Below are 72,089 nucleotides of genomic sequence, written 5' to 3' on the forward strand. Positions count from 1 at the left end.
TACTGAACCACGAAGGTCCACAAGGGCACGCTCCGCACCAGAGTGGTACGGCAATCCTGTGATGGAAATCATGTTGTTAGACAACGGTGAACCTTCGAACTATGAAGAAGCGATGGCGGGCCCGGATTCCAACAAATGGCTTGAAGCTATGAAATCCGAGATAGGATCCATGTATGAGAACAAAGTATGGACTTTGGTGGACTTGCCCGATGACTGGCGAGCGATAGAAAATAAATGGATCTTCAAGAAGAAGACTGATGCAAACGGTAATGTAACCGTTTATAAAGCTCGACTTGTCGCAAAGGGTTTTCGACAAATTCAAGGAATTGACTACGAAGAGACTTTCTCTCCCGTAGCGAAGCTGAAATCAGTCCGAATCATGTTAGCAATTGCCGCCTTTTATGATTATGAAATTTGGCAAATGGACGTCAAAACAGCGTTCCTTAACGGGAATGTCGTGGGTATAAGCCTGACAGTAGATGTGTAGGGTACGAATGAGATGGGCAGAGTCCTAGCTATGGCGAGGTTGTATGAGTTCAGGCCCCTCTGCGGTGGAGGTAACAGCCCTACGTCTCAGTGCTCTCGGAGCTTGTTACCGAGTGTAATATGGAATACAATGATTTGCTAACCCCTCTACCAGTGGGGGAGGGCGACTTATATAGAGTGCGCTGCCCTCCACAACGGTTCCGGTATGAGGGCGGAGTAATGGGGATTGAGAGCATACGTTACAGGTAACGTATGCCCTTAATGCTAATAAATGCACCCGGAAACGTACGACCGTTTCCCTCCAGAGAGGTTACGATGTACCGAGTGTATCCAGTCGGTTAGCTTGGTATTCTCCGAATGCTAGTATCCGACTGGATGATACAGGACCTGTTGCCGACTGGATAATGGGGACTCCTTAATTCAGTCGGGGCAGACTTAAGACCCTGTCCTTTGTGTGGGGTAGTCCTTGGGTAGGACCTGTATGGCAGGCCTATGACCCTACCCTAGGACTATGACCCCATCATTAGTCCCCGAATGGATTGGGGTTGAAACGACGAAGCGGTGCTTGAAGTTTGGATCCGACCGGATTAGATTCGGCTTGGGCGTTGCTTGCCTCTATCCATTTTACCTTTTCTGACCGACGATCCGAGTGGAAGTGCCTGCGAAACAGACTGTCGGGAGCCGAGTGTTTCTGCGGCATCTTTTGACACGATCGGTCAACTGACAGCGGCGGATTTTTCGGGATCTCAAATTTCAGGTTCCGCGCGCTCAGCGGGGACGACGTCAGCGCACTCGAGTAGCGCCTGACGCCTCGATTCTCGCGCCTTCAACTCCTCCACTGATATCGCCGTGGTCGGTCGGGCGGATAAGGTTTCGGGGCCACCCGCCAGTGACCTAGTCGGAACCCTATTTAAATCTGGGCGGCGAGGCTTCTTCGTTACGCTCGCCGAATCTTTCTTTCTCGCCTGCTCCGTCTTCCTCGCCACCTCCAGCGCTCCTACACTCCTTCCTTCTCCTTCCTCTCGAGGGTTCGCCGTCGCCTCCATGACCAAGGGTCAGACCAGCAAGATGGAGGTGAGGAAGAAGAAGGGCAAGGCAGCGGCGCCTGCTCAGCGGCGGAAGCGGCCGCTGCCGGCGGGGTGGATCCAAGGAGACTTCCTCCCCTCCACGGTGATGGAGGGAGATCTGCTGCAGCTGGTGGAGAATGGAATGCTCGTGCACAGGTCCTGGAGACTGCCGGCGGAGGACGAGGTCGAGCCAGTGCCTCGGGAGAGGGAGCGCGTCTTGCTCCTCAGCCATGTCCACCGAGGTTTTTCTTTGCCCCCGCATCCTTTCTTCAAGGGCATCATGAATCACTTCGGTGCCCAACTTCATCATTTCCCTCCGAATGCCATCGCGCACCTTTCTGCCTTCATAGTCTTATGTGAGTCTTTCATCGGCTGCCCTCCCCATTGGTGTTTGTTCAAACACATCTTCTCCGCCCGATCCCAAACCATCAAACGACTTAGCCAGTCGGATGATAAGACGCACCTCCTCCAGCTCTGTGGGGGTTTAGGATTCCAGAAGAAGAGTCGGAGTAGCTATCCCGCTCTCCAGTTAAGTGAGTCGGTTAGGAACTGGCAGTCGATGTGGTTCTACTGCCAGGATATCGCCTGTCCGAATGCGTCGACTGGTCTGCCTCCTTTTAGTCTAGACCGGCCCGCCCCGCCTAAGCAACTCGCGCTCTCGAAGGCGGAGAAGAACGACGTCCAGCCCTTGGTTGAGGCACTCGTGGACGTCGTCAGGAAGGGGGTCACCGGAATAGACCTGCTGGAAGTCTTCCTTGGTCGGCGGATCGAGCTTCTGCAGGCTCGCGACCATGCCATGTGGCATTATACGGGGCCCGAGGATTCCAATCGGACCAATGTTGTGGGCGTGACTGAGGAGAGGGTGACCTCGTGGGTGCTCCAGATCACGGGCCCGTGCGAGAATCCCAAAGGATCGCGGCGAGTGAAACCCTTCTGCGCGGATAATCCTCCGCCGAATCAGGTGAGAGACTCTTGTCGAGTGCTCCTAATTGTCTTAATATTGTCGTTTGCTTGAATCTCTGTGTGATGTTTGATGTCGCCGACTGGATTTTATGCAGGAGTGGACCAACTGGTTTTCTCCCGTCTCGAACGGGAACTCGACCGAGGAGGAGGAGGGCAGCCAGGAGGGCAGCGCGGAGAGCGCTGAATATGTCTCCGACAGTGGGGAGTCGGAGGAAGAGTCCAGCGAGGAAGAGGAAGAGGACGAGGAGCAGGACTCGCCACCCCCACAACCGGAGCATCGGACTAAGCGACGACACGAGCCCGCTGTCCCCTCAGCTCCTCCCGCGTCTTCGAGTACTCCGCCGACTGCTCCAGTGGTCCCGAGTGTCCGAAGCGCTAAGAGGACCAGGGATGCCGCCGCTGAGCCTGCGGGCCAACCTTCTAAGGTGCCCAAGCCGAGTGGGCCTAAACCTCGAAAGGCTCTGCCGTGAATGAGGGTCGCTGTCCCCGTCACCTCCACGTAAGTGTACTCAGCTTTCAGTTTTTTCTGATATCCGAGTGAGCTTCTTCTTACTGGCCGAATGGATCTCACTCGACAGGGTCGCTACTTCTGCCACCTCTCCGGCGCGTCAGGAAGACGACCCCATGGACACGGACAACGTCATCTCGTCCCAGACAGGTGCGTTGTAGGAACGTCGAGTGTTTATACCATCACGTCCCAGTCAGGTGCTTCTTTCTTTTTCTGAGACCTCATGTCATTCGGCCTGTCAGGGGCGATCCGCCTGGATTAGGGCGACCAGGGGAGAGCTGACCCAGCCGTGGAGCCTGTTCTTGAGGCTGCTACTCCCGCTGCCGCTCTCGCTGCCGACGTGCTGCGGACACAGGCACCGCCACCGACTGAACCAGTGCCGGTGGAGGAGGAGCCGACTGGGGCGGACCTTGGGATGCCTTGGGAACTTCCGACTATTCCAGGTTCGTCAAATGCTGAATTCAGCATCCAGCATCTTCCGGAGGAGCAGGTGGGAGCGGCCAAGGGGGCTATGGTGCAGGCGGAGCTGATGGCTGGAGAAGCCAAGAGGGCCTATGACTCCATTGCGGCCTTGTACCAACGGAGCTTGGAGCTGCGCGATGATATCCGAGTAAGTGGTCTAGTAAGTATTTACTTTTCCCCTGTAACCCACTGGGTGTTCTTGAATAGTAGCTGTTATTTGCAATGGGTTCACTCTGAGTGAACCCAGTGGGTGTAGTCCCCGAGACTTCTGTCGAGTGCTTGCACCGATAGTTGTCTTTATACATGTTGCTTTGAGTTTGGCTGTGTCTGTAGATAGGAGTATCGAGTGCGAGTAGTTGTTGCAGTCGGATTGCACTTACGGTAAGAGTCCCCGAGAGTAAGTTGTACTCAGGTCGGGTAGTATTGGCCTCGGAGGCGTAGTTGATAACATGCATCTCAATAGGGCAGGCCTGCTTGAGGTGCATGCCAGTGGGGTCACTCTTAGTGAAACCACTGGGTGTAGTCCCCGAGACCGCTGTCGACTGCTTGCGTCGGCAGGGGTCTGAAGAACTTAGACTGTTAACTGTTAAACTTTCTGATTGTCCCTTGTTTGTTGTTGGCAGAAAACTTGTGCAATGGGATCAGCCTATGAGACTCTCAAGGCGGAGAGGAATCAGTTCGCTGGCGAACTTGATGCGGCCATGCTTGCAATGGCTGGCATGAAGGATTCCCTGGCGGAACGGGAGAAATCATTGGAGCAGGCACGTGAAGTGAACAAGGTGTTGACTGAGGAAGTGGAAAAGATGGGGAAGCAGAGGACTGCGCTGATGAGTCAGATGGATGTGCTGAACAAACGATGTAGAGCACAAGAGAAATATGTCAGCGACTGGGCTTGGCAGATGATGACGCGTCTGGCTAGTAAGTCCTTATTTTTGCGAGTGGTTGTGCTATGCGCGTAGCACTCGGCGCTTATTGTCTGTTTGTCCTATTGTCGCAGATTTTTGCTTTGACGCCGAAGCTGAAGCGGCTGACGTGGAGCGTTCGATTCTTGAGAACGTTCCACTCGGCGACGACGCCAATCGGGATCTACTCCGTGCGCACATCCGCGTGGGCAAAGTTGGTCCTTTCATCGGTCGACTTAGAGAAGTCGTCGGCCGAATCGACAAGGAGCTTTGGCCAGAAGATGAGTCGCAGCAGGAGATGGAGAACCTGATGACCCGACTGGAAGAGATTCCCAACAGAGTGTAGTCGTGGAAGAAATCTGCAGCTCGTTGTGGTGCAGATGTTGCTCTGTCATTGGTCCGAGTCCATTGCAAGGAGGTGCGTGAGGAAAAGCTGAAGACACTGAAGGTTGCCAACACGAAGAAGCTTCGATTCGAAGACTTCATGGAGACGTTCCTTGAGAGTGCTACCCGCATCGCCGATGGAATTGACTTGGACACCTTTGTTGAGCCCTCCAGTCCTGGCGCTGACCCTGCTGACGCGTAAGAAAACTTTATCCTCGGTATGCCGAGTGTGTTATCTGTAAGGTACTTTGGCCACTTCTGTTGGCTGTCACACTTTTAAATCGGTGCGGGTAAGCTTGATCCGCACCGAGTTAGCTATCTTTGCGAGAATTTTGGAATCAGATTTTTGTTCTTCTGTTGCAATGTTGATTCGAGTTTTTGGTTGGCGTTTCTTGGTGAAGCCAAAGGCAAACATCCGATGCTGGATCGCTGTGAAGCTCCCTCCGAGTGTGACGTGAAGTACACACTCGGAGAAGGTTATTACTTAGGCGATGTTGCATCGCAGCTAAGCCCCCGAGTGTGACGTGTAGTGCACACTCGGAGAAGGTTAATACTTAGGCGATGCTGGATCGCAGCTAAGCCCCCGAGTGTGACGTTAAGTGCACATTCGGAGAGAGTTAATACTTAGGCAATGCTGGATCGCAGCTAAGCCCCCGAGTGTGACGTTAAGTGCACACTCGGAGAAAGTTAATACTTAGGCGATGCTGGATCGCAGCTAAGCCCCCGAGTGTGACGTTAAGTGCACACTCGGAGAAAGTTAATACTTAGGCGATGCTGGATCGCAGCTAAGCCCCCGAGTGTGACGTTAAGTGTACACTCGGAGCGAGTTAATACTTAGGTGATGCTGGATCGCAGCTAAGCCCCGAGTGTGATGTTAAGTGCACACTGGGAGAGAGTTAATACTTAGGCGATGCTGGATCGCAGCTAAGCCTCCGAGTGTGACGTGAAGTGCACACTCGGAGAGAGTTAATACTTAGGCGATGCTGGATCGCAGCTAAGCCCCGAGTGTGATGTTAAGTGCACACTCGGAGAGAGTTAATACTTAGGCGATGCTGGATCGCAGCTAAGCCTCCGAGTGTGACGTGAAGTGCACACTCGGAGAGAGTTAATACTTAGCCGATGCTGGATCGCAGCTAAGCCTCCGAGTGTGACATGAAGTGCACACTCGGAGAGAGTTAATATTATGGCGATGCTGGATCGCAGCTAAGCCCCGAGTGTGACGTTAAGTGCACACTCGGAGAGAGTGAATACTTAGGCGATGCTGGATCGCAGCTAAGCCCCCGAGTGTGACGTTAAGTGCACACTCGGAGAGAGTTAATACTTAGGCGATGCTCGATCGCAGCTAAGCCCCCAAGTGTGACGTTAACTGCACACTCGGAGAGAGTTAATACTTAGGCGATGCTGGATCGCAGCTAAGCCCCCGAGTGTGATGTTAAGTGAACACTCGGAGAGAGTTAATACTTAGGCGATGCGAGATCGCAGCTAAGCCCCCGAGTGTGACATTAAGTACACACTCGGAGAAAGTTAATACTTATGCGATGCTGCATCGCAGCTAAGCCTCCGAGTGTGACGTGAAGTGCACACTCGGAGAGAGTTAATACTTAGGCGATGCTGGATCGCAGCTAAGCCCCGAGTGTGACGTTAAGTGCACACTCGGAGAGAGTTAGTACTTAGGCGATGCTGGATCGCAGCTAAGCCTCCGAGTGTGATGTGAAGTGCACACTCGGAGAGAGTTAATACTTAGGCGATGCTGGATCGCAGCTAAGCCTCCGAGTGTGACGTGAAGTGCACACTCGGAGAGAGTTAATACTTAGGCGATGCTGGATCGCAGCTAAGCCCCGAGTGTGACGTTAAGTGCACACTCAGAGAGAGTGAATACTTAGGCTATGCTGGATCGCAGCTAAGCTCCCGTGTGTGACGTTAAGTGCACACTCGGAGAGAGTTAATACTTAGGCGATGCTGGATCGCAGCTAAGCCCCGAGTGTGACGTTAAGTGCACACTCGGAGAGAGTTAATACTTAGGCGATGCTGGATCGCAGCTAAGCCTCCGAGTGTGACGTGAAGTGCACACTCGGAGAGAGTTAATACTTAGCCGATGCTGGATCGCAGCTAAGCCTCCGAGTGTGACGTGAAGTGCACACTCGGAGAGAGTTAATATTATGGCGATGCTGGATCGCAGCTAAGCCCCGAGTGTGACGTTAAGTGCACACTCGGAGAGAGTGAATACTTAGGCGATGCTGGATCGCAGCTAAGCCCCCGAGTGTGACGTTAAGTGCACACTCGGAGAGAGTTAATACTTAGGCGATGCTGGATCGCAGCTAAGCCCCGAGTGTGACGTTAAGTGCACACTCGGAGAGAGTGAATACTTAGGCGATGCTGGATCGCAGCTAAGCCCCCGAGTGTGACGTTAAGTGCACACTCGGAGAGAGTTAATACTTAGGCGATGCTGGATCGCAGCTAAGCCCCCAAGTGTGACGTTAACTGCACACTCGGAGAGAGTTAATACTTAGGCGATGCTGGATCGCAGCTAAGCCCCCGAGTGTGACGTTAAGTGCACACTCGGAGAGAGTTAATACTTAGGCGATGCGAGATCGCAGCTAAGCCCCCGAGTGTGACATTAAGTACACACTCGGAGAAAGTTAATACTTAGGCGATGCTGCATCGCAGCTAAGCCTCCGAGTGTGACGTGAAGTGCACACTCGGAGAGAGTTAATACTTAGGCGATGCTGGATCGCAGCTAAGCCCCGAGTGTGATGTTAAGTGCACACTCGGAGAGAGTTAGTACTTAGGCGATGCTGGATCGCAGCTAAGCCTCCGAGTGTGACATGAAGTGCACACTCGAAGAGAGTTAATACTTAGGCGATGCTGGATCGCAGCTAAGCCTCCGAGTGTGACGTGAAGTGCACACTCGGAGAGAGTTAATACTTAGGCGATGCTGGATCGCAGCTAAGCCCCGAGTGTGACGTTAAGTGCACACTCAGAGAGAGTGAATACTTAGGCTATGCTGGATCGCAGCTAAGCTCCCGAGTGTGACGTTAAGTGCACACTCGGAGAGAGTTAATACTTAGGCGATGCTGGATCGCAACTAAGCCCCCGAGTGTGACGTTAAGTGCACACTCGGAGAGAGTTAATACTTAGGCGATGCTGGATCGCAGCTAAGCCCCCGAGTGTGACATTAAGTGCACACTCGGAGAGAGTTAATACTTAGGCGATGCAGGATCGCAGCTAAGCCCCCGAGTGTGACGTTAAGTACACACTCGGAGAAAGTTAATACTTAGGCGATGCAGAATCGCAGCTAAGTTTTTTTTTGAGACCGGAGTCTGCGACCGCGGAAGAACTTTGAACCTGCAAAAAACTCAATCTGCTTCATATTATTTCGCCAACACTTGTTCTTTACATCGCTTCAGTCGACGGTCATGTGTAGAAGCGCTTCAGGAGATCTCCGTTCCATGCGCGCGGCTCGTGAGTCTCTCTTTTGATGTTGTAGAGTCTGTATGCTCCGTTGTTCAGCACCTTGGAGATGATGAAGGGTCTTTCCCATGCCGGAGCCAACTTGTGAGGTCTTTGTTGATCCACTCGGAGCACCAGGTCGCCTGCTTGGAACGTCCGACTTCTGACGTGGCGTGCATGAAAACGCCGCAGATTTTGTTGATAAATGGTCGAGCGAGTTAATGCCATCTCGCGTTCTTCCTCTAGAAGATCTACTCCATCTTGCCTTGCTTGTTCTGCCTCAGCTTCGGAGAAGAGTTCGACTCGTGGGGCATTATGAAGTAGGTCACTCGGAAGGACCGCTTCTGCTCCATAAACGAGGAAGAACAGTGATCGCCCCGTTGATCTGTTCGGAGTGGTGCGGAGGCCCCAAAGCACTGAAGGTAACTCGGTGACCCATGCGCCAACAGCTTGTCCCACCTCTCGCAGGAGTCGGGGCTTCAAACCTTGAAGAATAAGCCCATTCGCCCGCTCAACCTGTCCGTTGGATTGAGGATGTGCTACGGAAGCAAAATCCACTCGGATACCCTAACTCGCGCAGAAACCCTTGAATCTGTCCGAGTCGAAGTTTGTCCCGTTGTCCGTAATTATGCTGTGAGGTACACCGAATCTGAAGATGATGTCCCTGACAAACTTGACGGCTGTCGAAGCGTCGAGCTTCTTGATGGGCTTCGCTTTGATCCACTTCGTGAACTTGTCGACTGCCACCAACAGATGTGTGTATCCACCTTGGCCTGTCTTGAATGGGCCGACTGTATCTAATCCCCACACTGCAAACGACCACACAAGAGGGATCGTCTTCAACGCAGACGTTGGCTTGTGGGACTTGTTGGAGTAGAACTGGCAGCCCTCACATCGATCAACCATATCCCTAGCCATCTCATTAGCCTGTAGCCAAAAGAAGCCAGCCCTGAACGCCTTGGCTATGATTGCTCTCGAAGAAGCGTGATGACCGCAGGTTCCCGAGTGAATATCCTCCAGAATCAGCTGCCCCTCCTGTGGGGAGATGCATCGTTGAAGAACACCCGAGATACTTTCCTTGTACAATTGGCCTTCAATGACAGTGAATGACTTCGATCTGCGGACTATCTGCCTGGCTTGGACTTCGTCTTCGTCTTCTGGAAGTTCTTGCCTCAAGATATATGCCATGATCAGCATAGTCCAATCGGGAATGACAGCCAGAATCTCCATGACTAGATCAACCTCCGCAGGTACATCGACTTCAATCGGATCTGTTGCGCTCTTGGGTTGTACCGATTCCTCTGTGAAAGGATCTTCTTTGACTGAGGGGAGGTGGAGGTGCTCGAGGCAGACGTCACTCGGGACTGGTCTCCGAGTGGATCCGAGTTTTGCTAACTCGTCAGCTGCTTGGTTCTTCAGTCTTGGAACATGGTGGAGGTCCAGACCTTCAAACTTCTTCTCCAGCTTCCTCACTGCATTGCAGTATGTGGTCATGGTGGGGTTCCTGACGTCCCACTCTTTCATCACTTGATTGACCACCAAATCCGAATCGCCATAGACCATCAAGCGACGGACGCCGAGTGAGATGGCCATGCGCAATCCGTAGAGGAGAGCCTCATACTCTGCCTCGTTGTTGGAGGAATCAAAGTGTATCTGCAACACGTATTTGAGCTTGTCGCCTTTTGGTGATATGATCACAACCCCAGCGCCGGAGCCATTCAACATCTTAGACCCATCGAAGAACATTGTCCAATGAGCCGAGTAGATGTGGGTCGGTTACTCTTGTTCTACCCATTCTGCTATAAAGTCAGCCAGGGCTTGAGACTTAATAGCTTTCTTGGCCTCTAACTTGATGTCACAGTACATCATCTCCATTGCCCACTTCGCCACTCGGCCTGATGCGTCTCGATTGTGGAGAATTTCCGACAATGGAGCATCAGAAACGACAGATACCGAGTGGTCTTGGAAATAATGAGCCACCTTCTTCGCAGTCATATATATCCCATAGATAAGTTTTTGATAATGGGGATACCTCTGCTTGGAAGGAGTCAGGACTTCGGAGACGTAGTACACTGGCCGCTAAACTTTGTATGCTTTGCCTTCTTCTTCTCGCTCGACTGTAAGAACAGTACTGATGACTTGATTTGTAGCCGCAATATATAGAAGAAGGGGCTCTTTACTGAGCGGAGCAGTAAGAACCGGCTGGGTGGAAAGTAGGACTTTGAGGTCGTCGAATGCGACTTGGGCTTCATCTGTCCACTCGAAGGTATCTGATTTCTTCATGAGTCGGTACAGAGGAAGTGCTTTTTCGCCGAGTCGACTGATGAACGTGCTCAAAGCCGCTAGGCAACCTGTGAGCCGTTGAACATCGTGTATTCTGACCGGCCTTTCCATTCGGACGATGGTCCCGATCTTTTCGGGGTTGACGTCGATCCCTCGTTCGGAAACGAAGAAACCGAGTAACTTTCCGCTGGGAACACCGAATGAACATTTGGCTGGGTTGAGCTTGATATCGTACCTACGAAGGTTGGCGAATGTTTCTGCCAAGTCAGTCAGCAGGTCGGAACCTTTGCGTGACTTGACTACGATATCATCCATATATGCCTCCACATTGCGACCGATCTGGTCGAGGAGACAATTTTGGATCATGCGCATAAAGGTAGCTCCTGCATTCTTCAGACCGAAAGGCATAGTGATCTAGCAGAAGCACCCGAATGGGGTGATGAAGGCTGTCTTTAACTCATCGGGACCATACAGACGGATCTGATGATAGCCCGAGTAGGCATCGAGAAACGACAGACGCTTGCAACCCGTAGTCGAATCGACAATTTGATCTATGTGGGGGAGCGGAAAATGGTCTTTCGAGCAGACCTTATCGAGGTGCTTGAAGTCGATGCACATTCGGAGCGACTTGTCCTTCTTGGGCACCATGACAATATTGGCGAGCCACTCGGAGTGGTGAACCTCGCGAATGAAGTTGGCTGCCAACAGCTTGGCCACCTCTTCCCCGATTGCCTTCCTCTTGTGTGCGGCGGACTGGCGCAGGCGCTCTCGGACAGGCCGAGCTGTGGAATCCACGTGCAGTCGGTGCTCAGCCAACTCCCTGGGTACACCTGGCATGTCAGATGGTTTCCATGCGAAGATGTCCCAGTTCTCACGGAGGAATTGGGTGAGCTCGGCTTCCTATTTAGGATCGAGGGTGGTGGAGATGTTCGTCGGGGCAGCAGTGGCGTCCGTCGGGTGGATGCTGACCTTCTTCGTCTCTCCCGCCGACTGAAATGCAGACTCTAAAGCTGGCTTCTTCAAGCGCATCAGGTCGGCGGGGTCGACTGTTTTCTTGTACTCGTCCAGCTCGAGGACGGCCATCTGCTGGTCGGCGATTCTTGATCCCTGCTACAGACACTCTTCAGCCCGCTGCCGATTGCCTGTGATGGTGATCACGCCTTTCGGGCCCGGCATCTTCAACTTCAAGTACACGTAACATGGACGGGCCATGAAATGCGCATACGCTGGGCGACCCAGAATTGCGTGATAAGCACTCTGGAAGTCAACCACTTCGAACGTCAGCCTTTCCTTGCGGAAGTTCTTGTCGGAGCCGAAAACAACGTCCAACGCGATGTGGACGAGTGATTTGGCATTCCGTCCAGGGACGACTCCGTGGAACTGTATGCTGCTCTCGCTGAGTCTGGACATCGGGATGCCCATCCCCTTGAGGGTGTCGGCGTACATGATGTTCAAGCCGCTGCCGCCATCCATGAGGACTTTGCGCAGTCGGACTCCTTCTACCACCGGGTTGACGACCAGGGCCTGTCTTCCCGGGGTGGGTACATGTGCCGGATGATCCGACTGGTCGAAGGTGATCGCAACCTGGGACCATTTGAGGAACTTGGGGTTGGAAGGGGTGGCCATGTTCACCTCTCGGTTCACCAGCTTCAGTCGGCTCTTGCTCTCGACGTCAGCAAAGATCATCAGGGTGGCATGGACTTGGGGGAACGGATCCTCCTTATCCTCCTCATCCTGTTCATGGTCCTTCTCACTCGGTTGCCTTTCGCTGAATCCCTGGATCAGGAGGCGACACTGTTGAGTGGTATGCTTCGCATATATGGGGTTGCCTTCTTCGTCAATCTTCGTGTGCACCGGACAAGGCTGGTCCAGGATGGGATTGTTGAACGACTTCTTCTTGGGGGTAAACTGCGCCTTCCCTTTGCCCTTGAACTTAGCATTGGTCACGGCTGCAGCCTCTGCTTGCAGTGTGGGCGGATCTTTCTGTTTCTGCTTCCGAGTGTTACCTCCGTCAACATCGCCGACTGTCTTGTGCTTGCAGCTCCGGGTGCGGTCCTCTTCTTCGCCATTTGCATAGCGCACCGCTATCTCCATCATCTTTCTCATGGAGATGTCGCCTGTTCGACCGAACTTTAAGTACAGCTCTCTGTACCGCACGCCTGCCTTGAAGGCGCAGACTGCCTGATGCTCGGTGACGTTCTCCACCGTGTGGTAGAGAGTTGTCCAACGCTGGATGAAGTCGCGCAGGGGCTCATTCGGCTTCTGGACACAGTGCTGGAGCTCCACAAGGCCTGCATGGCGTTTGCACGTCCCTTCGAAGGTCCTGATGAATACTCGGGCCAGATCTGCCCAACTGTAAATGCTCGAGGGGGCCAACTAGTTTAGCCACGCTCGCGCCGAGCCGTCGAGCATCGGAGGGAGGTGCTTCATAGCGACATGGTCGTCCCCTCCTCCGATCTGGACTGCCACTCGGTAGTCATCCAGCCATGTTTCCGGCTTGGACTCTCCTGTAAACTTACTGATTCCCGCTGCCAATCGGAAGTTGGGCGGGATGTCAGCCGAGCGGATGGCTCGACTAAAACACCCGGGACCGGACACGATGGCCCTGCTTCCACTCGGACGGTCCATATCGTAACCATCACGATGGGCTCGATCCCTGTCGACTCTTCGCTGGGCGATACGTCCTCTTGCGTCGGGTCTTGGGTCGTGAGTGTCGCCGACTGAACGCCGATCATCATGATGTCGGGACCCATAGGGCCCACCCCGCGGAGGGGTGCATGAGCGGCGGCGATCTTCATGAATCAAGGAACGACTGCCTCCCCTGTGGCGCTGATGGGATCCAGGGCTGTGAACCGACCGATGCGTGTTGGCGTGGACGGAACTATTGTAGATCCGGTTGTGCGACTGGGAGACTGCCGAATTCTGCTGCTGCGCCGTGTGCAACAGGGCTCGGATCTGCTCGATCCCTCTACGAGCCTCTAAATCAGTCGGCTGGAGGGAATCGGCTATCTTGGCAGCAACAACCAAGTTGAGGAGGGGTGTGCGGAACAACTCTACGTTGCTCCGCCGAGTGTGTCGACTGGCAGAACGACGAGGTGGACGGCACACACCGGATGCTTCGCCGACCTCGCGCTCGCTTCGACCAGCTTGACGGGGATCTTCATGGGTGTTGGCCATGTGAACTTCTGCTGCAGGCCCGCGGCCCACGTACTCGGAAGGAAACTCAGTCGGAACTGAGCCCGAGTGCTGGGAACGCGGGGCAACCACAACAGACTCCAGAACTACCACTTGAGAAGATGCGATCTGACGCGCTCGGGCATGCTGCACCCAACGTTGGAGAAGCGGACGGCGGGACCGCTTGTTGCGGCGCATGATGGAGGTGCAGGTCGACAACGGAGCCGATTGTTGGAGGAGAAGAACGCCGCGGACGCCGGCACGAAAGTGCGTGGCCCCACGACGGGGAAGCGCCTCGACGTCGAGAGGTGCCTCCCGAAGCCACCCGAATCGTCGACGGTGAAGGAGAGAGCGCCGAAGAAGATCTAGTGACCCATGCTCGAATCTCCACCGGACGACATGACGAAAGGAAGTAGTGGCAAACTCGCCGGAAGTCGCTTAGACGCCAGCCCCACGGTGGCCGCCAACTGTCGTGGGTATAAGCCTGACAGTAGATGTGTAGGGTATGAATGAGATGGGCAGAGTCCTAGCTACGGCGAGGTTGTATGAGTTCAGGCCCCTCTGCGGTGGAGGTAACAGTCCTACGTCTCAGTGCTCTCGGAGCTTGTTACCGAGTGTAATATGGAATACAATGATTTGCTAACCCCTCTACCCGTGGGGGAGGGCGGCTTATATAGAGTGCGCTGCCCTCCACAACGGTTCCGGTATGAGGGCGGAGTAATGGGGATTGAGAGCATACGTTACAGGTAACGTATGCCCTTAATGCTAATAAATGCACCCGGAAACGTACGACCGTTTCCCTCCAGAGAGGTTACGATGTACCGAGTGTATCCAGTCGGTTAGCTTGGTATTCTCCGAATGCTAGTATACGACTGGATGATACATGACCTGTTGCCGACTGGATAACGGGGACTCCTTAATTCAGTCGGGGCAGACTTAAGACCCTGTCCTTTGTGTGGGGTAGTCCTTGGGTACGACCTGTATGGCAGTCCTATGACCCTACCCTTGGACTATCACCCCATCAGGGAACCTTAAGGAAGAGTTGTATATGATGCAACCAGAAGGTTTTGTCGACCCTAAGGGTGCTAAAAAAGTGTGCAAGCTCCAACGCTCCATCTATGGGCTGGTGCAAGCATCTCGGAGTTGGAACATTCGCTTTAATGAGGTGATTAAAGCGTTTGGGTTCATACATGTTTATGGAGAAGCCTGTCTGTACAAGAAAGTGAGTGGGAGTTCTGTAGCTTTCCTCATACTGTATGTGGATGACATATTATTGATGGGGAATAACATAGAGATGTTGGAGAGCATAAAGGCCTATTTGAACAAGAGTTTTTCAATGAAGGACCTTGGAGAAGCTGCATACATATTAGGCATCAAGATCTTTAGAGATAGATCGAGACGCCTCATAGGTCTTTCACAAAGTACATACCTTGACAAGATATTAAAGAAGTTCAATATGGAAAACTAAAAGAAAGGGTTCTTCCATTTTTGCAAGGTATGAGATTGAGTAAGACTCAGTCGTCGACCACGGTAGCAGATAGAGAGAAGATGAGTTCTGTCCCCTACGCTTCAGCCGTAGGCTCTCTTATGTATGCCATGCTGTGTACTAGACCTGATATAAACCTTGCCATAAGTTTGGTAGGGAGGTACCAAAGTGATCCCGGTATGGAACACTGGACAACGGTCAAGAATATCCTTAAGTACCTAAAAAGGACTAAGGAAATGTTTCTCGTTTATGGAGGTGACGAAGAGCTCGTCGTAAAGGGTTACATCGATGCTATCTTCGACACAGATCCGGATGACTCTAAGTCACAGACCGGATACGTATATGTTTTGAATGGTGGGGCAGTGAGCTGGTGCAGCAGCAAGCAAGAAGTCGTGGCAGCATCTACATGTGAAGCGGAGTACATAGCTGCTTCAGAAGCGGCTCATGAAGGAATTTGGATGAAGGATCTCATCACCGACCTTGGAGTGGTTCCAAGCGCGTCGGGTCCAATGACACTCTTCTATGATAACACTGGGGCCATTGCCATAGCCAAGGAGCCCAGGTTTCACTGGAATACGAAGCACATTAAACGCGGCTACAACTCCATCCAGGACCATGTCCAGAGTGGAGTAATAGAGATTTGTAAAGTACATACGGATCTAAATGTTGCAGACCCGTTGACTAAACCTCTTCCATGAGCAAAACATGATCAACACCATAATGCTATGGGTGTTCGATACATCACAATGTAACTAGATTATTGACTCTAGTGCAAGTGGGAGACTGTTGGAAATATGCCCTAGAGGCAATAATAAAATGGTTATTATCATATTTCCTTGTTCATGATAATCGTCTATTGTTCATATTATAATTGTATTAACAAGAAACAGTAATACATGTGTGAATAAATAGATCACAATGTGTCCCTAGGAAGCCTCTAGTTGGCTAGCTCGTTAGTCAATAGATGATCATGGTTTCCTGGTCATGGGCATTAGATGTCATTGATAACGGGATCACATCATTGGGAGAATGATGTGATGGACAAGACCCAATCCTAAGCGTAGCACTAGATCGTATTGTTCGTATGCTAAAACTTTTCTAATGTCAAGTGTCTTTTCCTTCGACCGTGAGATTGTGCAACTCCCGGATACCGTAGGAGTTCTTTGGGTGTATCAAACGTCACAACGTAACTGGGTGACTATAAAGATGCACTATGGGTACCTCTGAAAGTGTTTGTTGGGTTGGTATGAATCGAGATCGGGATTTGCCACTCCGTGTGACGGAGAGGTATCTCTGGGCCCACTCGGTAGAACATCATCATGAGCTCAATGTGACTAAGGAGTTAGTCACACGATGACGTACTACGGAACGAGTAAAGAGACTTACCAGTAACGAGATTGAACAAGGTATAGGTATAACGATGATCAAATCTCGGGCAAGTTCTATACCGACAGACAAAGGGAATTGTATACGGGATTGATTGAATCCTTGACATCGTGGTTCATCCGATAAGATCATCATGGAGAAAGTGGGAGCGACCATGGGTATCCAGACCCCGCTGATGGTTATTGGCCGGAGAGGTGTCTCGGTCATGTCTGCCTGTCTCCCGAACCCGTAGGGTCTACACACTTAAGGTTCGATGACGCTAGGGTTATAGGGAATTGTTATACGAGGTTATCGAAAGTTGTTCCGAGTCCTGGATGAGATCCCGGACGTCACGAGGAGCTCCGGAATGGTCTGGAGGTAAAGATTGATATACAGGACGGATGGTTTCGGACATCGGAAGTGTTTCGGGCGTCACCGGTAACATACCGGGACTACCGGGACCACCGGAGGTGGCCCCGGGGGTCCACCGGAAGGGGGCAACGACCCCGGGAGGCTAGATGGGCAAGTGCGGGAGGGAACCAGCCCCTAGATGGGCTGGTGCGCCCCCACACTCAGCCCATGGCGCAAGAAGAGGGGAGAGGGGGGAAACCCTAGCGCAGGTGGGCCTAAGGCCCACCAGAAGGGTGCGCCACCCCTCCTCCCCTCCTGGCCGCCGCAACTCCCCCCATCTAGGGCTGCCGCCCCTCCCAGGAGAGGGAAACCCTCAAGGGGGCGCAGCCCCTCCCCCCCTATATATAGTGGGCACTTTGGGCTGTTGGAGGCACCAATCTCCCTCTCCCTCGACGCAGCCCTACTCTTCTTTCTCCTCCTCTCTGCCGGTGCTTGGCGAAGCCCTGCCGGGAGACCTCATCTCTCCATCGACAACATGCCGTCGTGCTGCTGGAGATCTTCCCCAACCTCTCACTCCTCCTTGGTGGATCAAGGTGCGGGAGACGTCACCGGGCTGCACGTGTGTTGAACGCGGAGGTGCTTGTCACGCCCAAGATGCGACCCTATCCTCAAATTGGCACGAGGGCCTCGTCAGGGATAGAAGCGCATCTCGTCGTGTCGCAAGAATGGATATCGTTACAAGTACATGTACTGAAAAGAAGATATATATATATATATATATATATATATAGAGTTGGCTTCCACTCGCCACAAGCTACATCAGAGTCACATCAGTACATTACATAATCATCAAGAGTAAGAGCAGGGTCCGACTACGGATGAAAACAAACGAGAAAAAAAATTAAGAACGACATCCATCCTTGCTATCCCAGGCTGCCGGCCTGGAACCCATCCTAGATCGATGAAGATGAAGAAGAAGAAGAAGCAACTCCAAATGAACAATCAACGCGCTCGCGTCAAGTAACCTTTACCTGTACCTGCAACTTGTGTTGTAGTAATCTGTGAGCCACAGGGGACTCAGCAATCTCATTTCCAAAGGTATCAAGACTAGCAAAGCTTAATGGGTGAGGCATGGTTAAGTGGTGAGGTTGCAGCAGCGGCTAAGCATATATTTGGTGGCTAACTTACGAGTACAAGAAATAAGAGGGGGAAGATCTACGCATAATGGACGTGAACTACTGATGATCAAATGAATGATCCTGAACACCTACCTACGTCAGACATAACCCCACCGTGTCCTCGATCGGAGAAGGAACTCACGAAAGAGACAGTCACGGTTACGCACACAGTTGGCAAGTTTTAATTAAGTTAACTTCAAGTTATCTAGAACCAGTGTTAAACAAAGTTTAGACGTTGCCACATAACCGCGGGCACGGCTTTCCGAAAAGATTTAACCCTGCAGGGGTGCTCCAACTAGTCCATCACAAATTACCACAAGCCGCATAGAAATCCTCGATCACGACACTCACGATCTCATCGGATTCCATAGTGGAAAACCTCAACTCTGAGATTACCCAAAGCATCACCGGAATCCCGATGCACAAGATATTCCGTCAAAGGTAAAACTAATCCAGCAAGGCCGCCCGACGTGTCGACGTACCCGATAGGAGCCGCGTATCTCGTTCTCAGGACACGACGGATGGCACTAGCTACGGGTGCCAAACCTCGAGTTTCCCCGTGGTGGCCCCGTAGGCAGACCGTTTGGGACCAACACCATCAGCACTGGTCCCCCCTGTTTATGTAAAATTACTCCTCGGGTTCATGACGCCCTATGCATTTCAATATTAACAAAATTATTATGTTGGGGAAATGTAGAACCAATGTTGGGCCTTGCCAGACCAGCTTTAATCTAAAACGAATTATCAAGGGGGTCCCCATAACAACCCCATTGTGTTAGGAGCGCTCGTTTATGGAACATAACACCGGTAGCCGAAACTAAGGGGGCAAAGGTGGAACAAAACACCAGGCTAGAAAGGCCGAGCCTTCCACCTTTTACCAAGTATATATGTGCATTAAATTAAATATCATTAAATATGGTGATATGACAAGGAACCCATGTTATCACATGGAAGCAACTGCTCCTGCAACTAGCAACGCTAACAACAGGGTTAAGCAAGCGGTAACATAGCCAATCAGTGGTTTGCTAGGTCGAACAGGTTGAAGTTTTCATGGCATTGTTGAGAGGCTGGTATTTAACATGTGGTAGGCAAGGAGACATAACGATAGAAGCGGTAAAACTAGCATGGGAATGATAGTAATGGTATCTCGGGAAATGGTCATCTTGCCTGAGATCCCGCTTGGAAGAAGAATGACTCCGTGAAGGAGACGGACCGACGTAGTCGACCGGATCCTCACATCCGACACGCTGCGGAACTCTATCGGGACGAAGCAAACCGGAAACACAAATCAACACACGGAATTCACCACACGATGCACAACACATATGATGCATGAGCAGCTGAATATATGCGAGTCACGGCATGACAATTCACACAATCAAACACTACACATTAAGTGAAGTTCAATATGCAACGAGTTGCATATTGACGAAACTCCACGTTAATTATTTAGTTCTATCCCGATTAGGTACACGGCAATATTAAATGTGGTTAAACATGCAAGAGGTGAAGCGGAAATTAAACTACCTATCTGGACATTTTAAATGAGGTCGGAAATGGCATATAGCATCTCCGAGACGACCTCACAAGTTAATTTACAATTCTGTCCAGATCTGAATTAACACATTTAATTAGTTGTTAAAACAACAAAACAATTAGGTTCACATAATTCTATGCGTCATTTCAAGCAAGCTACACTTAAAGAACATCTCCAACGGAGCTACGGATCAAAAGATACAAGCACCGCAAGATATGATGGCATGAATGCAATATGTGTGCAACGACGGTCACGAGCACTTCAAAAACATACAAACAGCAAGAGAAAAAGAAACTACACGAGATTCTAAGCAACTTTCATGTAGGACACGATCAAATCGGAGCTACGGTTCAACAACTATGACCAAAACAAGAAATCACTACAATCTGTCAAAATCAGCCACATAGCATCTTCTACGTCCCACAACTATGAGCTACAAAACTCAAATATAATCAACCAAGGCATGACACGAAAGAGGGCAAGAAGCACTACAACAAACAACTAACAACAACTAGAATGGCAGCAAGGATCACTAGGGAAAGAAGTCACAAAATGACATCCCACACACTATTTCAGACTTAGTGAAAATTACACCTCATGAACGTGCAGTTTTCGATCTGAAGCCATATTGACAGCAGCAAAACCTATAGCTACACGACTCCAAAAGGCATGAAATTTACAGCATGCTGGAGAAACACAAGGGTTGCAACTAACTCCATTGGACCAACCTCAAAAGAGCTACAGATCACAAAATGCAAGCAAGACAAGACAACAACAAAATATAACAGATTCCAGACTTAGAAATATTTCAGCTCCTCCAAAACAACACTATTTCTAGCAACTTGAGAGCAAGCAAACAACACCTAAACATGCATTTCTATTGCAACCAAAAATACCAGGGGCTAAACAAAACATCCAAGATCAACTCTCTAGTTGACAACTTAATCAAACGGAGCACGGAATAAATCCTACGAATTAAACAAAAGGGCATCACGGCAAAATATCTCGCGAACTAACTTGCTCAAAAGATAAAACTAATTGCTACCCCGGAAACATGTAAAATGTGTGGGGTTGCACAACAAAAATAATGCCACACGTAAATACGAAATATTAACCTATACACGGATAAATAAACAAGCGGCAATCCCTACACGCAAAAATACCAACGTATACTCTAAAAATCATGGCAAAGGGGTTCCTAAAACATGGACATTTTATCTACGGGGTTCGGGCAATCCGGACACGCACGAAAGTAAATGCGGGCGTCTATCCTATTGGAACAACACGTTAAACTAGGCATACGACACGTCAAACAAATATGCAAGTTTTATAATCGAATGCTACGCGCAAAACTACACCAAATACTTATCTAATTCATCGTGATCCGACAAACGGTTTAAAAGTTGCGGGGGTTTTACTAAACGTCCAATTCCTGGAATTTAATTAAATTCCGAGAAAAGAAAAGAAAAAAAACCTAATCTACCTTTCGGGCCGAACAGGGGCGCTTACCATGGCGCCTATGGGCCGGTTGGAGGGGCGCTGGAGGCAGGCAGCTGCTGGGCCGAGGGGCTCTGCGGGAGGAGGCCGGCCCACAGGGGCGAGCTGGCCTTGCGGGGAGGTGCGACGGACGAGGGCGTCGTGCTCCTCGTCTCTCCCGTTCTCGGGCCATGGTGGCTGGCCGGCTGGAGACCGGCGGGGGACGGCGGGAGACCGGCGGGGAACGGTGGATCCGTGACAGGGTCGCCTGATGTGCCCATCCCCGGGTGGCGGCCGGAGCATAAGGCGAGGGACGGCCGGTGGGAGCGCAGATCGGGGCGCGGTGGCAGCTCTACAGCCCACGGCGGCGGGGACAGAGGTTGGCGCGGGATCTTGGGTGGCTTATTCGGCGGCTGTCGGTGTCCAGTGGCCGGCGGGAAGGTGCGGCGGCGCGAGGAGCTCGACAAGGCACGGCTCGGGGCAGCTCGGGGTGAGGTTGTTGCCTCGGGCGAGCGGGCGGCGGGCGGCTCGGGGACGAACCGGGCCCGGCGGCCGGATCTGGGCTCACGGGCCTGGCAACGCGAGGAGGAGGTGGGAGGAGGCTGCGGCTAGGGTTTGGGGTGGCACGAGAACCGAGGTGGCTAGGGTGTGCTCAAATTAGGAAGGGGAGGGTCTATTTATAGAAAAAAGGGGGGCTAGGTTAACCGGAATTTCGTTCCGGATCGAACCGTGCGGTCGGATTCGGACAATTCCAAACGCGGGAACGGTTACGAGGCCGTGTAGAGTGGATATCCGGAGACGAGAGGGAGAACTGGCGGCGCGACAACGAATTTTAAAACACCGACACACGTCCGACGGTAGACCGAATACGGTGCCGCTACGGTCGACCGTTCGGGTACCAGACAGACTCCGATCGCGACGAAATTCGACAGGCGGCCTAGCTATAACTAATCACGACCGCACGCCAAGTTTCAACTCGATCAGAGAAAGTTTTCAACACACTTATAAAACAGGGTTTTGACGATGCCGCGGGCGCATGCATGTGCGGTCGGGCTCAGAACGGACAACGACGCGAACCGGCAACTAATAATGGATGCAACTTTTCAAAACTGGCGGCACGGAGATGCCGATGCAATGCAGATGATGGGCATGATGCGATGATGATGCGACAAAAGAAAATAGACACACGACAAAAACGGAATAGAAGGGAAATCTTCTGGAACGTCGGTCTCGGGCTGTCACAACTCTCCTACAGTACAAGAGGATCTCGCCCCGAGATCCAAGAATGAAAGGGGGAGAGGATTAGAAAGCAAGAGGTAAAACTTAGTCGCTTCTTTGACAAACGAGTAAAACCAATGATCCTTGAAGGCTGTAAAGCGATGAGGAACGATATGAGAAAAGAAGCAAGAATTCACGGAAAATTTCGGCAGCACTTCGGTAGGAAAATGGAACAAAAAATTCAATAAGATGGAAAAAATAGACAATATTCATAACAGACAACTAAATAGAGCAAGGGAACACCATGATCTTGGTAGAACAACATAATAGACCCAAAAGAGCAACATCACAATGCCTCCGGAACAATAGAATTGGAACTAGCTCATACGGAAGAAGATAATGAAGAGAGAATGACAACTACTAACTCTAATGAACTTGGCAAGCATCCTTGCAAGAAGAATTGGACAGAGTTGTTGGAAAAACAACAACGAAAAGAACAAGATAGTAGTGGGCTTATGGAAACCTTTTCAAACTAATGAAGTGACAACCAACCACTAACAGAAACAAGGACTGTTTGGGAGAAACAAGATATGAGCAATTCTTACACCAAGAGAATACATTGAGAACTTGGATTAAAGACAAGCACCACGATAGCAACAATCCATAGGAAAAGCTTTAGGTGAAATCCAAACCAAGATAGCTCAATGAAGAAATCATGGGTTGAAATATCTCATGATCAAAGAATTGGTGGATTTAATTATCTCATTCTTGAAAGGAAATCTCCATGAACTCCTACACTAACAAGAATGTTATAATACCACCTCAAAGGATAAAGGAAGAACAATTGCACATATAAATGCAAGAGAAAAATATACTTGAGGTTCTCCAACAAGAATCTTGAAGAACATTTGATAATGGATTAAAACCTTGATGCACCACCAAGAAGGACCTCCGTATACAAATGAACGATGCAAAGATATGAAGGTAGAAAAGAATATGATTATGACCTGGCAAGATTTAGATGTAGCCTCACAAAGAGATACTTAATAGGACTTGGAACTCCAGAAAAGAAAGATAGGCACACGAGAAAAGAATTGAAACCATGAGCCACTCCGGAAGAAGATATTTAATCTCTTGGAAGAAGGAAGGACAATAATAAGAATTATGTTATGCTCGTCCTTCATCAAATTAAATTGATGACAAGCAACGGATCTAGCATACAACTTATTCTTCTAGAAATGAATCTTGGAGCGACAGAGAGGAAAAACACCACTTGAAGCAAAATTGAAGGAAGCACCGGTAAGAATTCACAATTGAACGGGAACACCACGAATTAATGGATATACAAGAAAATGAAAAGATCATGAGCCACCTAACAGAAAACTTGAATAAGGCACCGAAATAATCGAGAACGAACGAAGAGACAACAATGGAGAAGAATTGAGGATGAAAGCTGAAAGCTGAGAACGAAGAATCTTCTGAAATGATGGCCTTCGGAGGATCGAGAATGAAAACAACTCATAAAAGCACTAGAAAGCAAGAAATAGATTCTCATGATTGGCATAATTCAAGATGATGCCAGAAGGCTGAAACGAAGCATCATCAAGAGAATGGACCAAGATTTACGAGGAACACTCATTCGTTCCACCAAGTTGAAAAAGATGACGAGAAACAACACAAAGGATAATGAGACACTCCGGAATATAGAAGAATGCAAGGTTGAGCCAATATGAGAATTAACTCAAATAGATCTTGGAGATAGAATATGACTGATGAAATTCATACTTACGTCATAGTTGAAAAGATTTAGAAATCTCCGGAAAGATTAGAAGAGATAAATACGATCCTGGGAAAAACCTGTGGGTTATGGGCCCACTCAAAGAAATCACCGTTAGAAAAGATTGCTTAGAAGAGAGATATTGCACCGGTATGAAGATAACTAGATGAGGTTAGCACCTCGAAATAATTACAGAATTGAGAACAAGAAACTTCTGGGATAACTTCAACCTTCCGGGTAGAATAGAGAGAAATGACAACAAGAAAGGCTGATAAGAATCTCCAACATGGGAAGAATTACAAGGATGAAAGGAATATGATGAACACGGACAACTGAATTGAATTCACCGGGAAGGAACAAAATGAAGAAATGATGAACTCGACTCCTGAGAATGTTCACAATGAATCACCGGCTACAAAAAGGAAGAAGAGATAGCGGAAGCATCATTGAATAAGAAGGCACTTGGACGAAATCCAAACAGTGAAGAAAAGGGCGGGAGGGCGGGGAAAAACAAACACAGCTTGGGACATATGAGATGAACTCCGGAATAAAGAGAGAATGATCTGCAATAACCGGAGAAGATTGAATTCAATTGCAGAGAAGCACACCGGTTGAAAAGACTTGACATAACAACTCCGGTTGACAAAATTGATGAGACAATTGAACGAACAAAAGAATTTGCATTCTCACATAAAAATATGAGAACACCTCTAAGAAAAGATCTGAAATCACCACTTGACATCCAAGCAACTTGAATTACCATATTCAACAAAACAAAGGATGAGGCTTATGAAACAAGCCAGAACAAACTCATGAGAAAGATTTCGTCCGATATTTTCGTGGACAGGATCGCACGGGCTCGATTTTACAGTAGCCATCAAGTGTAAGGCAGTGCACCCGACATACAAAGCGTCCCCGAGTCGTAGCAAGCTACAAGGACTCTTTAAGACACAACGCGTACCTCTGTAAGTCGACCGTGAACAAACGAATCCACTAGATGTCGAACCCCAACCTAACATCATGCATTTGTTGGAAGAATCTCTTATAAGTAACTACTTGAATTCCCACCTACGAATTCCCGAAATATCTGGTCATGCAATCTGGTACACGGATACAAGGAGTAATATCACACAACTCCTATACTAACCCGTCACCTGTATCACATCCGTCAACACACAACCAGAATCTCGGACCTTCATCTACAACAGACCCTCGTGATCACAACGATACAAAGTATGGCAGTACTCCCGAACAATCTGCACCAGTACTGGGGACATCGGGGTTATCTCCCCACTACTAGTATTGAAGCAATTACGAACATCCTTCGTACTAAGATACTAAGAAATCTGAATGATAACGATGTGCTCAAGAATCCCCTGGAGCTCAACTCCCCTGAAACTCAAAGAAGATAGGAGGCACCAAGACAGAACTCCGTCACATCGGCATCATATAGATCTCAAAAATATCCGCGTGATCCTAATTTTTTTTTGAGTGAGAAGAGGAGTAGAATTAAATTATTACGTCAAGATTCCTCACCAGAGCATAGAAGAGGAGAAAAAAGAATCCTACTCTCCGATATATAACTAGACTCAAAGCATTTTTTCACTAGACTCGACTCGGCCAAGTTCGATCAATCAAGGGGGCTCCTAGGTTGGTACGGCTCTGATACCAACTTTTCACGCCCAAGATGCGACCCTATCCTCAAATTGGCACGAGGGCCTTGTCAGGGATAGAAGCGCATCTCGTCGTGTCGCAAGAATGGACATCGTTACAAGTACATGTACTGAAAAGAAGATATATATATATATATATATATATATATATATATAGAGTTGGCTTACACTCGCCACAAGCTACATCAGAGTCACATCAGTACATTACATAATCATCAAGAGTAAGAGCAGGGTCCGACTACGGACGAAAACAAACGAGAAAAAAAATTTAAGAACGACGTCCATCCTTGCTATCCCAGGCTGTCGGCCTGGAACCCATCCTAGATCGATGATGAAGAAGAAGAAGCAACTCCAAATGAACAATCAACGCGCTCGCGTCAATTAAACTTTACCTGTACCTGCAACTGGTGTTGTAGTAATCTGTGAGCCACAGGGGACTCAGCAATCTCATTTCCAAAGGTATCAAGACTAGAAAAGCTTAATGGGTGAGGCATGGTTAAGTGGTGAGGTTGCAGCAGCGGCTAAGCATATATTTGGTGGCTAACTTACGAGTACAAGAAATAAGAGGGGGAAGATCTACGCATAACGGACGTCAACTACTGATGATCAAATGAATGATCCTGAACACCTACCTACGTCAGACATAACTCCACCGTGTCCTCCAGCGGAGAAGGAACTCATGAAAGAGACAGTCACGGTTATGCACACAGTTGGCAAGTTTTAATTAAGTTAACTTCAAGTTATCTAGAACCAGTGTTAAACAAAGTTTAGACGTTGCCACATAACCGCGGGCACGGCTTTCCGAAAAGATTTAACCCTGCAGGGGTGCTCCAACTAGTCCATCACAAATTACCACAAGCCGCATAGAAATCCTCGATCACGACACTCACGATCTCATCGGATTCCATAGTGGAAAACCTCAACTCTGAGATTACCCAAAGCATCACCGGAATCCCGATGCACAAGATATTCCGTCAAAGGTAAAACTAATCCAGCAAGGCCGCCCGACGTGTCGACGTACCCGATAGGAGCCGCGTATCTCGTTCTCAGGACACGACGGATGGCACTAGCTACGGGTGCCAAACCTCGAGTTTCCCCGTGGTGGCCTCGCAGGCAGACCGTTTGGGACCAACACCATCAGCACTGGTCCCCCCTGTTTATGTAAAATTACTCCTCGGGTTCATGACGCCCTATGCATTTCAATATTAACAAAATTATTATGTTGGGCAAATGTAGAACCAATGTTGGGCCTTGCCAGACCAGCTTTAATCTAAAACGAATTATCAAGGGGGTCCCCATAACAACCCCATTGTGTTAGGAGCGCTCGTTTATGGAACATAACACCGGTAGCCGAAACTAAGGGGGCAAAGGTGGAACAAAACACCAGGCTAGAAAGGCCGAGCCTTCCACCTTTTACCAAGTATATATGTGCATTAAATTAAATATCATTAAATATGGTGATATGACAAGGAACCCATGTTATCACATGGAAGCAACTGCTCCTGCAACTAGCAACGCTAACAACAGGGTTAAGCAAGCGGTAACATAGCCAATCAGTGGTTTGCTAGGTCGAACAGGTTGAAGTTTTCATGCCATTGTTGAGAGGCTGGTATTTAACATGTGGTAGGCAAGGAGACATAATGATAGAAGCGGTAAAACTAGCATGGGAATGATAGTAATGGTATCTCGGGAAATGGTCATCTTGCCTGAGATCCCGCTTGGAAGAAGAATGACTCCGTGAAGGAGACGGACCGACGTAGTCGACCGGATCCTCACATCCGACACGCTGCGGAACTCTATCGGGACGAAGCAAACCGGAAACACAAATCAACACACGGAATTCACCACATGATGCACAACACATATGATGCATGAGCAGCTGAATATATGCGAGTCACGGCATGACAATTCACACAATCAAACACTACACATTAAGTGAAGTTCAATATGCAACGAGTTGCATATTGACGAAACTCCACGTTAATTATTTAGTTCTATCCTGATTAGGTACACGGCAATATTAAATGTGGTTAAACATGCAAGAGGTGAAGCGGAAATTAAACTACCTATCTGGACATTTTAAATGAGGTCGGAAATGGCATATAGCATCTCCGAGACGACCTCACAAGTTAATTTACAATTCTGTCCAGATCTGAATTAACACATTTAATTAGTTGTTAAAACAACAAAACAATTAGGTTCACATAATTCTATGCGTCATTTCAAGCAAGCTACACTTAAAGAACATCTCCAACGGAGCTACGGATCAAAAGATACAAGCACCGCAAGATATGATGGCATGAATGCAATATGTGTGCAACGACGGTCACGAGCACTTCAAAAACATACAAACAGCAAGAGAAAAAGAAACTACACGAGATTCTAAGCAACTTTCATGTAGGACACGATCAAATCGGAGCTACGGTTCAACAACTATGACCAAAACAAGAAATCACTACAATCTGTCAAAATCAGCCACATAGCATCTTCTACGTCCCACAACTATGAGCTACAAAACTCAAATATAATCAACCAAGGCATGACACGAAAGAGGGCAAGAAGCACTACAATAAACAACTAACAACAACTAGAATGGCAGCAAGGATCACTTGGGAAAGAAGTCACAAAATGACATCCCACACACTATTTCAGACTTAGTGAAAATTACACCTCATGAACGTGCAGTTTTCGATCGGAAGCCATATTGACAGCAGCAAAACCCATAGCTACACGACTCCAAAAGGCATGAAAATTTACAGCATGCTAGAGAAACACAAGGGGTACAACTAACTCCATTGGACCAACCTCAAAAGAGCTACAGATCACAAAATGCAAGCAAGACAAGACAACAACAAAATATAACAGATTCCAGACTTAGAAATATTTCAGCTCCTCCAAAACAGCACTATTTCTAGCAACTTGAGAGCAAGCAAACAACACCTAAACATGCATTTCTATTGCAACCAAAAATACCAGGGGCTGAACAAAACATCCAAGATCAACTCTCTAGTTGACAACTTAATCAAACGGAGCACGCAATAAATCCTACGAATTAAACAAAAGGGTATCATGGCAAAATATCTCGTGAACTAACTTGCTCAAAAGATAAAACTAATTGCTACCCCGGAAACATGTAAAATGTGTTGGGTTGCACAACAAAAAAAATGCCACACGTAAATACGAGATATTTACCTATACACGGATAAATAAACGAGCGGCAATCCCTACACGCAAAAATACCAACGTCTACTCTAAAAATCATGGCAAAGGGGTTCCTAAAACATTGACATTTTATCTACGGGGTTCGGGCAATCCGGACACGCACGAAAGTAAATGCGGGCGTCTATCCTATTGGAACAGCATGTTAAACTAGGCATACGACACGTCAAACAACGTCAAACAAATATGCAAGTTTTATAATCGGATTCTACGCGCAAAACTACACCAAATACATATCTAATTCATCGTGATCCGACAAACGGTTTAAAAGTTGCGGGGGTTTTACTAAACGTCTAATTCCTGGAATTTAATTAAATTCCGAGAAAAGAAAAGAAAAAAAACCTAATCTACCTTTCGGGCCGAACAGGGGCGCTTACCATGGCGCCTATGGGCCGGTTGGAGGGGCGCTGGAGGCAGGCAGCTGCTGGGCCGAGGGGCTCTGCGGGAGGAGGCCGGCCCACAGGGGCGAGCTGGCCTTGCGGGGAGGCGCGACGGACGAGGGCGTCGTGCTCCTCGTCTCTCCCGTGCTCGGGCCATGGCGGCTGGCCGGCGGGAGACCGGCGGGGGACGGCGGGAGACCGACGGGGAAGGGTGGATCCGCGACGGGGTCGCCTAATCTGCCCATCCCCGGGTGGCGGCCGGAGCACAAGGCGAGGGACGGCCGGCGGGAGCGCAGATCGGGGCGCGGTGGCAGCGCTGCAGCCCACGGCGGCGGGGACAGAGGTTGGCGCGGGATCTTGGGCGGCTCATCCGGCGGGAAGGTGCGGCGGCGCGAGGAGCTCGACAAGGCACGGCTCGGGGCATCTCGGGGTGAGGTTGTTGCCTCGGGCGAGCGGGAGGCGGGCGGCTCGGGGACGAACCGGGCCCGACGGGCTGGATCTGGGCTCACGGGCCCGGCGGCGCGAGGAGGAGGTGGGAGGAGGCTGCGGCTAGGGTTTGGGGTGGCACGGGAACCGAGGTGGGCTAGGGTGTGCTCAAATTAGGAAGGGGAGGGTCTATTTATAGAAAAAAGGGGGGCTAGGTTAACCGGAATTCCGTTCCGGATCCAACCGTGCAGTCGGATTCGGACAATTCCGAACGCGGGAACAGTTACGAGGCTGTGTAGAGTGGATATCCGGAGACGAGAGGGAGAACGGGCGGCGCGGCAATGAATTTTAAAACACCGACAGACGTCCGACGGTAGACCGAATACGGTGCCGCTACGGTCGACCGTTCGGGTACCAGACAGACTCCGATCGCGACGAAATTCGACAAGCGGCCTAGCTATAACTAATCACGACCGCATGCCAAGTTTCAACTCGATCAGAGAAAGTTTTCAACATACTTATAAAACAGGGTTTTGACGATGCCGCAGGCGCGTGCATGTGCGGTCGGGCTCAGAACGGACAACGACGCGAACCGGCAACTAATAACGGATGCAACTTTTGAAAACTAGTGGCACGGAGATGCCGATGCAATGCAGATGATGCGCATGATGCGATGATGATGCGACAAAAGAAAATAGACACACGACGAAAACGGAATAGAAGGGAAATCTTCTGGAACATCGGTCTCGGGCTGGCACGATCTGAATCGCCGCGAGTACGACTCCATCAACCGCGTTCTAGTAACGCTTCCGCTTAGCGATCTTCAAAGGTATGAAGATGCACTCACCCCTCTCTCGTTGCTGGTTTCTCCATAGGAAGATCTGAACATGCGTCGGATTTTTTTTGAATTTATGTTACGTTACCGAACACCTTCCTCACCTGAGGGCTGGCAACGACAACTAGTCGCACGGGTGTGTGCGTGACGGCTTCGGCGCTTGGAGCTTGCCGGGCGACGCGGGTTGGGGCACTGGCCCGACGTGGCTGCTGCTCCGGCCGTGGGGAGGCCCGGCGCATGGGCGTGTTGGAAATATGCCCTAGAGGCAATAATAAATTAGTTATTATTATATTTCCTTGTTCAAGATAATCGTTTATTATCCATGCTAGAATTGTATTGATTGCAAACTCAAATACAAGTGTGGATACATAGACAACACACTGTCCCTAGTGAGCCTCTAGTTGACTAGCACGTTGATCAAAGATGGTCAAGGTTTCCTGGCCATAGACATGAGATGTCGTTTGATAATGGGATCACATCATTAGTAGAATGGTGTGATGGACAAGACCCAAACTATGAATGTAGCATATGATCGTATCAGTTTATTGCTACCGTTTTCTGCATGTCAATGTATCTGTTCGTATGACCATGAGATCATGCAACTCCTGGAAACCAGAGGAATGTCTTGTGTGTATCAAACGTCGCAACGTAACTGGGTGACTATAAAGGTGCTCTACACGTATATCCGAAGGTGACTATTGGGTTGGCAGGTATCTCAGAAAGCTCGACTTGTTGCAAAGAAGTTTCCAACAAGTTCAAGGAGTTGACTGCGATGAGACTCTCTCACTCATAGCGATTCTAAAAGTCTGTTGGAATTACTTTAGCAGTTGCTCCATTATTTATGATGAAATCTTGTAGATAGGATGTCAAAACATTGCTTCCTTGACGGTTTCCTTGAGGAAAGGTTGTATGTGATACAACCAGAAGGTTTTGTCGATCCTAAGGATGCTAACAAGTATGCAAACTCCAGCAATCCTTCTAAGGATTGGAGCAAGCCTCTCGGAGTAGGAATAAGTACTTTGATAAATGATCAAAGTTTTTGGATTTGTACAAAGTTTATGAGAAACTTGTATTTCCAAGGAAGTGAGTGGGAGCACTATAGAATCTCTGATGAGTATATGTGGTGGACATATTGTTGATCGTAAATGATGTAGAATTTATGGAAAGCATAAAAGGGTTGTTTGAAAGGAGTTTTTCAAAAGAAAACCTAGATTGAGCTACTTGAAATATTGAGTATCAAGATCTATAGAGATAGATCAAAATGCTTGATAAAACTTTCAATGGATACATATCGTAACAAGATTTTGAAGGAGTTCAAAATGGATCAGTCAAAGAAGGAGTTCTTGACTGTGTTGTAAGGTGTGAAATTTGAGTAAGACTCAAAGCTTGACCAGGGCAGAAGAAAGAGAAAGGACGAAGGTCGTTCCCTATGCCTTAGCCATAGGCTCTATAGTATGCTATGTTGTGTACCGCACCTCTTATGTGCCTTGCCATGAATCTGTCAAGGGGTACAAAAGTGATCCAGGAATGAATTACCGGACAACGGTCAAAAGTTATCCTTAGTAACTAGTGGACTAAGGATTTTTTCTCGATTATGGAGGTGATAAAAGAGTTCATCGTAAAGGGTTACGTCGATGCAAGCTTTGACACTAATCGGGATAACTCTGAGTAGTAAACTAGATTCGTATAGTGGAGCAGCCGTTTGGAATTGTTCCAAATGGCACGTAGTAGAAGCATCTAGAGGATGGCATGCAGATTTGTAAAGCACACACGGATCTGAAAGGTTCAGACCCGTTGACTAAAAACCTCTCTCACAAGCAAGACATGATCAAACCCCAGAAGTGTATGGGTGTTAGATTCATTACAATCACATAGTGATGTGAACTAGATTATTGACTCCAGTGCAAGTGGGAGACTGTTGGAAATATGCCCTAGAGGCAATAGTAAATTAGTTATTATTATATTTCCTTGTTCATGATAATCGTTTATTATCCATGCTACAAATGTATTGATTGGAAACTCAAATACATGTGTGGATACATAGAAAAGACATTGTCCCTAGTGAGCCTCTAGTTGACTAGCTCGTTGATCAAAGATGGTCAAGGTTTCCTGGCCATAGACATGATATGTGGTTTGATACAGGATCACATCATTAGTAGAATGATGTGATGGACAAGACCCAAACTATGAACGTAGCATATGACCGTGTCAGTTTATTGCTATTGTTTTCTGTATGTTAATGTATCTGTTCCTATGACCATGAGATCATGCAACTCCCGGACACCAGAGGAATACCTCGTGTGTATCAAACATCGCAACGTAACTGAGTGAGTATAAAGGTGCTCTACAGGTATCTCCAAAGGTGTCTATTGGGTTGGCATGTATCAAGACTGGGATTTGTCACTCCGTGTGACGGAGAGGTATCTTGGGGCCCACTTGGTAATACAACATCACAATAAGCATTGCAATCCATGTGACTAAGGAGTTAGTCACGAGATCTTGTATTACGGAACGAGTAAAGAGACTTGCCGGTAACGAGATTGAACTAGGTATAGAGATACTCACGATCGATACTCGGGGAAGTAACGTACCAATGGACAAAGGGAACAATATACGGGATTTATTGAATCCTTGACATCGTGGTTCGACCGATAAAGCTCTTTGTAGAATGTGTAGGAACCAATATGGGCATCGATGTCCCGCTATTGGTTATTGACCATATAGGTATCTCGGTCATGTCTGCATTGTTCTCGAACCCGCAGGGTGTGCACACTTAACGTTCGGTGACGCTAGAGTAATATTGGGATATGTATGTTGGTGGCTGAATGTTGTTCGGAGTCCTGGATGAGATCCCAAACGTCACGATGAGATCTGGAATGGTTCGGAGGTAAAGATTTATATATGGGAAGTCCTATTTTGGCTACCCGAAAAGTTTTGGGTTTTATCGGTATTGTACGGGGAAGCTCGTGGAAGGTTCGAGACGGTTGTGGAGGAGTCCATAAGGGTCCCTCCAATCCCTAGGACGTGCATGGGCTGTAAGGGGGTGCCCAAGCCTTGTTGGGCCATCCCCAAAGGGCCCATGCGGTTGGGAGGGAAGAGTCCCTAAAGGGGAAGGCACGTGTTATGTGCCTTGGGGAGGGAGGAAACCTCCCTAGGCCCACGCCCCCACCTTGGAGGAGGGGCTAGGGCTGCGACCCATCCCTCCCCCTTGCCTTCTATATATAACGGGGGAGAGGAAGGGTCTGAACACACCAATTCCCACACCCCGGGGGCAGCCCTACCTCTCCCATAACTCCGTTTTCTCCTCAGATCGGTTCTGGTAGCGCTTGTCGAAGCCCTGCTGGCACTGCTCCACCATCATCTCCACCATCCCATCGTGCTGGTTGAGATCCCATGTACTTCTCCTTACTCTCTTCCTAGATCAAGAAGTAGGAGACGCCATCGAGCCGTACGTGTGCTGAATGCGGAGGTGCCGTCCGTTCGGCACTAAATCGGGATGGATCACGGGACGGATCATGATGAGATCATGGGACGAGTTGCGATTTGGATCGCGAAGATGTTCCCCTAAATCAACTGTATTATATACGCTTTCGCTTAGCTATCTACAAGGGTATGTGGATCCGAACTCCCCTCTCGTAGATGAGCATCACCATGGATAGGTCTTGCGTGTGCGTAGGATTTTTTTTGTTTCCCATGGAACGTTCCCAACAGTGGCATCATGAGCTAGGTCTATGCGTAGATGATATCTCGAGTAGAACACAAAAGAGTTTGTGGGTGTTGATGTTCAATTTTCTGCGCTCCTTAGTCTTTTCTTGATTCAGTGGTATTGTTGGATTGAAGCGGCCTAGAGAAACATTACTCGTACTCTTACGAGAGACCGGTTTCATCGACTGACATGCAACTTGTTGCATAATGCTGACCGGCGGGTGTCTGTTTCTTCAACTTCAGTTGAATTGTATTTGACCAAGGCGGTCCTTGGAGAAGGTTAAATAACAATTTGCATATCACAGGTGTGGCTTTGCGTAAGTAAGATGCGATCATAGTATATACCCATAGCAAGGACGTAAATTTGCAACAACGAATTAGAGGACGTCTAACTTGTTTTTGTAGGGTATGCATGTGATGTGATATGGCCAAAGACATGATATGATATATTGGATGTATGAGATGATCATGTTGTAATAGTTAAAATATCGACTTGCACGTCGATGCTACGACAACCGACAGGAGCCTTAGGGTTGTATTTAATTATTTTTGCGCTTGGAGATGCTTTGCTTTATCACTAGTCAATAGCTTTAGTAGTAACAACATAGTTAGCGAGACAACCTCGATGGCAGTACAATGATGGAGATCATGGTGTGGAGCCGATGGCGATGGAGATCATGCCGGTGCTTTGGTGATGGAGATCAAGAAGCACAAGTTCATGGTCATATCATGTCACTTATGATTTGCATGTTATGTTAATCCTTTTATGCACCTTATTTTGCTTAGGATGACGGTAGCATTATAATATAGTTGACTAGCTCGTTGATCAAAGATGATCAAGGTTTCCTGGCCATAGACATGAAATGTCATTTGATAACGGGATCACATCATCAGGAGAATGATGTGATGGACAAGACCCAAACTATGAACATAGCATATGATCGTGTCAGCTTATTGCTATTGTTTTGTGCATGTCAATGTATGTGTTCCTATGACCATGAGATCATGCAACTCCCAGACACCAGAGGAATACCTTGTGTGTGTCAAACGTCGCAACGTAACTGGGTGACTATAAATGTGCTCTACAGGTATTTCCGAAGGTGTCTATTGGGTTGGCATGGATCAAGACTGGGATTTATCACTCTGTGTGACGGAGAGGTATCTTGGGGCCCACTCGGTAATACAACATCACAATAAGGGTAAGTACATCTAGTGCCCTTAGTGATTTTGGTGGTTTGAAGACTTATAGGTTAAGTATCTAATGTGTTCATGAGTGTACACATGATCTATAAGTCCCCGAGGAGTTTGAGTTATACGATGAATATCGACCCCTAAAAATGTATATCTTCGGCTGAAGAAATTGGTCTTATGTTGAAGACTTTGATCACGAAGAAATTGCGATGAAATTGATATTCCTCATGAAGATATTCAAGATGAGGAATTCAGTGTGTCCTGAAGAAAATCAATTTGAAGACTTTGAAGCGTGAAGATTTATTCTTTCTGTTTCATTTTCTTCACTCTTGAGTCATAGGAACACCGTACTGTTAAAGGGGGTCAAGGGAACACTACGGAATGAATTTCCTCATGATGCTCAACCCAAGCCTAATACTACAAAAGCCTCAAGTGAGGAATATGAGAGACATGAGGACTCTCACAGTTGAGGGTCCCGACCATTACCGCGATTTGCACCACATCACCGATCTTATCCACACCAACGATCATAATACTTAAGGGCATTTATGTCAACTCATGTCGGGATGCTCCCTCGCTATAAATAGCCCCCCCACAACCATTAGCCGGTTGGCTGCTCCACGAGAAACGGACACTTGTCATTTAGAGCAACCCAAATTCCTTAGAGTCTTCGAGAGTAAATCATTAGTGAGGAAATACCCCAAACACCAAACCACAAACCAAAAACCAAGTGATTGAGCATCACTGAAGAATTTGTTCCTATGTGGAACTGAAGCCTTTTACCTTTGAGTACTGTGCATCCTCCAGACGGTTAGGCATCATGGTCTAGAGCAATCCAGCAGTCAATTGTGGATCGCCGGGTGACCGAGTTTGTGAGGGTTTGGAAGTCTGCCTTGAAGACTTACCACGAGTGTTGGGCGAGGACTGTGTGTCCTTAGCTCAAGGAGAATACGGTAGGGACTGTGTGTCCCGAGATTGTGTGTCTTTTGGTTTCAATACCAAGCCGCTCCAAACCAGACGTACGACTGTCACAACAGTTGGAACTGGGTCATCAACCACTGTCTTCGCTGTGATACGGGTTCTATTTCTTCAACTCTTTAAATTCCTCAATATTGTATGTTGAAGATTTTCATTGTGTCTGTTTGAAGAATTTGCTGAAGACTTTCTCTGAATTTCCTCAACCTCAAATTCTTCTCACTAGTTAATCCTCACCTGCTTATTCTATGCCTGCGTACTGTGCAAACTGTTTTTCATAATCCTCATCGATAAAACTGCTGTAGTAATACTTTGCACTCCTGATCCTTTGCTATTTCCGCTGCAAGTTATTCATCAGTGAGGAATTTCCTGAAAAAGAATTTCCTCAGCGATGAAATTCTAAAAATCTCCTATTCACCCCCCTCTAGTCGATATAATGCACTTCCAATTGGTATCAGAGCAAGGTACTCCCTTGTTCTGTGTGATTTTGGTTTAACCACCTGGAGTTTTAGTTATGTCGACTGTAGGCATGATCAAGGTTACTACAAGATGTCCTACCTTCGGAGGAAAGGACTTTCCCTACTGGAAGACCAAGATGCAGATGCATCTTCAAGCTATTGACAATGATCTCTGGTATATTGTGGAACATGGTGTTCCCTCCATCACTGCTACTGTCTCTGCCGCTGATGTGAAGAAATTCAAGCAACTTTATTCTCAAGCGAAGAATATCATATGTGGCCATCTGAGCAAATGTCAGTATGCCAGAGTGAGTGCTTTGGGCTCAGCAAAACAAATCTGGGAAAGGCTTTCCAAAGTCAATGAAGGAATATCAACTCAGCGTGAGTCTCGCGTTGATGTTCTTCGCAATCTCTTCAATCGCTTCAAGAGGCTTGACAATGAAAGCTGCCAAGATACCTTTGATCGCCTCACTGACATCTCAAATGAACTGCAAGCACTGGGAGCTCGAGACATTACTAACCATGAAGTTGTGAAGAAACTACTAAGATATTTGGATTCATCATTTGATACACTGGTTCTGATGATTCAAGAAAGACTAGACTACAAGATGCTTGATCCTGTTGAAATACTCGAAAGATTCAATACTCATGAATTCCAACAAGAAAAAAGAGAGATCTCTATGGACCAAGCTATTCTAGACCTCGTGCAGTGAAGGCCAAAGCAATTTTCTCATCTGAAGAAGAAGACTCCGATTGCAACATTGGTGATCCTGAATAACTTGGCAGGAGCTTGCAATGCTCGTGAAGAAATTCCAAAAGTTTACAAGACGTGGCCAGTTTGGTAAATCTTCAAGAAGAGATATGAGGAGATCATAATCTTCATCTAAGGACTACAAGAATAGAACCTGCCACAAATGCAAGAAATCAGGTCACTATATTGCTGATTGTCCTCGTTGGGTGAAGGAATCAAAGAAGAAGAAATACAAGGATGAAAGTTCTGATGACTCGAAGAAAAACAAGAAATATTCAAAAACCTCATCCTCAAAGTCCTCATCGCACAAGTAGACTAGTTTCAGAAAGGCTCGGGCACTTATTGGCAAGGAAATGGATTCTGAGGCAGAATCTGAGGAATGTGATGAAGAGGAGGGTTCTAAAGAAGACTCAGAATCTGGTGTGGCTAGTCTTGCACTGGCTACCACATTCGTCAACAAGTCAATCTTCAACCTTGAAGAAAACGACAACGCCATCTGCACTGATGACTATGCTGATTACTTTGCTCCAACCTATTGCTTCATGGCAAAAGGTTAGAAGGTACCGAATGACACTTCCTCCTTTGATTCAAGTGACTGTGAACCTGATGATTATAAAAAACCCAGTTACAGTAAACTTGCCAACGTTGCAACTAAACAACAAACTGCCCTTGAAAAGCTTCACAAACTACTAGACAGAAGCAAGGACCTGTTGAATGATGAAATGAATCTTACCCAAATCCTCACTGAAGATATGAAAAGTCTTCAGTCCAGATTTGATAATCTTCAAGATCGTCATGACACACTCCTGGTTGATCATGAGAAACTTTCCTATGAATTCCTTCAAAGGAAACTTGATCTTGAGAAGTTGAGGATGTCTCATGATGATCTTCGAATGGAAAATGATTCATTACTCGCTCAACAGATCAGTGCTGCTCAGTTTGAATTCATTCCTCCATGTCGTAAATGCATCAAACGTGAAACTGCCAATTCTTTACCAGAATCATCAAATGCTTCTATTGCTACAAATTCTTCAACTGCTCATGTGGTATCAAATTCCTCACTTGGGGAAACCATAAATGTCACTGACGAAAATGCAGGGCTGAAGGAATTGTATGTGAAAGGCATGTACAAAAGTCTCAAAGGGCATCAAACCCTTTGCGATGTGCTCAAAAAGCAGATTTTGAACAGGAAACCGAGGAAAGAAGGAATTGCCTTTGAAAGGAAACTGAATGCTGATGGATCATACTAGAAACCTGAGCAGTATCCTAAAACCTCATGGGTTGCTGCTAAAGGGCCTCCTGTTGATCCATCCAATATAACATGCTTTGCATCTGAATTATCCTATTCCTCAGATGAGTTATTTGACTCCAACTATAAACTGTTCAAAAATCAATTTGGTGAAGTATTTGCTCGATATGTTGGAACTAACTGCAGGAATGGACCACCCCTGAGGAAAATCTTGGTTCCCAAAAGCTATTTGGAAAATCTTTAGGTGAATATCCTCATAACACCACCCGTGAAGAATCTGAACCCCAGATCAAATTCCTCAGGTGGACCAACTCTTCAAGAGGATCAAAATCCTTAATTGGTCAAAACTATGCTTGTACTCGTGCTAATGCTTCTGATATGCAGGTAAATTACAAGGGATATGAATATGAGCATTACTCCTCAAATCATTATATTCATAAATCCTCAAAGAACTTCTCTACCTATTCATTTGAGTACTCTAGCCCCCCCTACTGTGAAGAGAAGTGCATTAGCTTCAATGCCCCCTTTCTCATATGGTGCACGCAGGATGATGAACTCTTTACCACACCTTCAGATGTGGGTGGTGAAGAAATTGAACTAATCACTTCTACAGGTCTGGTCTCCAGATGAAAATCATCATCTGAAGATTTTGCTAGAGACCTCAGGAAAATGCTTGATTGGACGCAAGCTAACATTGATGAAATGATAACATTTCACACGTCCTCTAATTTACTGTTTATGATGAAATTCCCATCTGATGAAATTGATATCATATTCTTCAAGTGTGAAGCATATGAGATGGTAAGCTGTACTAATTCATCTGCAGGATGACAAACCCAAGAGTACTGAGTGGGTTCTTGATAGTGGCTGCACACACCATATGACTAGTGACAAAAGCTTGTTGATGACTATGCCACTGACTCCATCACCACCGAAGAAAATCACTTATGCTGACAAAGGTAAAAGCAAGGTATTGGGACTTGGCAAAGTGGCTATTTCCAAGGACAGTCACATGGACAAAGTGATGCTTGTTGAATTCCTTGGGTTTAACCTCATGTCAGTCTCAATGCTTTGTGATCTTGATATGGTTGTTATCTTTGGAAAAATATGGATGTGTTGTCATCATGGAATCTGACAGATCCAAAGTCTTCGAAGGTGTTAGAAGAGGGGATTTGTACATTGATGATTTTTCTACACGTCCTCAACCAGCCACTTGCTTACTAGCAAAAACCTCAAAAGGCTGGCGATGGCATTGAAGACTTGGTCATGCAGGCATGAGGAACTTGCACACGTTGGCGAAGAAGAAGCATGTCATTGGCATCAAATTAGTCAAATTCCTCAAGGACCACCTCTACGGTGCTTGTTAGTCTGAAAAAATGACCAGATCCAAAGACCCCTCGAAGACTATCATGACTACTACTCGTCCATTTGAATTGCTTCACATGGATCTATTTGAACCTACTCATTATGCCACTCTAACAAATACAACATCTTTATACGGCTTTGTCATAGTTGATGATTATTCTAGATATACTTGGGTGCATATCATTCTGTATAAAACTGAAGTGCAGGAAGTCTTCAAATGATTTTCCTAAAGGGCCTCGACGAACTTCGGCGTGAAGATCAAACACATCAGGAGTGATAATGGGACATAATTCAAAAACACAGGTCTTGATGATTATCTTGATGAACTTGGTATTACTCACGAATTGTCTGCTCCTTATACTCCACAACAGAATGGTGTCGTCGAAAGAAAGAACATGACTCTGGTTGAGATGGCACGAACCATGCTTAATATCAGACTCCTTGTCGTTTCTGGCCTGAAGCAATCAACACTGCTTGCCATGTCATCAACAGGGTATATCTTCACAAATTCCTCAAGAAAACTTCATATGAACTCCTCACTGACAAGAAACCCAATGTAAGTTATTTCAAAGTCTTCGTTGTAAAAGGCTGGATTAGAGATCCTCACCATAGCTCAAAGTTTGCACCTAAAGCACATGAGGGTTTTATGCTCGGTTATGGAAAAGACTCGCACACCTACAGAGTCTTCAACAACTATCACAACAAGGTTGTTAAAACTGTAGATGTGCGGTTCGATGAAACTAATGGCTCGCAAAGAAAGCAATTGCCTCCTGATCCACATAAATTGTCTCCTGAGGAAGCAATCAAGCTCAAAGCTACTGAAGACATTGTTTCTACTGAGGAAATTGCTGAAGAAATCACTCCCAGCACTGATGAAAATCAAGAAGATGCTCGTGAGGAAATTGCACTAGAACAAATTCCTCAGCCCAGACGAAGTCCTCAACCAGCTCATCCGAGGATTGCAAATGAAGTAGAACTTGACAAAATCCTCGATGACATCAACGCGTCAGGTCCTCTCACTCGCTCAAAAGCATCACACTTAGTTAACTTTTGTGGGCATTCTTCTTTTGTGTCTATCACAGAACCTTCAAAAGTTGCTGAGGCTTTCATGGAACCTGAGTGGATTCAAGCCATGCAAGATTAACTTCTTCAATTCAAGCTAAATGACGCGTTGGAGCTTGTCAAACGACCAGATCCTCGCATGCACAATATCATCGGCACCAAGTGGATTTTCCGAAACAAGCAAGATGAGGATGGTCAAGTGGTGAGGAATAAGGCACGACTTGTAGCCCAAGGCTACACACAGGTTGAAGGAATTGATTTCGATGAAACTTTTGCACCTGTTGCTAGACTTGAAGCTATTCGAATACTACTTGCTCATGCTAATAATCATAACATTACCTTATATCAAATGGATGTGAAAAGTGCATTCCTCAATGGTAAGCTTGAGGAAGAAGTATATGTTCCTCAACCCCCAGGTTTTGAGGATCCGAAGAATCCGGACAAAGTCTTCAGACTCAAAAAGGCACTCTATGGCCTCAAGCAAGCCCCTTGGGCGTGGTATGATAAATTGAAGGAATTCCTCATGAAGAAAGGCTTCAAACCTGGTTCACTCGATCCAACTATTTTCACAAAATCCTATGACAATGAACTATTTGTGTGCCAAATATATGTTGATGACATCATATTTGGCTGTACTGACAAGCGTTACAGTGATGAATTTGCTTACATGATGAGTGAAGAATATCTGATGTCTATGATGGGGGAGCTGAAATTCTTCTTAGGTCTTCAAATTCGTCAACAACGCAATGACATCTTCATATCACAGGAGAAATACCTCAAGGATGTTCTGAGGAAATTTGACATGCATGAATGCAAAGGCGCCAAGACTCCCATGCCTACCAATGGACACCTCTGCACTGACGAAAATGGTAAAGAATTCGGTTAGCAGGTATATCGCTCAATGATTGGTTGTTTACTGTATTTGTGTGCATCTAGGCTAGATATAATGCTTAGTGTTTGCATGTGTGCTCGTTTTCAAGCAAAACCGAAGGAATCACACCATAAGGCTGTGAAACATATTCTTCGATACTTAGCTCACACACCAACACTAGGATTATGGTACCCCAAGGGCTCAAATCTTCATCTCGTGAGATATTCTGATTTTGACTATGCTGGTGACCATGTGGATCGCAAGTCAACCTCTGGCACTTGACATTTCCTTGGAAGATCATTAGTCTGCTGGTCCTCAAAGAAGCAGAACTGTGTTTCTCTCTCCACTGCCGAAGCTGAGTACATTGCTGCTGGATCCTGCTATGCTCAATTGCTATGGATGAAGCAAATCCTCAAGGACTACAACATCAACATGAAGAATGTGCCTCTCTACTGCAACAATGAGAGTGCAATCAAGATTGCATACAACCTAGTTCAACATTCGACGACTAAGCACATCCAGATTCATCATCATTTTCTTCGGGATCATGTCCTCAAGGGCAATATCCTCATCGACCATGTGAAGACTGACGATCAACTAGCAGATATTTTCACTAAGCCCTTGGATGAGAAAAGGTTTTGCAAGTTGCGGTGTGAACTAAATATCTTAGAATCTTCAAATGTGTTGTAAAAACATGCACACATCCTAACACTTAGGAAAAATTGATGACTTAGATGTGCAAGACACGAAGAATCGATTTTCTTCAATCAATGAAGAATATCACTCTTAGTGTGAGGAAATTAATGAAGAATCTGGTTCTCAGGGCCCTACGACAATTGTACACGGCGCCTGAAATCATCATTCTTATACGTTGGGTCATGCTACTTCTTGATACGTCTCCGTCGTATCTACTTTTCCGAACTCTTTTGCCCTTGTTTTGGACTCTAATTTGCATGATTCGAATGGAACTAACCCGGACTAACGCTGTTTTCAGCAGAATTGCCATGGTGTTGTTTTTGTGCAGAAATAAAAGTTCTCGGAATGTCTTGAAAATTTACGGAGATTTTTTCTGTAATAAAATAAAAATACCTGCGCAAAGATCCACCTGAGGGGGTGTGCCAGTGGGCCACAAGCCTACACGAAGCGGCCACCCCCGTAGGCCATGCCATGCAGGCTTGTGGGGCCCACGTGGCACCACCGCCCCCAATCTCAGTCCTATATCTTCCGTTTTGCGTGAAAAAAAAATCAGAGAGAAGGTTTCATCGCGTTTTGTGACACGGAAGCGCCGCCACATCCTGTTCTTCATCTGGAGGGCACATCTGGAGTCCGTTTCGGGCTCCGGAGAGGGGAAATTGTCGCCATCGTCATGATCAACCTTTCTCCATCGACAATTTAATGATGCTCTTCATCGTTCGTGAGTAATCTCATCGTAGGCTTGCCGGACGATGATGAGTTGGATGAGATCTATCATGTAATCGAGTTAGTTCTTGACGGGGATTGATCCCTAGTATCCACTATGTTCTAGATTGATGTTGCTACTACTTGGCTATGCTTAATGCTTGTCACTAGGGCCCGAGTGCCATGATTTCAGATCTGAACCTATTATGTTGTCGCCAATATATGTGTGTTTTGGATCCTATCTTGCAAGTTGTAGTCACCTACTATGTGTTATGACCCGACAACCTCGGAGTGACAATAGCCGAAACCACTCCCGGAGATGACGATAGTATGAGGAGTTCATGTATTCACCGCGTGTTAATGCGTTGGTCCGGTTCTTTATTAAAAGGAGAACCTTAATATCCCGTAGTTTCCATTAGGACCCCGCTGCCACGGGAGGGATGGACAATAGATGTCATGCAAGTTCTTTTCCCTAAGCACGTATGACTACATACAGAATACATGCCTACATTAGATTGACGAACGGGAGCTAGCCACATATCTCTCTGTGTTATAGCTGTTACATGATGAATCACATCCGTCACACTCATCCATCACCGATTCACTGCCTACGAGTCTTTTACTACTGGTTCTCGCTACGTTACTTTGCCTAGGCTTGTCCCTTGCTACAAGAGGGATTGGGCCACTTTACTGCTGTCACTACTGCTGTTACTTTGCTGCAGCTGTCGCTACTGCTGTTACTTGTTACTTTGCTGCTACTGCTACTACTGTTCCTTGCTACTCCGCTGTTACTTGTTGCAAGACTTTGTTGGCGCTAACATCCCGTCAACAAGGCCTTTTCTGGCGCCGTTGTCGGGGAGTTGCCAAAGCTTTTTCTGGTGCCGTTGCTATCGTACTACCTTGCTGCTGATACTTTGCTTGCAGACAATAATCTTTCAGGTGTGGTTGAATTGACAACTCAACTGCTAATACTTGAGAATATCCTTTAACTTCCCCTTGTGAGCGAATCAATAAATTTGGGTTGAATACTCTACCCTCAAAAACTGCTGCGATCCCATACGCTTGTGGGACATCAAGGCTTTTTCTGGCGCCGTTGTCGGGGAGGCACAACTATATTCTCTGAGTCACTTGGGGTTGACGTCTGCTGATCACTATGAGGAATCCGAAAGATCCAAGAACTAAAATCCTACCTTCCACTACGAGGAGAGGTAAGGAACTGCCATCTAGCTCTGCACTTGATTCACCTTCAGTTTTGAGTAAGTTTGCGACTTCGCCTCCTCCTAGAAATCTTGATATGTCGCCTGTGCTTGATGATGCTACTTCTGCTGCTTATGATGCTATGCTAGATACTATGCCTGATGATGCTATGCTTGATACTATGCCTGATGATGCTATGCTAGATACTGCTTTGCCACTTGGTGCATTCCTTGATGCACATATTGCTAGAGTTGCTGCTAGATGTGATGATACTTCTGAAACTGCTGATACTATTGAAGTAGAACCTGCTACTATGCCTGAACTGCCTGTTATGCATGATACGCGCTATGTTATGGAGGGAGAGATAGCTGAGGATTTTATTACGTGTAAGGATAGCTATGATGTTGAGAAACTTCTGCATAAGTGGAAAGAAAAATCTCTGAACGCTAGGATGAAATACGACCCGAAGTTTGCCACTTCGCCTATCTTTGTGACCGATAAGGATTATGAATTCTCTATCGACCCTGAGTTAATCACTCTAGTCGAGTCTGATCCTTTTCATGGTTATGAATCTGAAACGGTTGTAACCCATCTTACCAAACTGCACGATATAGCCACCCTATTCACTAGTGAGGAAAAGATTCGCCACTACTATATGCTCAAGTTGTTTGCTTTCTCGCTAAAGAATGATGCTAAGACCTGGTTCACTTCTCTTGCTCCTCGATGTGTGCGTAGCCCCTAGGATATGGTCTAATACTTCTCTGAAAAATATTTCTCTACCCATAAGAAGCAAGCTGCCTTGCAGGAAATATATAACTTTGCTCAAGCTGAAGAAGAGAGTCTCCCACAATCTTGGGGGAGGCTCATGCAGCTATTGAATGCTTTGCCTGATCACCCTCTTGAGAAGAATGAAATACTTGATATCTTCTTTAATGGACTTACCGATGATTCCAAAGACCATCTAGATAGTTGTGCCGGTAGTGTTTTTAGGGAACGAACCGTAGAACAAGCTGATATTCTATTGAACAACATCTTGTGCAATGAGAATGCTTGGACTATTCCCGAACCACCCCCTAAGCCAACTCCGAAGAAAAGAGGTATTCTATTCCTCAATCCTGAAGATATGCAAGAAGCTAAGAAATCTATCCGATAGAAAGGCATTAAATCTGAAGATGTCAAAAATCTACCACCTATCGAAGAGATCCATGGTCTGGATAACCCGATACAGGTAGTAGAAGTAAATTCTCTGCGTAGGTTTGATGAGAGTGATATTCCTTTTGATAAACCTTCTAGCTTATGCATGGATGAATTTGATAACTTTGTTGTCAAACAACAAAGTTTCAATGATTATGTTAGCAGACAATTGGAACAAAATGCTCGTATGCTTAGTCATTTAAGTGCTTGTGTGGACAGAAATGTCAATGATCTTAAACTTCTGAGTAAACATGCCTCTATGGTTACTACTCAGGTAGAACAAGTACTTAAAGCTCAAAATGACTTGCTCAATGAGTTGAATGACAATTCCGTTAGAGTCGTCACTAGAGGCTGTAGAATGACCCAGGAACCTCTGTATCCTGAGGGTCATTCGAAGAGAATTGAAGAAGATTCTCAAGGAGTTAGCACTGATGCACCTAGTCATCCTAGAAAGAAGAAGAAAGATGATAGGAACCTGCACGCTAGCAACGTTGCTGCTGCCCCTGAGAGTCCAAACGATGCCTCCATGTCTGATGCTGTGACACAATCTGGTGATGAACATGAGCCTAATGATAATATCGATAGTGATGCTCATGAAGATGCTCAGCCTAGCAATGAAAAGGATGTGGAGATTGAACCTAGTGTTGATCTTGATAACCCACAGCCTAAGAATAGAAGATACGATAATAATGACTTCACTTCTAGGAAGCACGGTAAAGAAAGGGAGCCACGGGTTCATAAACCTATGCCCTTTCCTCCCAAACCATCCAAGAAAAAGGATGATGAGGATTTTGAGCGATTCGTTGAAATGATCAGACCTGTCTTTCTGCAGATGTGTTTGACGGATATGCTCAAGATGTCTCCGTATGCTAAGTACATGAAAGATATTGTGACTAATAAGAGGAGGATACCTGATCTTGAGATCTCCGCCATGCTTGCTAATTATGCCTTCAAGGGTGGAACTCCTAAGAAACTAGGTGATCCCGGTGTGCCCACTATACCTTGCTCCATTAAAGGCAACTACGTTAGAACTGCGGTATGCGACCTTGGAGCCGGTGTTAGTGTTATGCCTCTCTCTCTTTATCGTAGACTTGAGTTGATAAGTTGACACCCACTGAAATCTCTCTGCAAATGGCCGACAAATCAAGTGCTTTCCCTATCGGCATTTGCGAGGATGTGCCTGTTGTGGTTTCTAACACCACTATCTTAATAGACTTTGTTATCTTGGATATTCCCGAGGACGATGCCATGGCTGTCATCCTCGGAAGACCCTTTTTAAACACCGCAGGGGCTCTTATAGATTGCAACAAGGGCAATGTCACTTTCCATGTCAACGGTAATGAGCATACGGTGCACTTTCCGAAGAAACAATATCGAGTACATTGCATCAATGCTATGGAAAAAACTTCATCGATTCTTATCGGGAGCTTTGAATGCCCTATTCCTCGTGTCAATATGAAGTATGACTTGCTTGTTGGGGAGATACACATCCCCATTGAGGTGACTTAGTGACTATTCGAAAATTCTCCGTCTTCTTTTGCGATTCGAGAAAGTTTTGTCGAGGGGATTTGATCAACCCCATTGACGGATTTCTTTCGATGACCATGAGATGGATGAATCAAGGAGTCAAAAACCTTTGTTCCAAGCTTTCACTTTAGGTTGCTTAGAAGGAAAATTATAGGTTTAGTTTAGTTTTCCCTGTTTTCTGTCTTAGCGTCCGGTAGAAATGTTCCCCGAAAATAAAAGTTCTCCGAACGCTGTGGAAATCTAGTATGATTTTTTCTAGAATATTTGAAAAATACTGGGACAAAGAGTCTGTCTGGGGGCCACACCAGTGGGCCACAAGCCCTAGGGGCGCGGGCACCCCCTGGCCGCGCCACCCAGGCTCGTGGGGCCCACAGGCACCCCCTCCACTCATTCTTGCTCTCATCTGGTTCTCCTACCTCCAGAAAAAATCATTCTACAGCTCACACAGCAGTGGCATCCACATTCCACTCCGGAGTACCCAGGAGCTCGTTATTTCCCTCCTTGGGAGTAGACCAAGTTAGGCCAAAAGCCTAAGCTTGGGGGAGTACGTGTTCTCACCGACTTTACATTCTTGCTTATGCTTTCACTTTGTTAGCCGGTGTTCACACTTTGCCACTGTATCATCCATGTTAGTTTATTTCTTTTTCTCATTTTCTTTTCGTGTCTCTGTCTAGTTTGAGAAAACCCAAAAAGATTTTCTTTTCTTCTTTTACTTGTTGGGAGCTTTCCCGTGTAGATAGTTTTCTTTTTCTTTGGTAAAGGTAGAAGATATTGGTTACAATGTTTAGTGGCTCTTGCATGCATACCTGTTTAGCTTTCAAAGAGCCATATTACTTTGTCTTCTCCTTTGTGTTTGCCTGCAGATTCCAGCTTTAGTCCAATGCACGAGCATGCTTATTATTGTTCAGATCGTTCGGTCATGCAAGTGAAAGGCAATAATGACGATATATGATGAAGTGACTGAGCCTGGAAAAGATGGTATGAACTCGATCTATTTGTTTTTGTAAATATGACTAGCTCATCATGCCTGATTCAGCTTTGTTGTGAGAGAAACATGTTTGCAATGAAAACTTAGAGATCATAGTTGCTTATTCCATGCTTACTTAGCTAGGAGCTTATATTGGTTTGTCTTGGCTGCGCACAAGAATGTTGAGATGACTATGATATAGTATGATAGGATGGTATCCTCTGAATGTTTCAAGTGGCTTGACTTGGCACATGTTCACGCATGTAGTTGAAACAAAATCAACATAGCCTCTATGATGTTCATGGTCATGGTGATTTATGTCCTACTCATGCTTGCACTCAATGTTAGTTAATCTCAATGCATTTTGATGACTGTTGTCGCTCTCTAGTTGGTCGCTTCCCAGTCTTTTGCTAGCCTTCACTTGTACTAAGCGGGAATAATGTTTGTGCATCCACCTCCATAAACCCAAGTTGTGCCATATGAGTCCACCATACCTACCTATGTGCGGTATCTACCTGCCGTTCCAAGTAAATTTGCATGTGCCACTCTCCAAACCTTCAAGAAATAATCTGTTTTGCATGCCCGAACCGCTCATGTGGTGATAGGGGGCTATTGGTATCTTCCATGCTAGGCGTGTTATCCTCGATATGTGTTTATTCACTCTCATTCACGAGAAAGGGGCCGGTAATTGGCATTCTGAGTTCCATGCTCAAATCGAAAAGATAATTGCAAACAAAACTCCGTGAGGATTGATGTTGGTTTGGACGGTACCCGAGGATTCGGCTAGCCGTGGAGTGTGATTGATTGGTGGTGGGGGAGTCAAAACTTTACTTTTCTGTTTGGGAACCGCCTATAGCATGTGCAGCGTGGAAGATATTGAGAACTCTTAGTCATTGCGTTGACAATAAAAGCATGCCACCCAAAATTATTATCTCTGTTTTCAAAGCTTGAGCTCTGGCACCTCTGGGAATCAATGCTTCCCTCTGCGAAGGGCCTGTCTATTTATGTTCGTGTTGAGTCATCCTCCTCTTACAAAAGCACCAACTAGAGAGCACCTCTGTCATTTTTATGCTTTGCTTTTAACTGTGTTGAGTATGACTGGATCTTCATTGCCTTGAATTACAATGTTTAGTCAGCCCTTGGTCTTTTAAGGTGCTCTCCATTTATGTTTTGCGGTCTCAGAAAGAGCTAGCGAGATACCATCTATTCGTGCTGCTTCATGTTGTTTTGATTGAAGTGTTGACACTTGAGGCTTGTTATTATTTGCTCGCTAGTTGATTGTGCCATTGATATGAGTTTACTGTGAGACCTAGATGTCATTTGCTTATGTGGTTTGATTGTGATGTTGCTGAAATTCTGGTTGTGAGTTAGACATAGTTGCAACAACAAGATCAAACATAGTTCGTCAAAGTTTTTCTTTTGTCTCTCTCAGTTTGTCAACTGAGTTTCTTGAGGAGAAGCAAGGCTTTAAGCTTGGGGGAGTTGATAAGTCTCCGTCGTATCTACTTTTCCGAACTCTTTTGCCCTAGTTTTGGACTCTAATTTGCATGATTTGAATGGAGCTAACTCGGACTAACGCTGTTTTCAGCAGAATTGCCATGATGTTGTTTTTGTGCAGAAATAAAAGTTCTCGGAATGTACTGAAAATTTACGGAGATTTTTTTCTGGAATAAAAGAAAAATACCTGCGCAAAGATCCACCAGAGGGGGTGTGCCAGTGGGCCACAAGCCCACACGGCGCGACCACCCCCTAGGCCGCACCATGCAGGCTTGTGGGGCCCACGTGGCACCTCCACCCCCAATCTCAGTCCTATATCTTCCGTTTCGCCTGGAAAAAAAAATAAGAGAGAAGGTTTCATCGCATTTTGCGATACGGAGGAAGCGCTGCTACTGCAACAAAAGACCTTCCAATGGCACCAGAAATAGGTGTGTTGACGGCACCAGGAATCCTTCTGCTACGGCTACGCCTTAAGGGACTTCCTAGGCAAATATGCAAAGGATTTCCCCCGTGGCCTTGGAGCCTTGCGTTGGTGTTCCCTCGAAGTGGAAAGGGTGATGTAGCGTAGCGGTGGTAAGTATTTCCCTCAGTTTGAGAACCAAGGTATCGATCCAGTGAAGGAGTATCACAAGAGCCTGCACAAACACAAAAAGCTTGCTCCCAACGCTATGAAGGGGTTGTCAATCCCGTACAGATTGTTCGCCAAGTGAGAACTGAAAGCAACAAAGTAACAAATCAAAGTAAAAGCGAAAGTGGAAACGATAGGTGTGAATAGACCCGGGGGCCGTAGTGTTTACTAGTGGCTTCTCTCATGAAAGCAAATAGACGGTGGGTGAACAAATTACTGTCGAGCAATTGATAGAACCGCGCAAAGTCGTGACGTCATCTATGGCAATGATTATATCTATAGGCATCACGTCCAAAACAAGAAGACCGATACTTTCTGCATCTACTACTATTACTCCACACGTCGACCGCTATCCAGCATGCATCTAGTGTATTAAGTCCAAACAACAGAGTAACGCCTTAAGCAAGATGACATGATGTAGATGGACAATATCATATCTACGACAGAGCCCACCTTGTTACCCTTGTTGGCAACTACACGATGTGTGCCTTGCTGCCCCTATTGTCACTAGGAAAGGTCACCACACGGTAAGAACCCAAAACCAAGCACTTCTCCCATTGCAAGAATCATAGATCTAGTTGGCCAAACAAAACCCAAGACTCGGAGAGACTTACAAGGATATCAAATCATGCATATAAGAAATCAGCAAAGACTCAAATATATATCATAGATAATCTGTTCACAAATCCACAATTCATCAGATCTCGACAAACACACCGCCAAAGAAAATTACATCGGATAGATCTCCATGAAGATCATGGAGAACTTTGTATTGAAGATCCAAGAGAGAGAAGAAGCCATCTAGCTACTAACTACGGACCCGTAGGTCTGAAGTGAACTACTCACGAGTCATTGGAGGGGCGATAATGTTGATGTAGAAGCCCTCCAACTCCAAAGTCCCCTCCGGCAGGGCACCGGGAAGGTTTTCCAGATGAGATCTCGCGGAAACGGAAGCTTGCGGTGGCGGAAAAGTATTTTTGTGGATCCCTTGATTTTTTTTCTTCTGATTTTTAGGGAATATATAGGTGCAAGATCTAGGTCAGGGGGCGCCAGGGAGGCCACAAGCCTGCTCACCGCCGCCCCCTGGTGGTGGAGTGGGGGCTTGTGGGCTCCCTGTAGCCCTCCTGGCTTGGCCCACAAGCCCCATGATCTTATCATTTCGGGGATTGTATTCAGTTCGGACTCCGTTCCAAAATCAGATCTGAAAAGAGCCAAAAACACAGGAAAAACAGGAACTGGTTACTTGGCACTGAATTAATAAGTTAGTCCCAAAAAAGATATAAAAGGTACATAAAACATCCAAAGATGACAATATAATAGCATGAAACCATCAAAAATTATAGATACGTTTGAGAGGTATCAAGCATCCCCAAGCTTAACTCCTGCTCGTCCTCGAGTAGGGAAGTGATAAAGAATGAATTTTTGATCCTTTCATGCTACCTAACATACATGTTCTTTGTAACTCCTCTTATGTGACGTGAATGTTCAGATCCATTAGATTCAAAATAATAGTTTGCTATTGACGTGGAAACAATAATAATTCAAGCAAACTAGCAAGGTAATCATGAACTTTCAAAATAACAAGGCCAAAAGAAAGTTATCCCTACAAAAGCATATAGTCTGGCTATGCTCTATCATCATTGCACAACGAATTTAAATCATGCACAACCCCGGTATTGGCCAAGTAATTGTTTCACACCTTTACTTTCTCAAACCTTTTCAACTCTCACGCAATACATGAGCATGAGCCATGGTTATAACACTATAGATGGTGTGGAGTGTGGTGGAGGTTGCAAGACAAAACAAGGAGAAGATGGTCACATTAACTAGGCATATCAATGAGCTGTGGAGATGCTCATCAATAGATATTAATGTGAATGAGTAGGGATTGCCATACAAATGATGCACTAGAGCTAAGAGTATGTGAAAGCTCTTAAAGAAAACTAGTGGATGTGCATCCAACTTGCTTGCTCATGAAGACCTAAGGCAATTTTGAGGAAGCCTATCATTGGAATATACAAGCCAAGTTATATAACGAAAATTTCCCACTAGCTATATGGTGGTGACAAAACGAGAGACTCTCAATCATGAAGATCATGGTGCGTAATATTCACAAGTGTGGAAAAGTGGTAACATTGTCCCTTCTCTCTTTTTCTCTCATTTTTTTAATTTTTTTGCTGGGCTCTTTGGCCTCTTTTTTTTTGGTGGGCTTCTTTGGCCTCTTTTATTTCCTCACATGGGACAATGCTCCATCAATGATGATCATCACACTTTCAACTCAAAACTCAGAGCAACGATGACTCTATATGGAATCCCTTCGGTAGTGTACCGTGACAATGATCTAGCATGGCATAGACATTAATGGAAACATCATGCTAGCTATCTTAAGATCATGCAATAGCAATGTAGACGTGATGGTACATGTCATGGTGGTAGTTTCATGGCAATATATCTCGGAAAGACTTTGAAAAATCCATAGTAGGTAGGTATGGTGGCTGTTTTGAGGGAGGCTAATGGTGGGTTTTGTGCACCGGCGAAAGTTGCACGACACTAAGAAGATAGTGATGGTGGCAGGTGAAAGTGCATCTAAACCATGGACTCAACATTAGTCATGAAGAACTCATATACTTGTTGTAAAAGTTTTATTAGTAATCGAAACAAAGCATTCAACGCATACTCCTAGGGGAAGGGTTGGTAGGTATAAACCATCGCGCGATCCCGACCGCCACGCAAAGGATGACAATCAATAGACTAATCATGCTTAGATTTCATCACATAGCGGTTCACCATACGTGCATGCTACGAGAATCACTAACTTCAACACAAGTATTTCTAGATCCACAACACCTTACTAGCATAACTTCAATATTACCAAAACCACAACTCAAAACTAATTGAGATGAATCAAACTTCTCTAACTATTCAACGCACATGAAGGTGGAAGTTTTCGTATCCCTTTGGATAACTACCCCTTTTGAGACTACTTTCAAAGCATAGATCAACTACCAAGCCACGCACCGCTGTGCACTAAAAGATATAAGTGAAGCACATAGAGCAAAAGTATCTAGCTCAAAATATATAAGTGAAGCACATGTGAGCTGAATTGTCTACCAAAAGATATAAGTGAAGCTCGACAAAATCACGGTGAGTGCATGTATCTATCTCTAGGTGTGCAGCAAGGATGATTGTGAAACAACAAAAATAAAAGACTCCTACGATACAAGACGCTCCAAGCAAAAACACAAAACATGTGGTGAATAAAAATATAGCCCCAAGTAACGTTACCGAAGGATTGAAGACGAGAGAGGGGATGCCTTCCCGGGGCATCCCCAAGCTTAGTCTTTAGGACATCCTTGAATCTCTTGGGGTGCCTTGGTCATCCCCAAGCTTGAGATCTTGCCACTCTTTATCTCTTTGTCCATAAGAACTTCACCCAAACCTTGAAAACTTCACAACACGAAACTTAAACAGAAACTCGTGATAACATTAGTATGAGAAAGCAAACCACCACTTCCTTAGGTACTGTATAAAACTTAAATTCTACTTATGCTGATGTTGGGTTACTGTATTTTCAATCTTCCATGGCTAATACCCCCCGATACTATCCATAGTTTCATCAAAATAAGCAACCAACACAACAAAAAACAAAATCTGTTAACAGCAGACCAGTCTGTAGCAATATGTATATTTCGTATACTTCTGTTAATTCAAAAATTCTGAACAATTAAGAAAGTCCGAATAATTTGCGTATCAATCATCAGAAAAAAGAATCAACTCAAAAGATATTACAGAAAAAAATGAAAATTCTTTTCGTGAGCAGAAAGTTTCTGTCTTTTCCAGCATGACCAAACGATCATCCCCAAGACTAATCATAACGGTTTTGCTTGGCACAAACGCAAAAAGAAACACAAAAAACACAATCATAACAGAATTTTGAAAGTGTGTAAAACACAAAACTGAAAGAAAAAGGATAGATTCGTTGGGTTGCCTCCCAACAAGCGCTTTTGTTTAACGCCCTTAGCTAGGCAAAAGGTGATGGAACCACGTATAGTTATCTTTGGTGCTCAAACCATAAGTAGCCCTCATCATAGATTCATAAGGCAATCTTATTTTCTTTCTAGGAAAGTGCTCCATGCCCTTCTTTAAAGGAAATTGTAATCTAATATTCCCTTCCTTCATATCGATGATAGCACCAATAGTCCTTAGGAAAGGTCTACCAAGAATAATGGGACATGAAGGATTGCAATCTATGTCAAGTACAATGAAATCCACGGGTACATAGTTCTTATTTGCAACAATAAGAACATCATCGATCCTTCCCATGGGTTTCTTGACAGTAGAATCCGCAAGATGCAAATTAAGAGAACACTCTTCAATCTCATGAATACCAAGAATATCACATAAAGACTTTGGAATCGCGGAAACACTAGCACCCAAATCACCCAAAGCATTGCACTCATAGTTTTTGATCTTGATTTTGATAGTAGGTTCCCACTCATCATGAAGTTTTCTAGGTATAGAGACTTCTAGTTCGAGCTTCTCTTCAAGAGATTTCATCATAGCATCTATGATGTGCGCGGTAAAGGCTTTGCTTTGTCTATAAGCATGTGGAGAGTTTGCAATGGATTGCATCAAAGAAATGCATTCAAACAAGGAGCAATTATCATAATTGAATTCCTTGAAATCCAAAGTGGGAGTTTTATTACTACCCAAAATTTTGACTCCACTCTCCACACCTTTATCATCAAGATGGGTGGACTCCGAATGATTGGGGCGTTTTTCAACCAAAGTGGATTCATATCCAGCCCCTCCATAAATAGGTTTGACATGCGAAAACAAAGATTCAAGAGGAGACACACCAAGCACTTTAAGATCTTCGTGATTTGCATCACAAGAACGCACCCTTTTAAACCATTCATGCCTAGCGCGAATTTGGGCAGTTCTTTCTTTGCTCTCATTCGTGGAGACACGCATAGCTTTCAAAGTTTCATCCAAGTTGCTCTTGGGAGGAGCGCATATAACTTCCAAAGCATCAATATCACAAGACATCCTATCAACGCTCTTAGCCAAATTGTCAATTTTGAGTAATTTTTCCTCTATGGACGCATTGAAAATCTTTTGAGAGTTGATTAACTCTTTGATATTACTCTCTAACTCAGAGGGTAATTTTTTGTGATTTCCATAAGTGTTGTTGTAGGAATTGCCATAGTTGTTAGCGGAGTTACTAGGAAAAGGCCGAGGAACATAGTTTCCTCTAAAAGCATTGTTGTTGCCAAAATTGTTCCTACCAACAAAATTCACGTCCAAACTAGCATTGCTACTCTCAGTCAAGGAAGATAGTGGCATGTCATTAGGATCCACAGTAGCGTTTCTAGTAGCAACCAAATTCATCAACTCATCCATCTTAGCACTAAGCGAGTTAATCTCTTCTATAGCGTGTACCTTTTTGCTAGTAGGCGACCTTTCAGTGTGCCACTGAGAGTAGTTGGTCATGATATTGTCTAGGAGTTTTGTAGCGTCTCCTAACGTGATTTCCATGAACGTTCCACCTGAGGCGGAGTCCAAGATATTGCGAGAAGCGAAATTCAAGCCAGCATAAAAGATTTGTATAATCATCCACAAACTCAAGCCATGAGCGGGACAAGCTCTAATCATAAGCTTCATCCTCTCCCAAGATTGTGCAACGTGTTCATGATCAAGTTGCTTGAAATTCATGATATCGTTACGTAAGGAGATGATCTTAGCCGGCGGAAAATACTTGGATATGTAAGCATCTTTGCACTTATCCCAATAATCGATACTATTTTTAGGCAATGAAGAAAACCAAGTTTTTGCGTGATCTCGCAACGAGAAAGGAAAAAGTTTCAACTTAATCACATCATTATCCACATCTCTTTTCTTTTGCATATCACAAAGCTCAATGAAGGTATTGAGATGGAATGCGGCATCTTCACTAGGAAGGCCAGAGAATTGCTCTTTTTTTTGACCGGCTCACATAATTGCTCTTTCATAACAAGATTCAGCAAAGCTGCATTGATTTCATACGATTCCGCACTAGTGGCGGGAGCAATCGGAGTACTAATAAAATCATTATTATTGGTACTCAAGAAGTCGCAAAGTTTGGTGTTTTCAGCCATGATGACTTCAACAAACAAACAAGCACACAAGCAAGCAAGAAAACCGGCAAAGGCAAAAGAAGAGGGCAAAGGAAAAAGCAAATGAAAACGGCAAATGTGCAGTGGGGGAGAGGAAAACGAGAGGCAACTGGCAAAATAAATAAATGCAAGACATGAGTTTGTGAGACCTACTTGGATAGATCTCTCCTTTCCCGGCAACGTCGCCATAAATACTTCTGCTACTGCAACAAAAGACCTTCCAATGGCGCCAGAAATAGGTGTGTTGACGGCACCAGGAATCCTTCTGCTACGTCTACGCCTTAAGGGACTTCCTAGGCAAATATGCAAGGATTTCCCCCGTGGCCTTGGAGCCTTGCGTTGGTGTTCCCTCGAAGCAGAAAGGGTGATGTAGCGCAGCGGTGGTAAGTATTTCCCTCAGTTTGAGAACCAAGGTATCAATCCAGTGAAGGAGTATCACAAGAGCCTGCACAAACACAAAAAGGCTTGCTTCCAACGCTATGAAGGGGTTGTCAATCCCTTATAGATTGTTCGCCAAGTGAGAACTAAAAGCAACAAAGTAACAAAGCAAAGTAAAAGCGAAAGTGGAAACGATAGGTGTGAATAGACCCGGGGGCCGTAGTGTTTACTAGTGGCTTCTCTCATGAAAGCAAATAGAGGGTGGGTGAACAAATTACTGTCGAGCAATTGATAGAACCGCGCAAAGTCGTGACGTCATCTATGGCAATGATTATATCTATAGGCATCACGTCCAAAACAAGTAGACCGATACTTTCTGCATCTACTACTATTACTCCACACGTCGACCGCTATCCAGCATGCATCTAGTGTATTAAGTCCAAAGAACAGATTAACGCCTTAAGCAAGATGACATGATGTAGATGGACAATCTCATATCTACAACATAGCCCACCTTGTTACCCTTGATGGCAACTACACGATGTGTGCCTTGCTGCCCCTACTGTCACTGGGAAAGGTCACCACACGGTAAGAACCCAAAACCAAGCACTTCTCCCATTGCAAGAATCATAGATATAGTTGGCCAAACAAAACCCAAGACTCAGAGAGACTTACAAGGATATCAAATCATGCATATAAGAAATCAGCAAAGACTCAAATATACATCATAGATAATCTGATCACAAATCCACAATTCACCAGATCTCGACAAACACACCGCCAAAGAAGATTACATCGGATAGATCTCCATGAAGATCATGGAGAACTTTGTATTGAAGATCCAAGAGAGAGAAGAAGCCATCTAGCTACTAACTACGAACCCGTAGGTCTGAAGTGAACTACTCACGGGTCATTGGAGGGGCCATAATGTTGATGTAGAAGCCCTCCAACTCCAAAGTCCCCTTCGGCAGGGCACCGGGAAGGGTCTCCAGATGAGATCTCACGGAAACGGAAGCTTGTGGCGGCAGAAAAGTATTTTCGTGGATCCCTTGATTTTTTTCTGATTTTTAGGGAATATATAGGCGCAAGATCTAGGTCAGGGGCGCCAGGGAGGCCACAAGCCTGCCCACCGCCGCCCCCTGGTGGCGGAGTGGGGTCTTGTGGGCTCCCTGTAGCCCTCCTGGCTTGGCTCACAAGCCCCCTGATCTTCTCCCTTTCAGGAAAAAATTATTTCGGGGATTTTATTCCGTTTGGACTCCGTTCCAAAATCAGATCTGAAAAGAGCCAAAAACACAGAAAAAACAGGAATTGACATTTGGCACTGAATTAATAAGTTAGTCCCAGAAAAGATATAATAGGTACATAAAACATCCAAAGATGACAAGATAACAACATGAAACCATCAAAAATTATAGATACATTTGAGACGTATCAGCCGCCACATCCCGTTCTTCATCTGGAGGGCAGATCTAGAGTCCTTTTCGGGCTCCGGAGAGGGGAAATCGTCGCCATCGTCATCATCAACCTTTCTCCATCGACAATTCCATGATGATCTTCATCGTTCGTGAGTAATCTCATCTTAGGCTTGCTGGACGGTTATGAGTTGGATGAGATCTATCATGTAATCGAGTTAGTTCTTGACGTGGATTGATCCCTAGTATCCACTATGTTCTAGATTGATGTTGCTACTACTTGGCTATGCTTAATGCTTGTCACTAGGGCCCGAGTGCCATGATTTCAGATCTGAACCTATTATGTTGTTGTGAATATATGTGTGTTTTAGATCCTATCTTGCAAGTTGTAGTCACCTACTATGTGTTATGGCCCGGCAACCCCGGAGTGACAATAGCCGGAACCACTCCAGGAGATGACCATAGTATGAGGAGTTCATGTATTCACCACGTGTTAATGCGTTGGTCCGCTTCTTTATTAAAAGGAGAACCTTAATATCCCGTAGTTTCCATTAGGACCCTGCTGCCATGGGAGGGATGGACAATAGATGTCATGCAAGTTCTTTTCCCTAAGCACGTATGACTACATACGGAATACATGCCTACATTAGATTGACGAACGGTAGCTAGCCACATATCTCTGCATGTTATAGCTGTTACATGATGAATCACATCCGTCACACTCATCCATCACCGATCCACTGCCTACGAGTCTTTTACTGCTGGTGCTCGCTACGTTACTTTGCCTAGGCTTGTCCCTTGCTACAAGAGGGATTGGGCCACTTTGCTGCTGTCACTACTGCTGTTACTTTGCTGCTGCTGTCGCTACTACTGTTACTTGTTACTTTGGTGCTGCTGCTACTACTGTTCCTTGCTACTCTGCTGTTACTTGTTGCAAGACTTTGTTGGCGCTAACATCCCGTCAACAAGGCCTTTTCTAGCACCGTTGCCGGGGAGTTGCCAAAGCTTTTTCTGGTGCCGTTGCTATCGTACTACCTTGCTACTGATACTTTGCTTGCAGACAATAATCTTTCAGGTGTGGTTGAATTGACAACTCAGCTGCTAATACTTGAGAATATCCTTTAGCTTCCCTTTGTGAGCGAATCAATAAATTTGTGTTGAATACTCTACCCTCGAAAACTGCTGCGATCCCATATGCTTGTGGGACATCACTTCTCGAGCTTGCGTTGGTTTTTCCCTTGAAGAGGAAAGGGTGATGCAGCAAATTAGAAATAAGTATTTCCCTTAGTTTGAGAACCAAGGTATCAATCTATTAGGAGGATCAAGGTGAGGCACCAATGAACCTGCGCAAAAACAAACAAACTTGCACCCAACGCGATAAAGGGGTTGTCAATCCCTTCACGATTACTTGCAAGGTGAGATCTGAAGGTGATAAAAGGTAAAAGGAAATAAAAGTGCAGCAAAGTATTTTTGGTATTTTCGTAGATCAGAATATATGATGTGTAAAATAGACCCGGGGGCCATAGTGTTCACTAGAGGATTCTCTCATGATAGCAAGTATTACGGTGGGTGAACGAATTACTGCCGAGCAATTGATAGAATCGCGCAAAGTCATGACGATATCTAAGGCAATGATCATACATATATGCATCATGTCTGAGACAAGTAGACCGATACTGTCTGCATCTACTACTATTACTCCACACATTGACCGCTATTCAGCATGCATCTAGTGTATTAAGTTCATAACAAACAGAGTAACGCCTTAAGCAAGATGACATGATGTAGAGGGATAAATTCATGCAATATGATATAAACCCCATCTTTTTACCCTTGATGGCAACAACACGATGCGTGCCTCGCTACCCCTTCTTTCACTAGGTGAGGACACCGCACGGTATGAACCCAAAACCAAGCACTTCTCCCGTTGCAAGAATTATAGATCAAGTTGGCCAAACGAAACCCATAACTCGAAGAGAATTACAAGGATACGAAATCATGCATATAAGAAATCAGAGGAGACTCAAATAATATTCCTAGATAATCTGATCAGAAATCCATAATTCATCGGATCTCGACAAACACACCACAAAAGAAAGTTACATCGGATAGATCTCCATGAAGATCATGGAAAACTTTGTATTGAAGATCCAAGAGAGAGAAGAAGCCATCTAGCTACTAGCTATGGACCCGAAGGTCTGTGGTGAACTACTCACGCATCATCGGAGAGGCAATGGTGTTGATGAAGAAGCCCTCCATGTTCGAATCCCCCTCCGGATGGGATCTTGCGGAGACAGAAGCTTGCGGCGGCGCAAAAGTATTTTCGAGGCTCCCTTCTTTGGTTTTAGGACTTTAGAGAATTTACAGGCGAAAGAGGTAGGGCAAAGGAGCCACGGGGGGCCCATGAGCCTGCTAGGCGCGGCCCCCCTAGGGGGCTCGTGACCTCCCCCGAGACCTCCTGCCTTGGTTCTCAAGTCCTCCGCGTATCTTCTGTTATGGAAAAAATCACCCCGCAGATTTTATTCCGTTTGGACTCCGTTTAATATTCTTTTCTGAAAAAGGTCAAAAAGACGGAAAAAACAGAAACTGGCACTAGGCACTGAGTTAATAGGTTAGTCCCAAAAATGATATAAAATGGCATATGAATGCATATAAAACATCCCAAGTTGATAATATAATAGCATGGAACAATAAAAAATTATAGATACGTTGGAGACGTATCTAGCAACCCCAAGCTTAACTCCTGCTCGTCCTCGAGTAGGGAAGTGATAAAGACCGAATATTTGATGTGGAATGCTACCTAACATATTTGTTCTTTTATAACTTCTTTATTGTGGCATGAATGTTCAGATCCGTAAGATTCAAAACAATAGTTTAATATTGACATGAAAACAATAATACTTCAAGCATACTAGCAAAGTAATCATGAACTTTTGAAATAACAAGGCCAAAGAAAGTTATCCCTACAAAATCATATGGTCTGGCTATGCTCCATCATCCCCACACAACGAATATAAATCATGCACAACCCTGGTAATCTCCAAGTAATTGTGTTCACACTCTTACTTTCTCAAACTTTTTCAATTCTCACGCAATACATGAGCGTGAGCCATGGATATAACACTATAGGTGGAATAGAGTGTGGTGAAGGTCGTAAGGCAAAAGGGAGGAGATGGTCATATCGACTCGGCGTATCAATGGGCTATGGAGATGCCCATCAATAGATATCAATGTGAATGAGTAGGGATTGCCATGCAACGGATGCACAAGAGCTATAAGTGTGTGAAAGCTCAAAAAGAAAACTAGCGGGTGTGCACCCAACTTGCTTGCTCACGAAGACCTAGGGCAATTTTGAGGAAGCCCATCATTGGAATATACAAGCCAAGTTATATAATGAAAATTCCCACTAGTATATGGAAGTGACAAAACAAGAGACTCTCTATCATGAAGAACATGGTGCAAGCACAAGTGTGGAAAAAGATAGTAGCATTGTCCCTTCTCTCTTTTTCTCTCATCATTTTTTTGTTTGGTCTCTTTGGCCTCTCTTTTTTTCATTTCATTTTTTTTGTGGGCATCTCTGGCCTTTTTTTTATTTCCTCACATGGTACAATGCTCTAATAATGATGATGATCACACTTCTATTTACTTACAACTCAATACTTAGAACAATCATGACTCTATATGAAATGCCTCTGATAGTGTACCGGGATGTGCAACGATCTAGCTTAGCGTATGACGTTGAAACATCTCGCTAGCTATCTTACGATCATGCAATGGCAATATGAAAGTGATGGCACATGTCATGAGACGGAACGGTGGAAGTTGCACGGTAATATATCTCAGAATGGCTATGAAAATGCCATAATAGGTAGGTATGGTGGCTGTTTTGAGGAAGGTATATGGTGGGTTTGTGCACCGGCGAAAGTTGCGCGGTGCTAGAGAGGCTAGCAATGGTGGAAGGTGAGAGTGCATCTATACCATGGACTCACATTAGTCATGAAGAACTCATATACTTATTGCGAAAGTTTTATTAGCAATCGAAACAAAGTGCTAAATGCATACTCCTAGGGGAAGGGTTGGTAGGTGTTAACCATCGCGCGATCCCGACCGCCACACAAAGGATGACAATCAATAAATCTATTATGCTCCGACTTCCAGAAAAAACCGTTCACCATACGTGCATGCTACGAGAATCACTAACCTCAACGCAAGTATTTCTATATTCACAACACCCTACTAACATAACTATAATATTACCATATCCATATCTCAAAACTAATTATGAGGAATCAAACTTCTCTTACTAATCAATGCACTTGAATATGAAAGTTTTTATTATATCCTCTTTGGATGCCTATCGTATTTAGGACTAATTTCATAGCACACGCTAATTACCAAGTTACTTAGAGAGAGCACTCTCAAAATGATATAAGTGAAGATCGAGAGTTTCTATTTCTACAAAATATGAAACTGCCGTGCTCTAAAAAGATTTAAGTGAAGCACTAGAGCAAAATTATCTAGCTCAAAAGATATAAGTGAAGCTCATGGGAGCTAAATTGCCTAGCTCAAAAGATATAAGTGAAGTTCATTGAGTATTCTAAAAAATTCACGATGAGTGCATGTCCCTCTCAAAAAGGTGTGCAGCAAGGATTATTGTGACAAATAAAAAGCAAAGACACCTATAATACACGACGCTTCAAGCAAAATACATATCATGTGGTGAAGAAAAATATAGCTCCAAGTAACGTTACCGATGTATTGAAGACGAAAGAGGGGATGCCTTCCTGGGGCATCCCCAAGCTTAGGCTTTTTGGTGTCCTTGAATTTGGCTTGGGATTACTTGGGCATCCCCAAGCTTAAGCTCTTTCCACTCTTTGTTCCATTGTCCATAAGAACATCACCCAAAACTTGAAAACTTCACAACACAAAACTTAAACAGAAACTCATGATATCATTAGCATAAGAAAACAAACTACCAACTTTTTAGGTACTGTAGTAAACTTGATTTCCATTTATATTGATGTTATATTACTGTATTCTCACTTTTCCATGGCTCGTACCCCCCGATACTAACCATAGTTTCATCAAAATAAGCAATCAACACAACAAAAAACAGAATCTGTCAAAAACACAATAGTCTGTAATAATCTGTATATTTCGTATACCTGTGATATCCCAAAAATTCTGAAACATTATAAAAATTAGGGAAATTTGCATATCAATCAGCATAAAAAATAATCAACTCAAAAGCTCTTTCTGGATAGGAATTAAAAATAATTTCGTGAGCACAAAGTTTTTGTCTTTTTTCAGCATGATTAAACAACTATCACCAAAACTAACCATAAAGGTTCTACTTGGCACAAACACTAATTAAAACATAAAAAACAAAATCATAACATAATTATGATGGTGTGGACTCAACAAAACAGAAAGTGAAAAGAAAAAATAAATTTATTCATTGGGTTGCCTCCCAACAAGCGCTATCGTTTAACGCCCCTAGCTGGGTTTAACGATTTCAATGATGCTCATATAAAAAGTAGTAGTTGAGGTATGCAAAAGAGCATCATGAATGGCAAAAAACACATTTAAATCTAACCCACTTCCTATGCATAGGGATTTTGTGAGCAAACAATTTATGGGAACAAGAATTAACTAGCATAGGAAGGCAAAACAAGCATAACTTCAAAACGTTGAACACATAGAGAGGAAGCTTGATATTATTGCAATATGTAAAAGCATATGTTCCTCTCTCATAGTAATTTTCAATAACATCATGAAGGAATCTTACAATATAACTATCACACAAAGCATTCTTTTCATGATCAATTATAGAAAAAAGGTCATCACCAAAACTTGGGAAACAAAAAATATCATCTTCATCAAGCATAGCATCCCCAAGCTTGTGGTTTTGCATATCATTAGCATCATAGATATTCAGAGAATTCATACTAATAACATGGCAATCATGTTTTTCATTCAAGGAGATATCATGAACCACTTTATAATTTTCTTCTTTCAACACTTCATCAAATTTTCAGATTCAAGATTTTCAAACAAAACTCCATAGAGATAGTCAAGTGCACTCAACTCACTAGCAAATTGTTCATCATAATTTGGTCGTTTGAAAAGATTAGCAAGTGGATGAGGATCCATATCAATAGATTTTAGCAAGCGAAGATGCAAGCAAACAAAAGGCACATGGCAACACAAGCAAGCAGAAAGCAAGCGAAAGAAAAGGCGAAAGAAAAAGGCAAATATTTTTGCAAATTTTGTTTTAGAAGTGGGGGAGAGGAAAACGAGAGGCAAAAGGCAAATAATGTAAATGCAAGAGATGAGTTTGCGATAGTTACTTGGTAGATATGCTTCACTTGAATACTCCCTGACAACGGCGCCAGAAATTCTTCTTGCTACTTCTCGAGCTTGCGTTGGTTTTTCCCTTGAAGAGGAAAGGGTGATGCAGCAAAGTAGAAATAAGTATTTACCTCAGTTTGAGAACTAAGATATCAATCCAGTAGGAGTATCAAGATGAGGCACCAATGAACCTGCGCAAAAACAAACAAACTTGCACCCAACGCGATAAAGGGGTTGTCAATCCCTTCACGATTACTTGCAAGGTGAGATCTGAATGTGATAAAAGGTAAAAGGAAATAAAAGTGCAGCAAAGTATTTTTGGTATTTTTGTAGATCTGAATACATGATGTGTAAAATAGACCCGGGGGCCATAGTGTTCACTAGAGGCTTCTCTCATGATAGCAAGTATTACGGTGGGTGAACGAATTACTGCCGAGCAATTGATAGAATCACGCAAAGTCATGACGATATCTAAGGCAATGATCATACATATAGGCATCACGTCCGAGACAAGTAGACCGATACTGTCTGCATCTACTACTATTACTCCACACATCGACCGCTATCTAGCATGCATCTAGTGTATTAAGTTCATAACAAACGGAGTAACGCCTTAAGCAAGATGACATGATGTAGAGGGATAAATTCATGCAATATGATATAAACCCCATCTTTTTACCCTTGATGGCAACAACACGATGCATACCTCGCGACCCCTTCTCTCACTAGGTGAGGACATCGCACGGTATGAACCCAAAACCAAGCACTTCTCCCATTGCAAGAATTATAGATCAAGTTGGCCAAACGAAACCCATAACTCGACGAGAATTATAAGGATACGAAATCATGCATATAAGAAATCAGAGGAGACTCAAATAATGTTCATAGATGATCTGATCATAAATCCACAATTCATCGGAACTCGACAAACACACCGCGAAAGAAAGTTACATCGGATAGATCTCCATGAAGATCATGGAGAACTTTGTATTGAAGATCCAAGAGAGAGAAGAAGCTTGCGGCGGCGGAAAAGTATTTTCGAGGCTCTCTTCTTTGATTTTGGGATTTTAGAGAATTTATAGGCGAAAGAGGTAGGGCAAAGGAGCCATGGGGGGTCCACGAGCCTGCTAGGCGCGGCCCCCCCCTAGGGCGCGCCTAGGGGGCTCGTGACCTCCCCCGAGACCTCCTGCCTTGGTTCTCAAGTCCTGTGCGTATCTTCTGTTATAGAAAAAAAATCACGCTGTAGGTTTTATTCTGTTTGGACTCCATTTAATATTCTTTTCTGAAAAAGGTCAAAAACACGAAAAAACAGAAACTTGGACTAGGCATTGAGTTAATAGGTTAGTCCTAAAAATGATATAAAATTGCATATGAATGCATATAAAACATCCGAGGTTGATAATATAATAGCATGGAACAATCAAAAATTATAGATACGTTGGAGACGTATCAAGCATCCGCAAGCTTAACTCGTGCTCGTCCTCCAGTAGGGAAGTGATAAAGATCGAATTTTTGATGTGGAATGCTACCTAACATATTTGTTCTTTTGTAAGTTCTTTATTGTGGCATGAATGTTCAGATCCGTAAGATTCAAAACAATAGTTTAATATTGACATGAAAATAATAATACTTCAAGCATACTAGCAAAGTAATCATGAACTTTTGAAATAAGAAGGCCAAAGAAAGTTATCCCTACAAAATCATATAGTTTGGCTATGCTCCATCATCCCCACACAACGAATTTAAATCATGCACAACCCCGGTATTGACCAAGTAATTGTTTTCACACTCTTACTTTCTCAAACTTTTTCAACTCTCACGCAATACACGATCGTGAGCCATGGATATAGCACTATAGGTGGAATAGAGTGTGGTGGAGGTCGTGAGTCAAAAGGGAGGAGATGGTCACATTGACTCGGCGTATCAATGGGCTATGGAGATGCCCATCAATAGATATCAATGTGAATGAGTAGGGATTGCCATGCAACGGATGCACAAGAGATATAAGTGTGTGAAAGCTCAAAAAGAAAACTAGTGGGTGTGCACCCAACTTGCTTGCTCACAAAGACCTATGGCAATTTTGAGGAAACCCATCATTGGAATATACAAGCCAAGTTATATAATGAAAATTCTTTCTAGTATATGAAAGTGACAAAACAAGAGACTCTCTATGTCAGCTGAGGATTTTGCAACGAAATCCTCAAATCTTCAAAAATGAATTTTATATTGTTACACATTAACTGAACCCCACTTCCCACGATCAGATAAGCACGATCTCCACCGCTTTAATCTCAGGCTACACATGTCGCGTGGAGACGAATGGGCAAGGGCAGTTCGGTCTGAAAGTTTCGGTCGGACCGTTTTCACTTGAGCTATAAATAAGTCCTTACCCCCTTCTGTCAAAACTCTTCGTCCTCTCGTCCTTCTCTCCACCTCAAGCACAAACCTAGCGCCACCGCTAGCAATCTCGTCCCCGGTGAGGAACAACTTCACTGCCTCGACCTCTCAGTCGCCGAACTCACGCTGGAAGCGGAACATCTACATCCGCCGCCGCCGTAGCTGTCTTCTGCCCCCAAGTTAGGGCGCAGCGGACTCGAACCAGAGAGCTTCTTACTGTTACTACCTCTGTTCTTTGTGCTCGCCACATAGGGTAATTAAAATCCTATTTTACAACCCCTTTTGATCTACTATTTTACCTTAGATTCGAGAAATCTGTTTTTCCTCAATGTCTATCAGCTTCGCACACTCAATTCCTCAAACACTTGATGAATTTCACTAAGCCACTAAAATTCTTCATGTGATCCCTCAATTGTGCAAATTTTCTAATATGCACAACTGTGGAATCCAAGATCAAAATGCTTAGACAAATTCCTCAACCCACTAGTCAAATTCCTCAACTTTTAAAATTTCAATTTCTTCAAATCTGAGAACGCATATGACCTCTCCAAATCCCTCGCACATATACTCTGTTCACAGGTACAAAATGTCAGTTGATGAATCTCTAGGTTCTCATCAACTTAACTCATTTGCAGCGTTCCTCGAAGAAACTTTGCCAGTGTCATCAGAATCTTCAAGAGTGCAAATTCCTCAGCAAAAGCATCAGTTGAAGAAAATGGAAGATGACAGAAAGCAAAAGGGTGGAAATAAACTTGAACAAAACACTGTAATTGATACCTGAGGATACATATCTTGATCACTGTACGCCAGATGAGCAAGAACCTATGCCGAAGCCCAAAATTAGGCTTCAGAAAATAGAACGCTGGTGGACTAAGGAGTGGAAGGAATATCGCTTCGTCACTCCAAAGTATGCGAAGAAATTCGCACTCAAGCCACCTTGCAAAAGGCCTCCTGTTGGTGATCATCAGGTTGCACATCCCTCAAGCATCAAATCAGTTCAGGATTACCCTAAGGAGAAAGACAAACACTTATCTAAACTTCAAAAGAAAGCAGAAGCTGCAGTGAGGAAATACAATGAAGAATCTGCTGCTGCCACTGCAATCACCTCTTCTGCTGTTGAAGCTTCTGGTACAACTATTCCTCAAATGAAGTCTGTGCCAAAGAAACCAAAGACTTCAAAGCCTAAAGAGCAATTGCCTCAGAAGGCTGCACCTGCACAAAAACCTTCAACAACTACACATGCCTCAAAGCCTGGACACAAGCAGATTGTCAAGCAACAACCTGCTCACTTGAGCTCCTCTGTACCATCTGCCATGAGCTCAGAGACAAAGTCTTCACCAAGAAGCTTGAAGACTAAAATGACCGCTAGAAGGGGCATCAGGCCCAGCCCAAGCAAAGTCATCAACATCCCTTCTGCATGAGAAGGAAGTGATGAATTTGATGATGAAACTCTTCAAGCCATTATCAGAAACAAGCAGGAACGAGTTGCACAAGCCTTAGGCAGCTCTATTCCTCTTGCCATGGATCCCAAGGTTCTGTTAGACTTCATCAATGTCTGGTATGAAGATCCAAGCACCCCCATTGATGACTTGAAGCTTCCCCCAGGTATCAGTCATCTGGTTTCCACATTCATCAATGAGGCCAAATGGAAAGAGACGCAAGCCAAGCAAGCAAAGGCTGCAAAACTAAAGAAGGAAAGATTCCTGAGGCAGAATCTCCTCAATCCGATGCCTGAAGATCTTGTGTCCACCCACGCTGAACTGAAGACTTTGACCAACAAGTACACAAATCTATATGATCGTTAAAGTCTCAAGTCAAATTTCATCAAGTTTGTAACTAATGCAGTTGATGAATATAACAAGAAGGCTGCTCCTCCACTAAAGCCAAAGCTGCCTTTGTCCAGCTATTCTGTTCAGCTGACTGAAGAAGATGAAGCTGAAGAACCTGTTATTGAGGAAATACCTCAAGATATTCCAGCTGATGAACCAGTAATTGAGGAAATACCTCAAGACACTCCAGCTGAAGAAAATGCTTCAGCTGAGGACACTGCCAGGACTGATACTGCACCAGCTCCCGAAGAGAAAATTCCTACACCTCAATCCTCAAAGGTGAAGAAAATGGTTCCTTCTACATCAGACGTGAAGAAAACCAAGGCTGCTAAGAAAGAAGCGAAGAAAAGAAAAACTTCAATGACCTCAGAATCATCAAAGGCCAAGCGCCCCAAGTTAGCTCAGACAGAGTCTTCAACTGCTCCAGTGGATGTTATGCCTCTGAAGGTAGCTCCATCATATTCACTTATTCCCTTCGGAATTGACTATGTCATTCCCGAATAAGATGAGGAAATGAAAGATGCTGAATCTGAAGAAACCATGGATGGGGAAATTCAAATTAATGATATTCCTCAGTCCTTCATTCCTCACAAGATATTTGATGGACCTGCTCAAGGATCAGCTGCAACAGCTGAAGATTTTGCCTCCTCCACCAAGCAAACTCCTCAAGCTGAGGAAAATCCTCAACCTGAAGAAAATCCTCAACCTGAGGAAAAGGCTGAAGAAAATGCTCGTGCACCCAATACTGAAACTGCTATTGTTGTGGTCAACACTAAAACAACAATGTTAGTATCTCCTCAAGAATAGCAGCATAATCTTCAACCAAAGCAAAATCACCCTTTTTCGAAGAGGCAAAAGTTTCAAAAGGAAGTGTGCTATGAAGAACGGATGTATTTCAGCGGCAACAATCCATATGACAAGCTTCGCATCAGGCACAAGAAGTTTTGGACAAGGACTCAGCTCAACTACTATGCCTCTGTGCTCTGTGGGAGGAACAAAATATTTTAGCACATGCATATTCCTCATGTTGAGATGGAAGAAATTCCTTGCTTCGCCCCAGTCCTCAATGTTCTTCATGAAGCTGGACTGCTGCCTCTCTGCACTGATATACGTGATTGGAATAGCGATATCATTCTTAAATATATGCTACTTTGCACATCTCTGGAGACCCGAAGGATATCAACACTTGGGTGCTGGACTGGATGACTCAGCACACTCATTACAAAGCTCCTGCCACTGAAATTCTTCGAGTGCTTCCAGTTTCAGTTCCCTCAGAACAAGTTGTGTTGATGTATGATGAACGGGAAATGCCCAACAGAATGATGGAAGTCCTCATGAAGCCTTTGGCCAAGGATCAACCTCCAAGAACTACTTTTCTGGTTCAAGACTTGAAGTATGAACCATGAACTGTCTACAGGATCCTATGCAGTGTCATCGCTCCAATCAAGGACCATGATGATGAAGAAGATGTCGTAGGCATCATGAAGAACATCCTCTTCAACATCATCCATGGCATACCAATAAACCTTCACGACTTCTTCCTGAGGACTCTGGCTGATAATGCTATGTCGCCCTTCGACTTGAAGATTTATGCTCTGTGGATCATGAGATACATCAGACGCAGGTATGGCATCAACTATCATGCTGATTTCAACAATCACATTGGATATCTGCCTCTGATCAGAGTCATCAAGAAGACTTTTGAGCCTGTTGAAGGAAAATGAAAATTTGTCATCGATGAAGGAAGTCGGCCCCTTGATGGCGAGTTTCGCAAACCAGGAGCATATTCTTCATATGATGACACTGAAACTCAGGAGCCGCCTAGCCCTGTTGCCCCAAGGATAATGACTAACAGAGAACTACTCCTCAGTCTTCTTCAGAAGGTCGATCGCAATCACAAATGGGTCAAACGTCAATTCAGTGCCATTGTGAAAACCCTCAACGAGACTCAAAATGCAGTGAAGAAAAATCACTACTATCTTCATGAGGTTTTTGATCGTACCTGGTCCACGCTGGCTCATGTGGAAACTCAAGAAAACTTGATGAATTGGAGTTTACTCCGGACTTCGACTGGTCGTGGCTCCCAAGAAGAAATTCAAGCCAATTCCAGTTCCAGACCTTGAGGACAGTTCCTTTTCTTCATTCCACAACGCAGAATCTGATGAAGAACCAGAAGACACTGCTACTGGTCCAAGGAATAAGCCCGTCGCCAAGAATCCTCACGCATCTTCTTCATCAGCTAAGAAGTGAAAGTCTTCATGGGGCGTTAGTCCTCAGTTTTGTCCCTTTTCGTCACTTGATGACAAAGGGGGAGAAATCTAAGTTAGTCTTCATGCGGGATAAATTTTGGGGCTTATAAACTTTATTAAGTTACAAACTCTTGGTTCTTCTGAAGTGTTTTATGTAATGAGTTGTAACTTAAGCCCGATGGTACTCTGACGCTTTTGAACGATTTTCTTCGCATGCTTATTCCTCAAAATATTAATGCACACATGCTGAAATTCGTCAGATACCATTTCTCATCATGCATTCTCAAATTCCTCATATTATATGTCGTATGTATGCATGATTTACAAGATACAAGGGGAGATCTCCATGATATAAATCATCAATGTGCAATTGCTGTGAAAAGCAAATTCCTCAAAGTATGCACATCTTCAGGGGGAGTCTCTCAGTATCTTGTTTTCAAATTCCTCAACTGAGTATTTACACTTCATATTTTTATCCCTGTTGAAAACTTAACCTAATTGTCATCAACCACCAAAAAGGGGGAGATTGTAAGTGCATCTAGTGCCCTTAGTGATTTTGGTGGTTTGAAGACATATAAGTTAAGTATCTAATGTGTTCATCAGTGTACACATGATCTATAAGTCGCTAAGGAGTTTAAGTTATACGATGAATATCGACCCCTAAAAATGTATATCTTCAGCTG

Source organism: Hordeum vulgare, chromosome 4H, assembly GCF_904849725.1.
Source record: "Hordeum vulgare subsp. vulgare chromosome 4H, MorexV3_pseudomolecules_assembly, whole genome shotgun sequence".
Taxonomy (NCBI): Eukaryota; Viridiplantae; Streptophyta; class Magnoliopsida; order Poales; family Poaceae; genus Hordeum; species Hordeum vulgare.